Source organism: Natator depressus, chromosome 24 (assembly GCF_965152275.1).
Source record: "Natator depressus isolate rNatDep1 chromosome 24, rNatDep2.hap1, whole genome shotgun sequence".
NCBI classification, from domain to species: domain Eukaryota; kingdom Metazoa; phylum Chordata; order Testudines; family Cheloniidae; genus Natator; species Natator depressus.
Window position 1 is genome coordinate 6,311,671 of NC_134257.1, and position 71,202 is coordinate 6,382,872.

At 48.6% G+C, this 71,202-nt stretch overlaps 1 protein-coding gene across 1 annotated transcript; it reads right to left on the bottom strand.

The window, feature by feature from the left end:
• Nucleotides 1–18,599: 18,599 nt before the first annotated feature.
• Nucleotides 18,600–50,943, bottom strand: LOC141976971 (nuclear receptor subfamily 2 group F member 5-like). The gene is made up of 3 exons (XM_074938149.1): nucleotides 50,547–50,943; nucleotides 27,873–28,397; nucleotides 18,600–19,600 (listed from the first exon to the last, which is right to left on the bottom strand). Exons 1-3 carry the CDS (start codon nucleotides 50,941–50,943, stop codon nucleotides 19,326–19,328), a joined length of 1,197 nt encoding a protein of 398 aa, XP_074794250.1. The 3' UTR covers nucleotides 18,600–19,325.
• Between the last annotated feature and the right edge of the window lie 20,259 nt (nucleotides 50,944–71,202).

Here is a 71,202-nt window from a genome sequence, read left to right on the forward strand (position 1 = left end):
GACCCTCCCTTTGGGGCAGTACGCTGGGATCAGCTGGGAAAGGTGCTAAAGGTCATGCTGTTGGCACTGAAAGCAGGCCGGTGTCGCAGGCCTGCACGCTGAAGGCTCCGTCAGACGGTCCCTGGAGCGAGCCAAGCGTTAGAGGAACTGACAAGGATTCAGTGGCTGGCACCGGTAGTTACCACAGATTTAGCTGAGCTGAAATGCACCAGACGGCACCTCTGACTCCTCTGACCTCTGCCGGCGGGGGATTTCCTCACTCCCCGTGGCGGCAGGTAAACACGGCGGCTGGCACGGGCTTCGGAGTGCAGCAGAGGAAGGATTGCCTGGCTCGAAGCATCGTCCAGACGAATGGGCGAACAGCATGGTCTCCGATTAAAGACCGTCAGGTGCATAGTTCCGCAGAGATCGGCAATGGAGGGCTCAGGACCAACTGCAGTTATTGTGCGGTGGTTGATATTTTGGGGGAACAGGGATGGTGAGGGGGAGCCCTGCCTGGGAAGTTCAGATTGAGGTTAGGATCCAGGTTCTGATCCAGATCAAGGCTTGGATCCAGATCAAGGTTTGTATGTAGGATCAGATCCAGATCGATGCTTGGATCCAGATACAGAGCAAAGCTTGGATCCAGGTTTAGCTCCAGATCGATACTTGGATCATAGAATATCTGGGTTGGAAGGGACCTCGGGAGGTCATCTTGTCCAACCCGCTGCTCAGAGCAGGACCAATCTCCAATTTTTGCCCCAGATCCCTAAATGGCTCCCTCAAGGATTGAACTCACAACCCTGGGTTTAGCAGGCCAATGCTCAAACCACTGAGCTATCCCTCCTCTGGTGCTAGGGAGAGCACGAAGGACCAGAAAGGACCAAAAATGTTTTTCGCTGGAATTTCAAACCTGTTGAAACCAGAATCGTTGGTGGGAAAAGGCCAGGTTTGACAAATTTTCCAACATGAAAAAGTATTGGGAAAAAAAAAAGGTTTTGGAATCGTCAAAAGGTCCCGTTTTGACATTTTCAAAAGGGAACATTTCGCTTTTCTGGGTCAAACCGACTTTTCGTTTGGAAATTGAACTTAGTTGATAGGAAAAGAAAGGTTCAGAAAAGAATCCAAAGTGAAACAAAAGATTTCAGTTGACCCAAACTGGACTCTTTTGGTTGGTTGGTTGGTTGGTGACATTTTTTGAGATTTTGACATCTGTCTTGATTCAGGATGGGAATTTTTTTTTGGAAATCTCAAAAATTCTTGCAGGACAGGAAAACCATCCCCCACCCAGCCCTGCTCAGGCCCCAGTAAATACGGGGGTCGGATTCATCCCCAGTTCCAGCGGCAATCACTACATTGCTCTGTTAGTCAAGTCACTCGCACTTTCGACAAGCTGTCCCAACCGTGACTGGAACGCATTTCCCCTCTGTTGCTTCTCTTGGCCCTGGCCCACAAAGAGTTAAGGGTCTTAGCTTTGATACCCTGGCGGTAGAAGAACCTTTCACATAGCATCTAGCTACTGACCGCAAACTTACCCCCAAATTATCGATTGTCTTCCAACACCCCGTGTAGCAACACCCTCACTCGCATTGCAACTGGCTCATTAAGATACAGAATCCCATTATCCAGCCTGTGCTGACACAAAGGAACCTTTGCATGGAGCTTATTTGATTTGTGTGTTATGAGTGTGTGTGTTGCATTGTGTGTCTGTGTGGGGTGCCAGTGGTGGTGTTGTGTGCATGAGTTTGGAGGGCTGTGGCGGGTGGGGGAGTTGTGTGTCTGTGTGCGTTGTGAGTGAGTGTGTTGTGCGCACAAGGGAAAAGGGGTGTTGTGGATGGGAGGGTGCGTGGTGAGTGGATGTGTTGTGTCCATGAGTATGGAGGGCTGTTGTAGGCGAGGGATGTTGTGTGTTGTGTGCACGAGGGTAGAGGGGTGTTGTGGGTGTCTGTGTTGTGAGTGGGTGTGTTGTGTGCATGAGTATGGAGGACTGTTACAGGCAGAGGGTTGTGAGTCTGTGTGTGTTGTGAATGAGTGTTTTGTGTGCATGAGTGTGGAGGGGCGTTGTGGGTGGGGGGCTGTGTGTATTGTGTCAGTGGGAGTGCTGTGTGCATGAGTGGAGGGGGTGTTGTGGCAGTGGGTCTGTTGTGTGCCTGAGTGTGGAGGGGTGTTGTGGGTGGGTATAATGCTTGTTTGTGTGAGTGTGTCATGTCAGTGAATATGGTGTGTATATGAGTGGGAGGTTTTGTGTGTGTACATGTGGAGTATTCGTTGCCCCTGTGAGTCTGTGCTGTGCGTCGGTGTGATGGGTATATGGACTGTCCCGTGCCAATCCAGGCAGTGAGGCCCTGCATGAGGTGCAGCTATCATGTGCGAACATCAGGAATCCATTGACAGTATCCTTGCCAGGACCCTGTATTACACAATCAGAGCTGACTCGATGCTTGCCTTCTCAGTGCCGAATCCGCGCAGAATCTCAGCTGGAGACACAGGGAATTTTATTTTTAAACTCTCTGAAACTTTGTCCAGCCAAGACCGGGTCTCTCCTTCTCCTCCCCCAGCGCATCCTTCTCTAAAAAATGCCGTCATTTCGTTTTCCAGTGGGCTGCTTTCCACTTTTGCAGATGGCACTGTTAATTGTCCGCCCAAGCACGCCAGGACTCCCAAAATAAACTAGTAGGCCAGCATTTAAATGGCTGCATGGGCCAGCGATAGAGGTACTAAAGCGGTGATGAAATCCGCCAACAGTGGCCACAGACAGCTAGCCCTGGCTCGTGAAACAGAACATCCCCTTGCTGGGTTGACAAACCTGGAATCCACCAGGTTGCAAGATGCTCCCTCCTGGTCAATTTCTTGTGGGAAGAAGTAATGGGACTTGACAGTTCGTTGCTGATATCAGTGTCTTTACTGATTTCCTTTTGAAAATCTGGATGAGGGGGCCGGGAGAGAAGGGAAGATAACAATCTCATTAGGGAATCTTGCCATTTTCTTTTTTTTTTTTATACTGACATATAAATTTATTTTTAACAGATTTTACTGACAGGCAATTTTCACTCTCCCCCCACCCCTTAATTCCACTGACAGTAAACTTGCTGACAGATGGAAACCAGTCATCATGGGATGGGATAAATCAGTAAGGACTGGCGAGACGCTGGCTCTGGGCAGAACTCTCTAATGTAATCGAATGGTCTAGCTAATCTATCGATCTAGATACTTTTCTGCCCTCCGCCCCATCAGCAAATTGTCGGAGCGACTCTCGAGTATCTAAAATTAGAAGTATCAACGATATGCTTCCTGCATCGCTTTCTTACTTGCCTGGAGGAGCAAAAGCTCCATGGTTTATAGGCTGTTTGTTAATGTTTGCATATATGAGGGGGTGTTTTGTATGTCTGTGTGCGCGTGCACTTTGTGAGTGGGAGTGTTGTGGGTGGGTGTGGATGTCGTGTGGGTGTGTTTTGTGCGTGGAATTGTTGTGGGTGGATATGGATGTCTCTGTGTGTATGTTTTGTGAGTGGTAGTGTTGTGGGTGGGTGTGGATGTCTGTGTGTGAGTGTGGTGGGTGGGCGTGGATGTCTGTGTGTATGTGTTTTGTGAGTGGGCATGTTGTGGGTGGGTGTGGGTGTCTGTGTGAGTGGGCTTGGCAATGCGGGAGCATTGTGTGTCTATATTGAACCTGTTTTGGCAGGAGGGGGTCGCTGTGGGTCTGCGAGTGTGTTTTGTGAGGAGGTGGGGTGTGTCTGTGTGACTTTATTTTGTAAATGGGTGGGCTGTGCCTTTCTCCAGGTGTGTGTGTGGGTGAATCTGGGTTTGCTGTGTGAGGGAGTAAGCGAAGGGGCGCCGTGTGTAGGAATCACTGATGGAAAGCTAACTCAGCCGCTTTCGTGGCAGGGCCCAGGCGAATGTGACACCTGGTCATGATTCATGTTGTTTGAACCTTGGCGTTTTGCCCAGGATCACAGATTCTGCCCCGGGAATCACAGATTCTCACAACTAGAGAGGGCCCCACACCAAACCCCTGAACCTGACTCCTTGCAACTTCAGGGAGTCAAAGCCCAGATCGAAGAGAGATGCCACGCCAGGGTAGTCAGGGAGAGCAGAGTACTGGACTCCATGACCCAGGCAGTCCTTCCCAGTCCTATGCTCCTATGTAGCTGTGGCTCGGGCTCATCTCTCTGTGCCAAGCTCCTAAATCTTAATTTTGCAGCAAAAGCGGGGCCTTGATTAATGGTCCCTGCTGGTTTTACAATCTGTTAGATCATCTGGTCTGACCTCCTGGATAACACAGGCCAGAGAAAGTCACCTGATTACCCTGGGCCCTGTGTAGAGCCCAGTACTTGTGTTTGACTAGAGCATCTTCCAGAGAGGTGTCTACTCTGGAATTCATCCACACTTCCGTCCTTTCTGTGTGCTGGCACCGGTAACCCCACTGAGTTATAGAAATCATATAAATGTAGGCCTGGAAGGGACCTTAAGAGATCATCTAGTCCAGTCCTCTGCCCTGAGGCTGAGCTAAGTATTATCTAGATCAGTGGTTCTCAACCAGGGATCTGGGACCCCCAGGCGGGCTGCAAACAGGTGTCAGGGGGGCCACCAAGCAGGGCCAGCATCAGACTCGCTGGGGCCCAGGGTAAAAAGTCGAGGCTGCACTGCACGGGGCTGAAGCCCAGGGCCCTGAGCCCTGCCACCGGGGGCTAAAGCCAAGGCCTGAGCAATGTACCTTTGTGAGGGCCCCTGTGGCATGGGGCCCCTGGCAACTGCTCTGCTTGCTACCCCCTAACGCCGGCCCTGGCTTTTATATGCAGAAACCCAGCTATTGTGGCACAGGGGGGCCGTGGAGTTTTTATAGCAGGGGTGGGGTGGGGGGGCAGGGGTTAGAAAGGAAAAGCTTGAGAACCCCAAATCTAGACCATCCCTGACAGGTGCTTGTCTGTTCTTAAAGACCTCCAGGGGAGATCCCACAACCTCTTTAGCTAATTTGTTCCAGTGCTTCACCACCCTGACAGTTAGGGAGTTTTTCCTAATGTCCAACCTAACCCTCCCTTGCTGCAATTTAAGCCCATTGCTTCTTGTCCTGTCCTCAGGTGATTAAGGAGAACAATTTATTGCCCTCCTCTTTATAACAACCTTGGACGTACTTGAAGACTGTTAGCATGTCCCCCATCAGTCTTTTCTCCAGACTGAACAAACCCAGTTTTTTCAATCTGTCCTAGGAGGCCATGGTTTCTGGACCTCTAATCCATTTTGTTGCTCTCCTCCGGACTCTCGCCAATTTGTTCACATGTCTACCAAAGTGTGGTGCCCAGAATTGGACACAGTCCTCTCGTTGAGGCCTTGTCAACGCTGAGGGGAGTGGAAGAGTTACTTCTTGATTTATTGGGTCTCAGTCCAATTCCCAATCCACATGGGAATGTGTTGCATCCAGCAGAAGGCACTAGCAGGCACACACGCACTAGGCAGGATAGTAATCTCAGGTGTAGGTCAAGACTACCTAGTTGGACTACATATGCCTTTATGCAGGATAGTCTACCATCTTGGATATGGGAGGTGGTGCCTCATGGGCATTGTTGGTCATGGTGCATCATGGGAGATGTAGTTTGGCCCCCAGGGGACATGAGACAACAGAACTACAATTCCCATGAGGCACTGTAGCCACGTTTCCAAATCAAACTATGCAGCTTTTAAGGCATTCGGTGTCTGATGAAAAATCAGAATCTCCGTGTACATTTTCGTTTGATCAAAAACCCAATTCCCCATCAAAAAGCAGTTGCTGTGGAAAAATTCCAATCAGCCCTAATCAGCTTTCATTTTTTTAAAAAATAGGAGTACATTTCTAGCTCTTGCGTTTGCAGGGAAAAGCCCAAAAATGGAGCCCCTCAAGGCAACGACACCAGGAGACAAAGATCCCCAAATTACCTTTTTTTTTTTTTTTTAATCTCATGATCTTTCAGCCAATCTCATGATTTTGGCAGCAACACTGAATAAAGACAACACCAGCTAATCCCCCTCTTTTGGGGAAGGTTCTGCTGAAGACACTCACAGACCAAACCGAGTGTAACCTTCATCTAGGCCTGAACCAGAGCTCAAGGAAGTTTGTAGGTCCCAGATCCACTGAAGCTCCAAACTTCCATTCATGCATAATCACCTCTGAGGATCTGGTCTGTTGTGACTTGGTTCTCACTGTTTTTTCCACATTCTCTCTCTTGCTGTCCTTCTCTTGTTCCTCCCCCTGATCTAAGCTTCCCATGTCCCTGACTTTCCAGATTTAGAAACTCCCTCTCACTGCCCCAATATACTCCTGACCCCACATACATGGTGGCTGCTGCTGCTCAAGGGGGACTTTGGCATTTAAATCCCTTCAAAGATCTGAGCCTAGGAACCGTTCTCTTTATTTCTAGCTAGCTTTTAGGGTTTGGATCAGGCCCTTAGGACTTAGAGGAAAGCCCCTGATGTCCTTGGCTTAGCCGCACTCTGCTGTTCTCTCTCCGGGAATTGCTTCACCTGTGATCTTTAGCTCATCAGGGCAAACACTCCCCAGCCCAGGTGCACCTGGAGGTCTCCCCTCTGCCTCTTTGTCTCTCTCTCTGCTGAGCCCTGGAAATGCAACAGGTGTGAATGGCAGCCAGCAGCAGTGTTGTCCTCCTCTTGTAGCTGCAGTTTGAGAATGGGATTTCAGCTGAAGATCTAGAGAGCTGGGGCTGTAAAGTTCTGGCTGCCACGGGTCTGGGGGTTTGCTATTGTAGGGTTGCTCATGTGCTGTGCCAGCGCCCAGCAAGGGACAGTCAGTGCAGTCGTCCCAGGAAGCCCAGCCAATGTCCGTTCTCGCTGTTGCAGAGCCAGGTCTAGACAACACCTGCTGCTGCAGATGCCGATGGGGCTAAGTCTAGCCAGGCTTGCGACACCAGTGGCCGTGAATGGAGGAGCTCGGGAGCTTGGAGCATCAGCAGGAAGGGAAGCACCAATGGTGACCTGACCTAGCCAGAGCTGGTAAGTGTGGGGAGGAAAGCCCCATGGCAGGGGGCAGCTGTAAGAGGGGTGGGAATGGCCACGCAGGGGCGGTTCTGCTTTTACCTCTTGCTCTGGGCCCTGCAAAACTTGACTGCAGACCTGGGCTGCACCTAAGGGTTTGTTGTTGAAGCTGGGGCTCCCCCCACGGCACTGGTGTTGTAGGGTTGCTTGTGTGCACTGGGGTGCTGCGCTCTGGATTGTTGCTCCTGAGCACTGGGGCTGCATGCGCTGGTCGAGCTGCTCGTATCGCTTTACTGTTGTACAGCTTGTGTGGATGCTAAGTTTTCTGACCTGGTTTGTTATTGTCGGGTTGCACGTGGGTACAGGGCTCCATGCCCTGGTTCATTATTGTAGGTTTGCTCAGAGATGCTGGGACTGCTCATGTGAGTTCCTTGCTTTACAGTTGCCTGGAGGGGGCTGGGTTTGCTGACCTAGTTTGTTATGGTAGGGTTGCACTTGGGTGCCATGCACTGGTTTGTCATTGTAGCGTCACTCATGAGCACTGGAGCTGCTTGTGAGTTCTGACCTTTTCTGTGGCCCACGGCAAATCTCTTCCCTGCCCTGTGCCTCAGTTTCCCCTTCTACCTTTTATCTATCTTACCTGGTTAGCTTGTAAGCTCTTTTGTGGGGGCGGGGGAGTCTCTCTCACTATGTATCTATGTAACAGCTGGCTGTGTGGACCTCTTGGCTTTACGGTGATACAAATACATATGTAGAGAAATGGGAGAGGATTCAGAGATGAGCCAGAAGAATGATTTAAAGGATTAGAAAACCAGCCTTAGAATGAGAGACTTCAGGAGTTCAATCTGTTCCACTTACCAAAGAGAAGGTTCAGAGATGGTTTGATCACAGTTATAAGTACATTCATGAGGAAGAACAGGATAATAATAGAGGGCTCTTCAATCTAGCAGCCAAAAGTCTAACTAGACCGTATGGAAGGTAAAGCTTTAAAACCCGCTGAATTCCCGACGTAATGACTAGAATAAAACCTTAAGTAACTTGGAATGTTGGAAGGGCTTTTACGGAATTGTGTGGTTTTTTCCCCCCCTGCTGTAAACAACACGCAGGAGGAACTAGTGATAAAAGGAAGTGAGATGCTCAGGCCACTCACAGAGTGGGGTCAATACATTTCTAAGGCCTCATCTACACTTGAAAATTAATTTGGCTGTGAATTTAAAGCACATTAGCTATTCGGGAATAACTCTGTGCATAGACTCTCTAATTCTGCAGTAAAAGTGTCTTGAACATGGTTAGCTTAATCCACAGTCAAAGAGTAGCTCCATGGGTAGATGTAACCTACTGGTGATCGTGTATGAGAGAGTCTCCTGTGCTGGTCTACGGAAGGTACGAGTTGGTACAGCCCCTTAGCTACAGCGTTCTGGCTCTTTGTCTCAAGCTATAGCAGCTCACACTTTGAGTTTTTCAATACTTGTCCTCCAAGGTACACAGATTTTTTCCATTGTTCTAGTTCTTTGTCTCTGAGTTTGAGCTTTACCTCTTTCTCTTGTCCTCCAATCGCTGTAATTTTTTGTCTTCTCCGTGCTAATCTTCAATCGGAATGTTCCGCTTTCCCGATCTACCAGGTCAGTTATTCTCTGTACAACCTCTTTGCCCAGTGCAGTGAGCTCGATATCGTCCACAAATCTAAGGTCGTGCACTTCCTGCCACATAACATGACACCTCCCATTTCATCTCTCAATGCTGCAGCCATTGTTGCTTCCGGGACCGAGCTGAACCAATCCGGTGACAGCGTGCGTCTTTGTCTCCCTCCTGCAGGCGTCCTGGGCCATCTTGTCAGCGTCTTCTCCACTCTCCCGGCACTCCTCAACTTGCTACCAATATTTTCTATCAGCTTGATCGGGTTTTCGGGAATGCCAGAGTGCCTCGCAGCTTGCCACAGTTCTTTCTGCCGAATGCTATCAAAAGCCTGTAAAGTGGTCATAACAGGGTCGGTTATGTTCTGTGCTCTTCTCTGAGACCTGTCTTATTACCAATAAACCTGATCTATTGTCCTTCGTCCTCATCTAGATCTGGCCTGTTCCTCTGCAAATCCTGCTTCCACGTATCTCTTCATTCTCCTCTGCAACCTCTTGGGGAATGCTTTCCCCAGCATGCTCAATAAGCTGCGTCCTCTGGAGTCCTTTCCTTATCTCCTTTTTCTAGATCGGTGCTGTCAGTGTTTCCCCCCAGTTCTCTCGGCACTTGCTCTTGTTTCTAAATCTGGTCAAATAGCTTGCGCATCCCCTTTGGCATGCGTTCCTCGCCTGCTTGAAGCAGCTCCGCACGTACGTGGTTACTTTCTGGCGCCTTGTTCCTTTTAAAACTTTCGATTGAGATGTTTACGTCTTCTGCTAAGAAGCCCGGCATTGCCTCTCCCTCATTTGTGGCCGGGAAGCTTCTCTGGAACCGTTTACTCGCCTGTGTTCTGCGCTTTGTACAGCTCTTCAAAATAGTCTTTCCATCTCTTAGTCTTTCTTTTTCATCTTCAATCATTTGCGCGCGCTTGTCTTTCACTGCTGACATCTCCAGCTCATCTGTGCCACTCAGTTCTATTGTCTTGCCAAGGAACCCCTGTGTCGCATTGTTCTGCTTCTTTACATTCTCCACTTATCCAGTTGTTTCTGTCTCTCTTCACTTTCTGTTTTATCTCTCCGGTCAGCCTATCGCCCAGCTTGTAGACTTATGTCTTCCTTTTTATTCTCCTTCAGCTTCCACACTCGTCATTCAGCTACAGCACTTATCCACCTTGACATCTTCGCTTTGGCCTTGTTCAGCCTCTCTCATAATCTCTCTTTTTTTACACCATTCCCCGTCTCATCAACATTCATTTCTTCTTCCACCAGAGACATGACGTTTTCCCACACGGCTTCTTTGTCTTCTTTGCTGATATCTGGCTCTTTCAGTTTGTCTGTGTCCTAGATATTAGTTATTGGCACTTTTTCTTAATTGCTTTCAGGCTCAACATCATTGATGCTGGCACTAACTTATGAGCTGCACGGCAACACATTTGATTTCCACCCGAGATTCGCAAGCATAAAGTCTATTAGGTTAAATCCATGTCCACTTCCTCTGCTGACATAGCGTGTTCGTTATCACCAGGTTGTTGCTTAGGCTGCTAAATTTCTGACTTTCTCCTCTTTCGTTTTCTTCATCTCATCCAGATTTGCTTATTGCTCCAGCCCAGGAATTCCAGCCCAATCCTGCTTTTGCATTAAAATCTTCCACCACTCATTAACACTTCTTGCCTTGAAACATCTCACATTGTTCACTGTAGAGAGTTGTAAAATTCATCCATTTCTTCCTTGGGCGCTACTGACATATGCTGTTGTAACTGCGCTGGATCTGAATCTGGATTTGAGTCTGGCTCAGACCCACTCTCCACACGGATCCTATGATCCAGGTCCTGAGTGCTTCCACACCTGAGTTGGACAGGTTTGTGCATGTACAGAGGGCGGGGAGTGAAGGGGGTTGAGTTCAAACCTGAATCTGAGCTTGGGTTTACAATGCATGCCCCCTCTGGCCTGCTGGGTCACCTTGGGCAAGTCACGGCCTCACTCTGTACCTCAGTTTCCCCATCTGTAAAATGGGGGTGGTGATACCGACCTTCATTGTAAAGCACTTTGAGGTTGACTGATTAAAAAGCTCTATATAACAGCTAGGGATTATTACTGGTATTGCAGTATCACCTAGAGATCGCAACTGAAATCAGGGCCCCATGCACTGGGCACTAGGTATAGGGTGACCAGATGTCTTGATTGTTATCAGGACCATCACAATATTAGGGGCTTTGCCTTATATATGCAAGTGTACCCCCCCACCCCCAGAAAAAACATGTCCTGATCTTTCACACTTGCTATCTGGTCACCCTAAGTAGATAGGCTCATATAAGGCCTGGTCTTTTATTCAAAGTTGCATTGGTTTAACTTTTATTGTTGCAATTATTTATTCATGTGTACTCTGGTACCACATAGAAACCCTAGTCAGGGCCCAGCACCCATTGTGTTAGGGGCTGTACAGACAAAGAACAAATAATGGCCCCTGCCTGAAAAAATTGACAACCCAAGTATCAGCTTCAAAACTGACTTAGCTAAATGAGTGCCAAGCTCTGTGTAGACACTTGGAATTCAATTTAAAACCAGCTTATATCAATGTATCTGAACTTGATATAGATAGACATTAATTGGCTCCTTTTTATCCGAAGGCCCCACTTTGGGGCCTGATCCCACTCCCTAATTCTCTACAGGTCTAGGTCACTACGGAAGAGATTCCACCTCGTAAATTACACAACCTTGTGCCTGAGTGAGATGGATAATGCAGCTTTAACACACACTTATTTGTCACCTAAGCAACTGGGGAAATCAAATCAAGGCTTTTTAAGCTCCTTCAAATTGCACTCATTTATTATTGTCTCTCTCTCTCTCTCTCCCCGCTTCCCTTCTCTTCCTTTCTGATGTCCTGAAGATGTGCTAATTACAAGCTCAGGTTAGTCTATTATCGTTTGGCACTGCGAGCCGGCTCCGTAAAAGCATGACAGCGAACATTAGAACTAAGGGATGCAAAGTTTTGAGTTGACAACACCACGGGGAGAGTTTCGTTGCTTTTAGACGAGGCACGAGGGAGCTGACAATTCAAAATAGCCCCAGGTGGATAGCAAAAGATGGCAATTTTACACTTTTTCTGGACATATTATCGACTATTAAGAAAAAAAATGTATTTTTATGTGCACTAAAGGGGGGGAGGGACCTGTATTTTACTAATAGGTGCTTGAATATTTAAAAGTAGCATTCTTTTTATTTATTTTAATTTCTTTTCTGTTTGGTTCCCCATTTTTGTTTTGAAGGCCATCTCTCCGCTCCACTGTTTGACACTGATTGATAGCTGTACTGATCATTTTAAATGATGCATTCGTTGAAGTAACTTTTTTATTTAATATATATAATAATTATCATAAAAACTCTCTTTATGCACAATAATTATTGTAAAGACTCTCTTTATGCACAGCCACCCCTTGATGGAAAGAAAGTTCTGCTTTTAAATGGCAGGCACAGATAAATGCAGGAACAGGTAAATACGAAAACAGAAAACTCGGTAATAATGGGGAATTTCAACTATCCCCATATTTCAGAGTAGCAGCCGTGTTAGTCTGTATCCTCAAAAAGAAAAGGAGGACTTGTGGCACCTTAGAGACGAACCAATTTATTTGACCATAAGCTTTCGTGAGCTACAGCTCACTTCATGATCTGATAAAGTGAGCTGTAGCTCACAAAAGCTTTTGCTCAAATAAATTGGTTAGTCTCTAAGGTGCCACTAGTACTCCTTTTATCCCCATGTCACTTCTGGACAGGATGCAGAGATAAAATTTCTAGACACCCTTAATGACTTCTTGGAGCAGCTAGTCCTGGAACCTTCATGGGGAGAGACAATTCTTGATTCAGTCCTAAGTGGTGCACAGAATCTGGTCCAAGAGGTGAATATAGCTGAACCGCTTGGTAACATAATACATTTAAACATTCTTGTAAGGGGCAAAAAATACCAAAGAAACCCACCACTGTAGCATATAACTTTAGAAAGGGGAATGACACAAAAATGAGGAAGCTAGTTAAATGGAAATGAAAAGCAACAGTCACAAGAGTGAAATGTCTGCAAGCTGCATGGAAACTTTTTTTAAAAAATACTATAATAGAGGCAGAAGCTATATGTATATCCCAAATAATAAATAAAAACAGTACGAAGACACCCCCCCCCCCCAAAATGCCACCATGGCTAAACAGAGTAAAAGAGGCAGTTGGAGACAAAAAGACATCTTCTAAAAATTGGAAGTAAAAACCGTACTGAGGAAAATAGAACGGAACGTAAGCTCTGGCAAGTCAAATATAAAAGTATAATTTGGCAGGCCAAAAAAGAATTTGAAAAGCAACTAGCAAAAGACAGAGCAAAAATGTTTAAAAGCACCAGAAGCAGGAAGCCTGTCAAACGTTCAGGGGGGCCACAGGACGATCGAGGTGCTAAAGGTGCACTCAAGGAAGATAAAGCCATGGCGGAGAAGTTAAATGGATTCTTTACATTGGTCTTCACTGCTGAGGATGGGAGGGAGATTCCCACACCTGAGCCATTCTTTTTTGTGACAAATCTGAGGAACTGTCCCAGACTGAGGTCAATAGGGGAGGTTTAGGAACAAATTGGTAAATTAATCCGTAATAAGGTGCCAGGGCCAGATGGAATTCACCCAGGAGTTCTGAAGGAACTCCAGTGCGAAATTGCAGAACTAACTAACTGTGGTATGTAACCTACCATTGAAATCAGGCTCTGTACCAGATGACTGGAGAATAGCTCCTGTAATACCAATTTTAAAAAGGCTCAAGAGGCGATCCTTGCCGTTTCAGACCTGTAAGCCTAACTTCAATACCAGGCAAATTGGTTAAGACTATAGTAAAGAACAGAACGATCAGACACACAGATGAACACTATATGTTGGGGAAGAATCAACACGGGCTTTTGTAAAGGGAAATCATGCCTCACCAATCTATTAGAATTCTTTAGGGATGTCAGCAAACGTGTGGACAAGGGTAATCTAGTGGTCACAGTGTACTTGAACTTTCAGAAAGCCTTTGACAAGCTCCCTCACCAATGGCTCTTAAGCAAAGTAAGCAGTCATGGGATAAGAGGGAAGGTCCTCTCATGGATCAGTAACTGGTTAAAAGATAGGAAATAAAGGGTAGGAATAAACGGCCAGTTTTTACAGTGGAGAAAGGTAAATAGCGGGGTCCCCCAGGGATCTGGACTGGGAGCAGTGCTGTTCAACATGTTCATAAATGATCTGGAAAAAGGGGTAAACAGTGAAGTGGCAAAGTTTACAGATGATAGAAAATTACTCAAGGTAGCAAAGTCCAAAGCAGACTGTGAAGAGTTACAAAGGGATCTCACAAAACGGCGTGACTGGGCAACAAAATGGCAGAGGAAATTCAGTCTTGATAAATGCTGAGTGAGGCGCATGGGAGAATATAATCCCAACTATCCATACAAAATGATGGGGTCTAATTAGCACTCAAGAAAGAGTCGTTGTGGATAGTTCACTGAAAATATCTGTTCAGTGGGCAGCAGCAGTCAGAAAAGTGAACAGCATGTTGGGAACCATTAGGAAAGGGATAGGTAGGTAATAAGACATAAAATACCATCATGCCTCTCTATAAAGCCATGGTGCGCCCACACCTTGAATACTGCAGGCAGTTCTGGTCATGCCAGCTCAAAAATATATATTAGAACTTGAAAAAAACAGAGAAAAGGGCAACAAAAATGATTAGGGGTATGGAACAGCTTCCGTATGCGGCGAGATTAATAAGACTGGGGCTGGTCAGCTTAGAAAAGAGACATCTCTCCCCTTAGTCAACACAGAGATCTATACAGTCATGAACGGGGTGGGGAAAGTGACGAGGGAAGTGTTGTTTACCCCTTCATGTAACACAAGAACTAGGGATCACCCAATGAAATTAATAGGCAGTAGGTTGAAAACAAAGAGAAGGAAGTACTTCTTCACACAACGCACAGTCAACCTGTGGACAGAGGCGGATTAAGCTTTTGTGGGGTCCTGAGCCAGAGCAAGTGGGGGCCCCTCCCCATCCCTTCCACCTGCAGTTCCACCCGCCCCTCCCGTGCTCCTGCCAGGGAGCGTGGTCGAGGCGCGGGGGCTTCCCCCGCCTGCCCAGCGCTCTGCCAGGGAGCAGGGGAAGCCTCTGTGCCCTGACCCTGCTTCCCGGCAGGAGCACTGGGCGGGTGGGTCCCCCCAATTGACCGGGGCCCCTGGGCACAGGCCCGGTTGGCCCAGTGGCTAATCCACCACTGCTTGTGGAACTCATTGTCAGGGGATGTTGCGAAGGCCAAAAAGTATAATTGGATTTTAAAAAAGAATTAGACAAGCTCATTGAGGAAGATCCATCAATGGCTATTAACCAAGATAGGCAGGGACACAACCCCATGCTCTGGGTGTTTCTAAACCTCTGACTGCCAGAAGCTGGGACTGGACGACAGGGGATGGATCACTTGAAAAATTGCCCTGGTCTGGTCATTCCCTTGAAGCATCGGGCACGGACCACTCTCAGAAGGCAGGATGCTGGGCTAGATGGACCATTGGTCTGACCCAATATGGCCGTTCTTATGTCTTATGTTCTTAAGTCATTATTGGAACTAGGTAGAAACTTTCTAGCTCTTGATTCTTTGCGTCTGATGCTCATTTACACTAAGGACTCCTCTGCACGGCTCTGGTAGCACAAAGGAGGCCTTTGAGTAGGCGTATATAGCCAGAGAGGTGTAAGAGCCTGAGCGTGAAGCCTTTTTCTTTCTTCTTTAGTCTTTTTCTTTCTTCTTGCATGCAGATAGGTTTGATTATTGAGTATCATCTCCCCAAGTGCTAACTTTTTCTCGTGGCCTTTCCAGATTGTCCTTGAATTAATTCCAGAGGACGCCCTCCTGTTGATGTGTGTAACATATGTAATTCAACTTCCCGAATGTTTGTTTAAAATATTTCCCCTAGACGTTATTTATAGAAGGGTCAAACGAAGCCGCACCAGTGTCCTTTGGTTTGAAAAGGCCATTTTTGACTTTTCTCTAATGGGCTTTTAAAAACCTGTAATAAAACATCACTGCCTTCTGTGTGGCGATTTCCCCCCGCCCGCTCCTCCCAGCCTTTGATTTCTAAGAAGGCTGTGGGTCCTTTCTGCTCGAAACATAGTCTGGGCAGACATGCTGTGGAGGGGAAGGATGGTCCAGTGGTTATCGCCTATTTGAGACAGTGAGAGCTTGATCTAACCCAAAGCTATCTATACTTCTAACGCAGGGAGTGCCAGACTGGCTTAGAGCCAGGGTCCATCTGACGGAGTGTCCCATCCCCACCATCTGCTTCAGAGGATTGTGCAATAGCCTCTGCAGTGATGGGACAATCTGCACCCAGGGATGTTTTCCTCCTGACCCCATCAATTCGAGGTTGGCTTTGTGCCCTGAAGCATGAGGGTTTACAGCCTTTGGGAGCTTTTTAAATCCCTGTGATCATACCCCTGGATCGTCCTGTGTGTCCTATCACTGTCCCATCACTCTGGAGTTCAGGCTGCTCAGCATCTTGCTAAATTAGGTCCTAACAGAACAGCCCTAGGCCTATATTGGCCGATAATTGTTCTTTGGTGGGGCGTGGGTGTGTCATCAGTTCTGTGGCTCTCGGTCCAGCCAGTACCTAGTAGCACAGTAGGTCTGAATTACTGCAGAGATGACACCGGTGACACAGCATCCAAGTCCGTGGAACTGGCCACGGGAGCAGCTGGGTCAGACCTTGGCTGAGTCCAGGGGTTGCAGTCGATTGCAGGGCCAAAGCAATCTGTTGGTTTGGTGGAATGCAAATAGGCCTGCATCTGCGGACTTGCATCCTCTGCTGGGCAAAGGTTTTGCACTGAATCCAGCTGCTACGCTTTTCTCTCTTCTCTTCTCTCTGGGTTCTTGTACCGCCCCTCAGCACCTCCCTATCTCCACCCCTTCCAGTTGCGCATTAAACAACCAGTCTAACATTGGCCTTGTGTCGTTCATTCTCTCATCCTCACGCCAGCAGGAGAGTTTTGTGTGCGTGGTGGGGTGATTTGTTTTGGTAGGGTCTCCTGTTTTAGAATGCACTGCTGTGTGTTTATATTAGAAAAGGCAGGTCAGAGACGTGCCCTGTGCACTTAGATCAGCCCTCATCCCATGACTTGAGGCTTTTATAGATATGTAGGGTGACCCCAGGGCCCCGGGCGCGTATGAGACAGGCCGCCGGGTGATCCCAGGCCTGGTCTTGTGCCCAGCAGACAAGATCTCTGAATCTCCCTTGGCTAAAACGGCTTCTCTCTTACGGTGCATCTCACCCAGACGTCCCCGGGCTTCCTGGCTCAGGACACCTGTGTTCCGGCTGCCCCTCCGGCCGGTGCCCGAATCATGCTCTGGGGAGGTTTTTTAAGCCGCATACAAGCGCTCAGGAGACGGAGAATAACAGATAAACAAACAATTAGGCTATTGTGGCTCCCGGCTGACAACAGGCACGAGGGGTGGAAGATTGCTGCGTTCGGCTTGATTGTTCCCAGTGGAGCCTGCCCCTGGCAGCAGTTGCTGAACAGATGGATAATAAGATGATGAGTTCCTAATGGGTTACGCTTGGTACAGAGAGAAGTGTTTGCAAACCCCACATTGTTCCCCTATTAGGAACCTAAAATGGAGGCCCTGGGCTGTCAGTTTTGCAGCCCCCAGAGGCGATGGATTCAGCCAGAGCTGCGACGCCGGCTTGAGGACTCAGCTGCGCTGCTGCAGCGTTTTTGGGAGGGGCAGCGTGGCCTTGTGGTTACAGTGCTAGACAGGGACCTGGGTTCTCGTCTGGGCTGTGTGGTCCCATAGCTCTTGATTTTGTTTAGCAGAGTGAAATGTGCAGGGAAGACAGCATGGTTTAGTGGGTAGGGGACGCGGTGACCTTGGGCAAAGCACATCCCTCCTCTGTGCCTCAGTTTCCCCTCCCACCTTTTGGCTACTTAGCTTGTAAGCTTTTCAGGGCAGGATCTGTCTCTCACTTTCTGTCTGTGCAGTGCCTAGCTCAATGGGCCCTGATCTCGGTCGGGCTTTCTAGATGCTATAATATTTCTTTTTGTAGTCCCTGTATCACTGTCCCACTCAATGGGGCTGGCTAATGGGGGTCTGTCATCTGCGTAATGGGACACCTGGCCCAAGAGTTGACGACACCATTCATTGTTATATGCTCAGCACTGAACCCTGTAACCAATGCATTGAATGAAAGGTGGTAATTCCTTGGTCCCCAAATCAGAGCCACAAAACAGCCAGATCTGGGGTTCTGGTTCAGGCCACGCTAAAGAAAAGATCCAGTGATGCAGCTGAGACCCAAACCTCCCCAAGGGTCAGTGGCGTTCAGAGCTACGGGTTTAGTTTGAGTACATCTCAGTGTGAAGCCGGTTCAGTGAAGGATTCGGGAACGACACTTACACGCTTGCTTAAAGTTAAGCACGTGCTTAAGTGCTCTCCTACAGCAGCACCTGGAATAAGTCTCACTCCCTGAATCTGCATCACCAGCCCTGTCTCCTTTACATTCTTTCCACCAAGGTAACATGTAACAGTCGCGCTTGGGCTCGATTTCCCGAGACATGTGCCCCATCCCACTAGGTGGGACCATCTGTCTCCGCCGCCGGTGGCTGGCGAACCGACAGCTCGGCTTCCCAAATGCGCAGAGCCCCGGGGCGCTCCAGCAAGAAGAAGAAAAAAACCTGGAATGAGTTCAGCAATCATCAGTTTTAATTATAATGCCAGCTCCACCAAAAAAAAAAAACTGTTTTTTTTTTTGTTTTGTTTGTTTGTTTCCAAAGAGAAATCCACAATCCACAGCAAAATATCTTTACAAAGGAGAAGGGGGAAATTTAAAAACAAAAGGAGACGGGAGGGGGGATATACACTTTCATTTTCAAGGGGAGAACAGAAGAATTTAGGATATAATATAGGTTTATTTTATTTATAAATAGTCCATGCCTCAGGCCTCTCTTATTCCAAGGGGAATGGTAAACTTTACCCCTCCCCATCCCACCACACCCACACACGGGCAATGAGATTGCAGGCTCAGCTTTGTGTGTGTCTTACCCTCCCCCCGCATTTTTGACAACCCTGCTGCCCCCACCAAAAAGGGAGAGAGCAATTTGTCGCGTGATCAAGGCCACTCCGGTAATGAGTCCTCAGTTCTCAGCTGCCGGATACCAAATGCTGATATAGTCAAAGCCCGAGACAGGCTTGTGTGGTCTCAGCTGCCCAGCCGTCGGATTCGGTACGTGCAGGCTGCCAGGAAGTGGCAAGTCGTTGGGCATTTGGAAGCAGAGCAAAGTCCCACGGATAGGGTGCAGATTGTCCCTGGTTTGCAGAGTCCCCTCGCCGGCCGGGAGAGGAGGAAGGTCCAGATTTTTTCAGTGCGTACAGGTCAAACAGAAGCAGACGGGTACAGGTAGCTGCATGATTAAATGTGGTTATGTCTGTGTCACGCTGGTAGAGTAGATCAGGGATGGGAGGGGGGCAAGTGGGAATTCCTGCCCCATTGGAAAGGGAACAGGAAGGGCCTTTTGAGAATCAACCCCCTCAAGAATCAGTTCCACTCCCCTTTTGTTCTCCGGAGTCCAGACGCTGGGCCTCACGCCCCATGCCCCAACGCCATGGGACCGTCAACCCGTCCCGGTGAGTCCTGCCCGTTCCTCCAAAGCAGGGAGGGCTCACAGCGATCCTTCCTGCTCCGGATGGAATCCAGGGGTGCGTCTCCGCTGCCCCGGAAAGCCCAGCTCCTCCTGCTGCCCTCCTCACTGCATGGGGATGTAGGGCCAGTTGAAGCTAGATCCCGACAGCAGCATGTCCCGGATTAAGGTCTCGATGGGCGTCTTGCCCACCAGGCGGACGAAGAAGAGCTGCTCGATGACGGGTGCAGAGACGATGCGCAGGGAGGGCATGCGGAGCAGCAGCCTTCCAAAGCGGCTGGGCTGGTTGGGGTACTGATTCCGGACGTACTCCTCCAGGGCGCACTGCGACTTCTCCTGGATACTCTCCACGGGGCCCAGATCCGAAAGGCCCACTGCGTCTGCAAGGAGAGCAAGGGAGGAGGCGGGTGAGGGAACACGGCTCTCAGTTGCAGCCTGTACGGGACAGTTCTGCAGGGCAGGGGCAGGGTTAATCTGTGGAACTCCCTGCCACAGGTCACAGTTGGGGCTAATTTAGAATCCTAGAATATTGGCTTGGAAGAGACCTCAGGAGGTCACCTAGTCCAACCCCCTGCTCAAAACAGGACCAACCCCAACTAAATCATCCCAGCCAGGGCTTTGTCAAGCCAGGCCTTAAAAACCTCTAAGGATGGAGATTCCACCACCTCCCTAGGTAACCCATTCCAGTGCTTCACCACCCTCCTAGCGAAACAGTGTTTCCTAATAGCCAATCTAGACCTCCCCCACTGCAACTTGAGACCATTACTCCTCGTTCTGTCATCTGCCACCACTGAGAACAACCGAGCTCCATCCTCTTTGAAACCCCTCTTCAGGTATCAAATCCCCCTCACTCTTTTCTTCTACAGACTAAATAACCCCAGTTCCCTCAGCCTCTTCTCATAAGTCATGTGCCCCAGGCCCCTAATAATTTTCATTGCCCTCTGCTGGACTTTCTCCAATTTGTCCAAATCTCTTCTGTAGTGGGGGGCCCAAACTGGACGCAATACTCCAGGTGTGGCCTGACCAGTGCCAAATAGAGGGGAATAATCACTTCCCTCGACCTGCTGGCAATGCTCCTACTAATACTAATAACTTGTAGGACTCCCTGCCACAGCAAAGGTTAACCTGTGGGTCTCCCTAGCACAGTCAATTAACCTGTGGGACTCCCTGGCAATGGGGATCAAATCGATGACCAGAAGCTTGTTAGGCACATTACAGGCTGATCAAACAGACACAGTACCTGCCTCCAAGCAGTTCCCAACCCAGTTATGCACGTGATGTAACAAACAACAGAGAGGGGCTGGATGCGGAGAGACCAGAGAACATGGGAAACTGAGGCACTGATAAGTCAATTGACTGCCACAAGATCTCAGGTGGAACTAGTTTTACAGTTTGTATAATTCCTGAACCAAACTGCTAGCCACCTGGGCTCGTTAGTTCCGTGACCTTCGGCCGAGGAAGGCAATTCGCGTCAGAGTCTTGTTTAAACTGCAATATGTTACACAATGTCCTGCCAAAAGTCCTGCCCCCCAGCATCAGCTGGACACCAGCGCTAAGGGAAAGGTTCTAAATGAAAACTCTTTGAGGGCATAAAAATGGCCATTTTTGCAGTAACGAAATCCATGGCTACAGATTCTGGGCTTTTCTTTCTCCGTGGCACAGTTTTACCAAAATCATTCTCAAAAGCCAGATTCTTTCATAAAGGAAAATCTTCAGTGACAATTTCAATTGTTAAACGATCGTGGGCAACATCACTTTCCGGGTGAGAAATGGGTCTGTTTCAAACCCGGCCCAACGGAAACAGCACTTCGGTTTGAGGTTTTCAACCCGCTGTGCTGCGTACGCTAGTTTTCCCTTCCAGCCCTAAAATGTGCGCAGCGTTTTTGTGTGCTATTCCAAAAGCTGCCACGTCCCACCCCAGCAGCGGCTGCATCGTAGCAGCGATTGCCGCAATTTCCTTTCTCGAGACCCTTTGGGATGGAAGGTGCCGATAAACATCTCTGTGATCAGAGAAGCGAGCGTTCCATTCCTCGCCTTTCCAAACCCTTTCGCCCAATGCAATCTCATCCTCAATTTCCAGGAGGCTAGATTCGCAAACTCCTCCCTGCCTTGCCCTCTACATCTCCCAGCGGCCTATTCTCTCTAGAGCCATGTTCACCCCCGGGCTCCTTCCAAACACATCTCCCCAATCCCAGCCATTCATCCTCAAAGGGGGAGCGGTTCCCCTAGGGCCTGGTGTGCGAGGAGCAGGGTGAAGATTGGTGTTTCCCACCCTGCAATAAAGGACGCCCCCAGCCCAGCTGAGTTTGCTCAATTCACGGCCTGAATTGAGGCAAAGGAGAAGGGGCTCCTTTCATGGCCCTGAATGAGCTCTCGCCATTCAGTCGGGGGCCATAACCACTATTGACAGCTCTGAAAGGGGGCTCGGAGCTTAGACATTCACACCCGCAGCCTTTCAAACGCGGCCCAGCTATTACACAGACATTTAGCCCGGGCTGAAAGAATGGCTCCAACGCTGCTGACAATAGCTGGCTCCTAAAAACGCTCAGCATGCCAACCTTCCTCCAAAGGCCACCAAGGGGCTGGGCGGGTGGGGTGCCTGGGAGGTGCAGTGAGGGAGAGGGGCCGGGCGGTTTGTGCCTCAGTCCATTGGCTGCCCTAGGGGTGTCTTGCAAAAATCTCCCCAGTGTTGTGGCTTCGTTATTATGGCAGCTCCTAGAGATCCCAGCTGAGATCAGGGCCCTGCGGTGTCAGGCGCTGCACATCCAGCCTCTGCTCTGCAGAGCTTAAGTCTCAATTGACAAAACCGACCAAATGTTGGAGTGGAAGCAGAGGCATAGGGACCCGTTCCCCCAACGCATCCCTCCCCCGTCTGAGATCGTGGCCCCATCGTGCCAGGTGCTATACATACACTTAGCAAGAGACAGACCCTACCCCCAAGAACTTGTCATCAAAATTGACCAGACAGACCAAGAGTGGGTGGGGAAACGGAAGCAGGGAGTGGAAAAGTGACTTACCCAAGATCACACAGCAGGTCAGTGGCAGAGCCAGGAATAAAACCTAGGTCTCGTGAGAGCCCTGCCTGACCTTAGCCACTAGTCCACGCTGCCTCCTTCTTACTGGTGTGAGCCACCTCAGGAGCCCTAGCCTAGATGAGTCACCTGCTCAGAACTGTTGGGAAGGTTGCCTGTCTACACTAGAGCGCCCAGCAGCACTACCGTGGCTGGAGCTGATGTTGGCCAGGGTGGGAAATGTCGGCTCAGTTTCCCTCGTGGCAGGGTGGGGGCCATTGGGATCTGAGCTGATGACAGGAGAGGGTTAAGAGGAGTTATTTGTACAATCCAGACTAGCCGGAGAGCCGCAGAGCAAAGGCTCTCATGTCGCACGCTGCCTGGACTCATGGCCCAAGGGAAGTGGCGAAAGCAGCAGGCCAGGCTCCGGGTTACTCATGCCATTTGGCTCTGCGGATGCAGCTTAGTCCTGTTCCGCGTCCCACCCGGCTTCCCCCCCAGAGCTCCGCTGATGGCCCTTAGTGCAAACTACAGCTCTTGCTATTCCACCCCTAGGACCCCCTCTCCCCACAGTTCTGCCAATGCACCTCACTCCTGACCCACACCCCATCCTGCTCTACCAGCCGTGATGTTCCCCTTGATGCCCCTCAATTGCAATGTGCAGCCCCCTGCTATTCCAGCCCTCGTCCCCCCCACAGCTTGGCTGATGTCCCTCAATCCTGACCCGTTTCCTCATCTCTTCCAGACCAGGCCCCTCTGACTCTAGCACAGAGACAGCCAGGCCAATGGACTGGCAGCAACGGTTTTACAACGGGGCGGGGGGAGCAGGAACTTAGCTGTGATCCCCAAGCTTGCCGGCCCGGAGATGTAAAAAAATAAATAAATCTGAGGCTGTTTTTTGATTTCCCTTCTGCTTTTCATCCTTTAGGGGAGTCACATTTTCAAGCTTTTCTGTGCTCCCACAAGGGCTAGAAACTTTGTGGTTTTGGTAATTGAAAGCCGAGACTTATACATTGTCACATGACTCCAGGAGCCGGGGCTTTAAAAACCAGATGAAATATCAGGAGACTTGCGATAAAACCACAAGAGCTAGCAGCACTGGGGGAAAACTCATTGTGTGTGTGCGGGGGGGGGGGGGTGTCCCTGAAAATGAATCCCACACTAAGAATTGCTTGACAGTGAAAATTTATTTGGGGGGGAAAGTGGGAACGAGGGAAGCCTGGGAAATTCCCCTTCTAAAAACCAATCCACGTTCTGGCTCTAAATGGTTAGGGGAATTAACTCGAGTTGAGTAAGATCGGCTGGCTCAGGGGATGGAGAAGGGGGTACATGCAGCCTGGCCCAGATGGGGCCGAGACCAAATGTCACTGGTCAGTGGCCTGGAAACGGAGCTCTCTTCTCGGCTCATCTGCCAGTCAGGGCTGGCAGCGTGCCGGGGCAGAGGGCAGTGTACGGCTGCTGAGGCCGCTTGCCCTGCTGCACGCACTGCCTTGACCGGAAAAAGGGGTCGATTCTCTGTGTGCCCTGCATGGTGCTATCTAACAGGCTGGCACTTGGCCCTGGTGTGAGCGGTTGTGCACAGCGTGGGACAAATGGCGAATCGGATCGAGACAGGAGATGGGATCGGTGAAGTGGCACGCAGACGGACCACAAAGAGTTGCCCCGGGGCAGCAAAACGCATTGTCACTGAGGCTGGGAGGCAGAGGCCGGTAAAGGCAGCGTGGTGCAGTGGTGAGGGAGGTGGTCTAGAAGACCTGGGTTCTATTGTTGGTTTTGCTGGGTGGCCTTGGGCAAATCATGAGGTTATAAGCTCTTTGGGGCAGGATCTTTTACTCGGCATGGTACAGCACCTAGCGCAATGGGGCAGCAAGAGCAGCTGTGGCCTCTGGGTGCTACTGTAATAACTGGCCCCTGGGAAGCTGGCATCAAAGGATGACAGGGCCCCCATGAAGCAAACCTGCCCATATTTCACACTGAGATGAGCCTGATCGGTGACATTTGATGCAGGTGCTCCAAAGTCCTCTCTCTAGCTGTCTTCGCATGGCTCCCATGGGGATTGCCCAGGGTCAGGCACGGTGTGATCGCTTGCGTAAGGGGCACACTGGTGGCTATTCCCTGATGGAGGGGCAACCATGCCAGCCCTGAGCTTCAGCTCTCAAGGCTTCGCCATTCCTCTCGCGACAGCAGCTGGTTTTCCTTAAAGCTCCAGCTCGTGGCATCAGAGGATGATGGGAGAATCTCAGCTTTCATTCTTTCTTCTGCTTTTTAATTTTTTTTTTTTAAGTACCTTTCTCACCCTGCCGGTTGCAGTTAGAAGCTTGAAAACATGAAGCCCACATTTGCCATTGAAAAAGAAATCACCACGAGGGAGAGGAAAGCGGGATGGGGGGTAGAGGGGGGAAATGTTCATTTCTGTTTTTTCTTTGCCGGGTTTTTGACTTCCCTGATTCAATGAACCTCCTTAGTGTCACGGTCTGTTTTTAATCAGCTTCGCTTTCTCCTGAACTCGCAAAATGCTGGCATTCTGTCAGGTTTCCAGCACTGCAAGAGAATTGTGTAAAATCCCTCATGGTTTTTTAGCCAATCTTGTAATTTAGGCAGAGGGGACTTGACTCAAGATTTTCAGTGATTCCTACCTGTCAGTAATAGAACAGACTTACAGATCACTAATCCACCCAGTGGATATCATCCCTTCCTGACTAGGATCAGATAGGGGATTTTAACCTTAATTTAGAAGGGCTGATTCTTCACTGGGTTTCTGCTCTAAAACCCCATCTGTAGGTGATCGGGGTCAATCTATCCGCCGACTGGAATGTCGCAGCTGACTCTTGGAAATGCAGGCCTGAATTGAGTGCAAATGTCTAGACTTTTTTAAGGACATCTGCTCTCAGATTAATTTCCCTGTGTGGCTAGGAATACCAGACTTGCCAGGTCTATTGATCCATTGATCCTGCTTTTTGCCAGACCGGAACAAATGTCTAAGCTATCCAGTCTGCAGGTCACCTGCCTACCGTGTCCTCAGAGACTTATGATCCAGCCCTGTCCTGCTGGAATAGACCAATAACCCATCCATATTTCTCCATCTACAACCAGTGCTGGAAGACCCAACCTAATTATATGCCTCGCTGTGCAGTTCACTACAAAGGGAGCGTATGCCAGATTCCACCCTGACCCCAGCTAGCACGTCCATGTGGATTTTCCCGCACCAGAGTGAGCGTGGAAAATCAGAACAAGGAAACGCCCCCACCCCCACCCATCCCTGCCCTCTTGTGCTGCTGTGGGTAGTCGTTTTTTCTAACGACTGCTCCTCTTTGCACGCCGAGCCGCACTCCTGGTTCTCCCGCGCAGCACGGCAGTGAAGTCATACCCCTCAGTGCTTGGGACATCACAACCCACTGCACCGGCAACGGCTGATGTCACAAGCCCAGCACAGTGACTTTGCTGCAGGCTCCGCGCGGGGCAAACCTCCGAGTTCAAGGAGAGTCGCCTAGCGAAGAGGAAACCAGAGCTAAGCCCTGGATTCCTGTGTGGATTGAGGCCCCTGAGAAAAGAGTCATCAGTGCAAAGTGAGCGTAAGAGGCTCCCGGATCAGAACGGTAGTGGTCTGCATTCACTGTGCATCAGCCTAAATAACTGCGCAAGATGCAGGGCAACGGAGAATGCCCAAAGTCATGGTATTAGCTATAATCCATCCTATGCTCACAGCGGGGCCAGAAAGAGTTTTCCTGACCCACGCAAATTTTTGAGATATCAAAAAAAAAAAAAAAAATCGCATACCCTGAATCAGGATGTAAAATCGAAATCTCAAAAATGTTTGCAAACCAAAAGCTTGGGGCAGGGGGGGAAATTGGGTCAGGTCGGTTGAAACATTTTCCTTTGATCATTTTGAAATGTTTTATTTCCACGCCAACCTTTTTATTAAAACGTTTCAAAACAAACAATTGTTTCGTCTCGGAAAATGGACTCTTTTTGGTTTTGCAAATGTCAGAAATGAAATATTTTGACAATCTCATCGGTTTCTTTCCCTAGTAATTGTTTGAGTTGGGATAGGATGACCAGATGTTCCGTTTTTATAGGGACAGTCCCATTTGGGGGGATTTTTCCTTATATAGGCACCTATTACCCCCACACACCCCGACCCCCGTCCCGTTTTTTCACAGTTGCTATCTGATCACCCTAAGTGGGGAGGTTCATCGAAACGGACCCCATTCTGATAACAATTTGGGTTTTGACGAATTGCCGTTTTTTTAATCAAATAAATCGTGTGTCTCAAAATTCCGCCTGATGAATGTTAATTAAGCCGGAAACTACCAAGAGCCAGATTTTCAAACAGACTGAGCCACCAGCAGTGTCTATTGAGAATTATAATCCAGTAGTTTCCATAGAGAACAATGCAAGCTACTGGGTGCTCAGCACAGTCTTGGAAATCTGGCCCCTTTATTGGTGTTTAGGTGCCTCAGTGAGAGCTGCTGGATGTCAATTTCTTCTGAAAATCTGGAGGAAGGACTGAGAGAAATTAACTAAAGCTGATTTCACTGCTGGATGCAGCTCATGGCCTGATCCATGGAGATGGGACACTGAACACACAAATCAGGGTTTAACTCTTCTTCTTCTTTTTTTTTTTTTTTAATTTTTTTTGCTTTGAAGTTCACCTTTAGAAAGACTGTTAGAACCCCATGTGTCCAAAAATCATAAGTCAGATTCCCCCCACCCCCACCCAACCATGAGATTGGCTTCAAAATAAGATTTTTTAAAAGAGAATTAATTTGGGTTTCTTTGCATTCACCCTTTGTGCTTTGGTTTTTGTCTTTTGGGGCTTTTTACCCTTTAGAGGTCGTGGTTTCCAAGCTTTTTTTCTGCTATGACAAAAGAAAAGCTGAGAAAGTATAAAGGGAAGAGTCTCACATAGTCACATGAGTCCAGGAGCTGGGGCTTTAAGAAAACTAGCAAAAATTGTGAAACTCACGATAAAATCAAGAGCATTGGCAACACTGCACTGTCAATTTAGTTCCAACCTCCGCAAATTAGGCTTGTGTTTTAAAAAGGAGGAGATTTAACAAAACCCGATATTAATGGAAACATTTCATGACTTTTTTTGGTGCAATTCTCTTGTGATCCTGAAAACCCTAACGAGCACCAGCATTTTGCTCTAGCAGGCGAAAGTGAAACTGACCAAAAAAGCAGAACGTGAAACAAACGCGGCCAAACAAGGTGAACGTCACCAGCCAAGTAAAATCCTGACACTGAAAACAGAAATGAACATTTTTTCCACCTTTCCTGCCCACCCTGTTCTCTCCCTGGAGGTGAAGGGACTCCTCAAAGCCAAAAGGTGACGGATCCCATTGAGAAAATGTCAAACGAGGTGAAAAATTTGTGCTGAAAGCCACAATGAGATATTTGTCACCAGCCCTAAGGATAGGGAGGAGGCAGCTACAAACGGGAGACAGACCTGCCCCCGTCCCCCAGCACAACACCCCGGCATGCACAAGGTGACAGCTTTCAAAGACACAGGTCACCTGCTCTAGCCCCATCCCTGCCCCTTGCCGCAACTCACCTGGTGCGAACAAGGGGAGGGGCTTGAGACAGGAATCACCAATGGGGGGAGAGATCTGCCCCAGCCCCGCCCCTGAGCCCCGCTCACCTGGCGTGAACAGAGCAATGGCTTTGAGGCAGGAGTACTCCGCCGAGTCGACGTGCAGGGCCTTGAGCTTCTCCACCTGCTCCTGGAAGACCCGGATGTGGTCCATGAAGGCCACCACCCGGTCGGCCGACATGGGCGAGGCGTGGAGGCCGGCGGCCGCCAGCAGCGGGGCCACGTGCAGCGGCATAGAGCACTGGGCGGCATTGAGCACGAAGAGCTCGCTCCAGGTCATGCGCAGCAGGGACACCTGGTCGGAGAGCTGGAAGTCGGGGAAGAAGGGGATGTTCTTGGCCCACTCGATGGCGCTGAAGAGCAGGCGGGCGGCCAGCTCGCAGATGTTCTCGATGCCCATGATGTTGGACTGCAGGCACTGGGCCCCGTAGCGGGAGGTTGGATAGGGCTCAGCCCTCAGCAGCAGGGAGATGAAGCCGGTCAGGTAGGAGTGGCCGTTGTAGGGGTCTCCGTTGTTCAGCAGGTACTGGCCGGGGCTGGTCTGCGTGTGGGCCATGCGTCCCCGTTGCACGGCTGCGGTGGGTGGGAGGGAAGAGAAGAGACGGGATCACCATAGGAACAGCGGCAGGGAAAGCAGGGGGCTAGCAGAGGTGCTCTGGTTCTGTCTGTAGCCGCCTGGCCTGAGACTCAGATAACTTGGTTCTAATCCCAGTTCTGCCCTTGATCGGAGCCAAATCACTTCCCTTCTCTGGGGACTTGCAAGACACCAAGGCTGCAATGACTCCCCGTCAAAGAATTGGGCCTTGTGACTGTCCTGGCCCAGGCAAATTGCTTCTCTGCTCTGTGCCTCTGTTTCCCTCGCCCACCCTTTGACCACCTTGCCTATCTAGATTAGAAGCTCTTTGGGGGCAGAGGCATCTAGCTGGGATTCTGATCTTGGCTGGGAGCCTCTAATCTAATACCAATAAAGAAAGAAAGAAAATCACTGGGTTGCGGGGGCATTAAATGGGCTTTGAAGGAAGAGCGACTGGGGGAGGGGGCCAAGATGGAGATGACACTTAGGGCAGGGCTGGCTGGAAAGTAAGGCCAGGGATTCGGACCTTGGTCTCCCACATCTCAGATGAACTCCCTCCCCACCTGGCTACCTAGGGTGGGTCACTCTCTTGGAATTTTCCGTATTTATTCCCTCCCCCACAAAATCAGAAAACAAGCAAAAGAACAGCAAAGTAAAGGACTGGGCTGGGCTGGGAGGGGAAGGGGGCCGGGAGAGGGAAGGCGAGTGACATCTTGGTTTCCATTTACTAGGGATCAACCAAAGCTTCCTAAAAAGTCAGACTAAATCTTCGCTGCTTTGTCTAAGGTCTCTTTTCTCCAGCATGTTCCCCGCTTTTTAGCTGCAGGGTCGGCCGAGTCGCAGGGCCAAGCTCCTGTCCCTGGAGGCAATGGGCTTTTTCCTCCCTCGGCATTTTCCAATGCAAATCGTTTGGCCGGGAAGTTCCCAACCAGCTCTAGTTTAGGATTCGGGAGTCGTGTTCAGTGGGGAAGCTTGTGAGATTTGGGCCCAAGCTGCCAAGGGCAGGTAATTATGAGGTGGCTGAAACCCTGTATAATCAGAGGCCTGTTCCTACAACCTTCGCAATGTCTCAGGCGTTCATGTCGTGAGATTTCAGTGACCTCTGAATCCTCTGTGCCCTGAGGGGTGAGATTTAATCACCCTGGCACAGGTATGACACGTCTTTCTGAAACAGGCGAGGCCGCCGATCAAAAGAGAACTAAGTCAGGGAGAAATCAACTCATTAAAAGCAACTAATCAATCATATGAGTCTAGAGGGAGAAAAGAAAAGAAGGTCACAAAGACGGTAAGAACCACAGTGGGGGGGGGGGAATCTGACTGCTGAGGTGGGTAGATTTATACCTGGTTTAGATGGTGGTAAATTTATAAGGGCTATAAACTCTCCGGCTTCAGGGCGTGAGCTAGCCACTCCCTGATGAGGTCAGGAAGGAACTTCCTCCAGGAGTAGGTTATTCCACCGGTGTCCACTAGGGGGTGTCCTCTGAGGCATCTGGCCCCAGATGCTTTCGGAGACAGGATACCAGACCAGAGGGACTCAGGATTCCTGTGTTTAAGGTCTGAGTTTTTTCAAGAGTGCTGAGCACGCACAGTCCCTGCTGAGGCCTCTGGGACCTGCAGGTGCCATTGCCGTAAACGTGGCCGTTGATCTTTATTGCCCAAGCTCTGAGTTCAGGGCACCACCGCAGTCTAGCATTCCCTGCTGCCGCCCCTAGGAAAATGAGAACAGCCGAGTCTGGTCACAGCAGTGTACCTCTGTGGGCTTCCTTGGACTTGCTCCAGATTGACACCAGCCTGGGAGGAGAGCTGGGTCCAGACTGGCGTGTTAATTAGAAAAGCAAAAAGCAAATCTTGTCTGATTAGGAACACAGGCATTGCCAGACTGCATCAGACCCGAGGTCCATCTAGCCCAGTGGCCTGTCTCCCGCAGCGCCCAGCACCTGCTGCTTTAGAGGAAGGTATAGAACCCTGTAGAAGGCAGAAGTGGGAAAATCTGCCCCCATGAAGGTCTCATCCTGATTCTTAATAGTTAGAGCTTCGTCTGAACCCTGAAGCCTGGGGTTTAATCATTATTATTATTATTATTATTATCCTCATCCCTAGCTGTTATACGGCACTTTTCATCCATAGGTCTCAAAGTGCTTCACAAAGGAGGATCAATAGCATATTCCCATTTTGCAGATGGGGAAACTGAGGCACAGAGCAAGGCAGTGACTTGCCCACAGTCACCCACCCAGGCCAGTTGCAGAGCTAGGAACATAACCCAGGGCTGCTGAGGGCCCCGTCTTCCATATACTCAGCCACACTGCCTTCTAGATGGTTTGCTAGCAAGAAACATTTAAAACTCAGATTCTCCCCTGCTCTGCACCTTGTGCTGTCCTTGCCCCTGGTGCAAAGTGCTACCACACCAGAATGGCAGAGTTTCACACCGGCATTGCACTAGCGGAAATGACTGCACAAGGTGTAGGGCAAATGGAGAACTAGGCTCCTTCTACAGGAGACAAAAAAAAATCTTTTGTTGACTAAGACCTGAGATGATTCAGACTGAAAGAACTTTTAAAATTAAATTTACTTTTCACCATTGATCCTGTTTTATTTTCTGGCATTTCTCCCAGCTCTCACAGGAACATTATACTGTAATGGAGGGGGGTTGGGGGAGAATCTGGCTATGGAACAAACTCCCTGGGGAGATCAGTCAAATCCAGAGGCTGACTGTCATAGCACTGCCTCTTCACACTTGCAACACTGACACCCCATCTACCCCGGAACCCCAACACGGACATCCCATCTACCCCTAATACTGACCCCCAGTCTGTCCCTGAATCTCAGTGCAGACACGCCATCTACCCCGAACCAACACAGACACCCTGTCTGCACCCAAACGCATACAAACCAAAACAAAAAGAGGAAATTAATAAAATCTAAAAAACTCCAACCCCTAAAAGCAGCCTGCCCCAAGCAGAGTTTTGACCCCTAAAAGGGAAAAGTGCCAGGGACTCCATGAAATCCACTAGGGGATTTTGCTCTTGCTATAGATTTTAAATGGAATGTGCCCAGGTATTGCGATGATGCGCGGCCGTGTAAAACCCTGAGCTAGACAGAGTGACACTGGTCAATTTAACTTTATTTGTTACGAGTCAGTTTCACCCTCAAATACCCCTATAGTAGCCCAAGGATCTTGGCTTTGAAATTACAGCTAGAGCTGTGTATGACAGGTCTTTTGGTTTGCTGGCAGGTCTGAAAAGTTGGGGGGAGGGGAGGGGGAATTGTTTTAGCTTGACACACACATGAAATTTTTCAGCATTTTCAGCAAATCGGAAAAAAATTCTTTTCAGATTGAACAAAATGTTTCGTTTGACCCGAACCAAAATGTTTCCTTTCGATTGCTACCTTTCTAAGAATGGCTTTGCCTTTTTAAGTAAAAATCTGAAAAATGGAAACGTTGAGTTACCAAAAGGTCAAAAAATGAAACCTTTTGACTCTTTCACCAGTTTGTTTTTACCAAAACAATTCGGCGCAATCGACACAAATCCGTGAAGCGATTGACCAAAATCTGCACTGTGCAGTCAAAGAAATGTTTCCGAGGCATAGTCTCACCCAACTCTATTTCCAGCACTGCAGGGGAAGGGTCTAAATTAAAAACCTGTTTGGGCTGAAATGAAAACACAGCCAGTGCTCTGATTGCGTAAGCAGATCAAGGTTTGTAAATCTTTCCCCCTCTTCTCCTATTTGCTGGGCCTGATTCCCTGCTTAGAGCTGCTTTTGAATCACAGTGTTGGTGGGGAAACGGGGGGTGGCATGGTCAAGAAATGGAAGAGACACGTGAACCCCCAGGGCAGAACAGTTAAGTGTATTGCGTTCCACGGAGCTTCAAAATTTGGATTTGGGCCTAATGCAGGATTCAGCTCATTTTGGGGGGCTTCTGTTGTTTGCTTTGTGATCTTAAAACCCGCAATCTGCAGTTGTTGGCTAGGAGCAGAGTCGGGAAGTCCTGATTCTCTGCAGACGGTTACATCAGTGCATGCAAAGTGGAGTAAAAAGCTGCTGTTCTGATTTAGTAGCTCGTTTGCACAAATGACGCTGACCACACAGGACACAGGGCTAAGGAGAACCAGGTTCAAGAGATTCCGTGCTTGGTATTGCTAGGGAAGCCAGGAGGCTCATGCAGGTAGCAAACCCAGGTTTAGCTCCACTTCCGGAGCCAGACTCCGATCTCAGTAATGCCAGTGTAAATGGGGAGTGATTCCACTGAAGTCACTCTGCTTTGTAAAACTGGTGTAAACAGGATCAGAATCTGGCCCTCTTTGTTCCCCTTGAATTCGGACTCTAAAATGGGACTTTCCCTCCCAGACAAAGACGAAACCAACTAAAATAAAATGACCTGCCAGTTGGGAGGGGGCGTAAGGTTCTGCAATGCGGGGGAACAGTCTGATCCTGGGCACACTTACTCTTGGGAGTGAGGCTTTGCAGGATCATATCCTGATTCCCCGCTTCACTTGCAGCCCAAGACACTTCCCATTGGTGGAATGAGTTTGCTGGGTCTCAGTCTCTAACCTGCCTCACTGGCAGCCCCAGCACGGAGGCCAAGGACTGCCTAGGCCAATGAGGCTGAACTCCCCTCTCACCCCAGAGGCAGGGTCAAGGCCCTGTACACAGGGAAGCTCACACTGCCGCTTCCCCAGCTGTGCAGAGAGAGGACTTGGGGCTCCCGGGGCTTGTCAATTGGCACTAGCATCGGCCGTCATCTCCGGGCCAATCACTCTTAGGATGCATGCGGGGGAGGGCGGGGAGCAGGGAACATCAATCCCAGCTGCCCAGCCCGGAGGCATCCACCCAACGCAGTCTGTGGGGACAGCATGAGGCAGACCTTGGCGTATGGAGAGTATTTAACACAAGATGTTAGCCACTGCTCTCCTAGCTGGATGGCGCAGTTCTAAAGCCAGGGGTCCTCTGCCTTAGTTCCCTGTAACTAAGTGGAAGGCGTGAGGTGGGCCGGGGGTGCTCTCAAGTGAGCCCTTGGGCATCTCGCGTTAAGCCCCTGCTAGGGCTGAGCTAGGCAAGCCACGCTCTGTATGGTGGGGCCCTTTCCCAGTGCAATGTGCGTGTGGGATTCCCTTTAACATCAGCAGGGTGGGGCAGGGACGGGGCTAGAAAGGAAAAAGGACGCAGTGGACTTGTTTGTTTCACTGAAAGAGACTAAAAGGACCAGGTTGAGGGGGAGGAAGAAAATGGGCCCAATGCCCTTCTCATTTACACTGGCACAAATCAGGAGTGACTCCGCTGAAATGAGCACAGTGGCACCAGGAGGCAGCACTGGTGCGAGCAAAGGGAGACTCAGACCCAGGGCGATTTCCGTGTGTGCCAGGGTGGGTGTGACAAAAAGAGAGAGAGATGGAATACGAGAGAAATGAAAAGAGGGGCAGAGGAGACAGGCCTAGTGGATGTGGCTTTGAAATCCCACGTGTCACTTAGCAATTAAGAGAGCCTGCCTGTGCCTCTTAATTGGGCGAGTTTGCCAGGATTCAAAGAATCTAGCGGCCGGAGAGCTGCAGCGTCCACTGTGGCCAGATGGTACCATGGTGCGGTCCTTTAAAGGAGGCAGTGTAGGACAGCAGGTAAGGTACCGGCGTGGGGCTCAGGAGATCTAGGTTCTAGTCGTGACGGCTGGGTACCCTGGCTGAGTCGCTTCTGAGTCTCCTTCCACCTTTTGTCTCGTTCAGTGGTTCTCCACCTGAGGCCCACGGGCCGCTTGCGGCCCAATCAGCACAGAGCTGTGGCCCATGTGACCTCCTCAGCGCCATACAGGTATTATGGGATGCGGCCCACGACGGTAAATAGGTTGAGAACCACTGGAGTTAGATCATGAGCCCTTTGGGGTCGGGGCTGGCTGGCTCTCCCTGTGTCTGTGCGGCACCTGGCATGACGGGGGCCCTGATCTCAGGGCCTGTAGGAGCTACTTCAGCGATGGTGGCCAATTCCCCCCACCCGCAGCAATTTGACCATTTACAGCACTAAATGGGGGGTGCGATGCCGTGATATTGAGTGGGGCAGATGGTTTCGTCCTAGGAGAGGCGCAAATGCCCCCTCCCGCCCCTTCTGGGGTTTGGTTTTAATGGCAGCAGGCTCCACCCATGGGCCAAGTGCAGCTGAGTGGGGCGGGAGGGTAACCTGGGCAAAGAGGTTTGTGAATGAAAAAGTCGTTCCTTGGCAATAGGAAGCTGAAAATATTTGACACTGTGATAACACTTGGCATTTCTATCGTTGCTGCCCTCTAAGGGCCTGAGACCACTGACGTCAATGGGTTTGGGACCCAGTCATAAATAATGTCTGAGTGTTAATCTGTACAATGTCATGGTGATGTATGACCGATAGGGAGACTAAGGAACAGAGGTGGCATGTTCTAATCACGCACATTAGGGACAGCGGTAGGAAGCCCTGCCTCCTAGCAGCCTGCTTTTACCCCCTTCCCTTCCAGGAGCAGGACTAGAACCCAAGTGTCTTAGCACCCACTCTGCTCCCTAGACAACAGCCTGGGCTCCCTGTTTGCTAGGAAGAAATTCTCCCCTGCCATCTCGAAGCTCTGCAAATCACTGATGATGCTTTCGCTAAGCAGCTAAATGTCTTTCGAAACCATATGGGCACAGGTCACAAACCTGCAGCTGAAGACCATTGGTGCAGGAGTGGTTTGCTATAGAGATCCACGGCTGACAAGCTCTTTATAGATGGTCGCTCTCATGAGGCATTCTTGTTGTTATTAGTGTTTCTATAGTTAAAGTTACAAGTAGAGCTGGATAGGAAATAAAAGCATAAGAACGGCCAGACTGGGTCAGACCAAAGGTCCATCCTGTCTTCCGACAGCGGCCAAAGCCAGGTGCCCCAGAGGGAATGAACAGAACAGGTCATCACCGAGTGATCCATCCCCTGTCACCCATTCCCAGCTTCTGGCAAATGATTTTCCCATCCTGGGAAAATGGCTGAGATTTTGGCATTTTTTCCCTTCCTGAATCAGAAGGAAAAGTAGAAATTCCAAAAAATAAAAATTGCTGACTGAAAAAAAAAAAAATCTTTAGATCGGGTCAGTAGAAACATTTTGCTTTGATGATTTAGACGTTTCATTTTGATTTCAGCCATCTTTAATTTTTTTTAATTGTGCTATCTTTAGTTTGAATTGGAAAACAAAATGTCATTTCAAACCAGGAAAAAAAAATGAAATTTTTCCTTTGGAAAATGTCAAAGGGTCCTGTTTTGACAAAAAAAATTCAAGTCAAAAACCTTGTCCAAACCCACCTTTTGCTGCAAAAAGTTTCAGCTTTTCCCAACAAAAAACATATCCTTGAGACCTCAAAAAATTCCCTACCAGCTCGAATGCCTTTTATGTCTAATTCCTACCCCTTTCCTCTGATAAAATACTCCCTCTCCGTTGGCCAGGAACGTGTCCTCCACAGTCTTGGAGTGATTTAATTCAGCTAGACAAGGTGGGTGAGGCACTGTCTCTTATTGGACCAACTTCTGTTGGTGAGAGAGACAAGCTTTCAAGCTTACACGGAGCTCTTCTTCAGGTCTGGGAAAGGTACTCAAAGACGGGTCACCGCTCCATTCAGGGTGGAACGGATTGTTAAGCGTAAGGAGTTAACACGTGCTGCAAGAGACCATTAATTTAGCTAGTCAGAAGCAAATCAGCCGAGCCATTTCCGACATGAGGTGGGGAAGGGACAGATTTTCAAAAGCTCTCATCACCCGAGAACTGCCTTGCTCTCAGAGAAAGCTCTTGGAAATCTTATCTGGCCACTTTATGTAGGTGCCTACGGGGAGCTAAGATGTTAGCCAGATTACCAGATATTAGTCACCTCCCTTAGTGCATGGCTGGAAGGCGCTTAGCCAGTACAGTGAAGGCAGGATTAGAACCCAGAGCAAATGGATGGAGCTTTTTCAAAAAATCAGTCCCCAGTTGTCGGTGTTTTAGCCGTTGGAATTCTGGCCCTGTGGTCCTCACGGGAGAAGAGATTTGATTTATTTTGAACGAGTCTCCTCTACCCTGTTTTTTAAGAGACAGGATCTAATGAAAGCCCTACAGCCCTGATCTCTCTTGTTCTGCAGGCGTTCACAGAGAGATTTTCTCTGCCTCTTACTCAAATAAGTTCTTCCCGCTCCCCCACTATGAAATCCGGGTTCAAACGAACTCCAAATTGCCAAGCAACAACCCAGCATCAGCTGGTTTGGAGTCTGAGTGACAGGACGTTTGCATGTCTCCCGTGGGCCAAAGGAAAAGCTGTAGATCAGCCTAGAGGCAGCTGGGCCTGGGCTCTGGAGAGGAAGGGTGGACCAGTGCTAGCCAGGAAAGCTGCCTTTGGGTCCCTGCTCTGCTACAGCTTACCTGTGAGACCTTGGGAAAGTCACTTAGTCACTCTAGCAGGATTATAGCACTTCCCTGCCTCACAGAGGGGTTGTGAGGGCAAATGCAGTGCAAAATGCTCAGATACAATGGAGATGGGGGCCAGGTAAGTACCACAGAAAGGCTTAAAACAGTAGGAGAATAAACTTTTTGCCCAGCGCCTCTGATGAGGATTGGGGCCCCATTGTGTTGGGTGCTGTATAGACAAAGATCCACAGGGAGGAAGGCCAAAAGGGACCACTGTGATCATCTAGTCTGGCTTTCTGCATAGCAGGGGGCTATAGGACTTCCCTGAACTAATTCCTGCTTCAAGTCCAATGGCTGTTCTTGAACTAAATCATGTCTTTTAGGAAAGCACAGATAATAATAACAACCCCTCCTGGCTCTATCATCAGTGGATCTCACAGTGCTTTATAAAGGAGGTCAGAAGCATTGTCCCCATTTTACTGATGGGGAAACTGAGGCACAGAGAGGGGACGTGATTTGCCCATGGCCATCCAGTAGGCCAATGGCAGAGCTCAGTTGGGTCTCCTGCATCCTAGTCCAGTGCACGATGCACAACGCCTCCTTTCCCACCATCTACGTACCCGCTCAAAGACACCGAGCAGGTGGAGCCGGAGGGGTGGGGCACGAATTAGCCTCGCTTCGTCAGTGATGCGCTTTTTCGTTTCGTTGAGTAATTGGAGGGAGGGTGGGGAACAGTCCCACTGATCTTTGTTGTTGTTCTCCGGGTCCCAGCTCCCGGAATCATGGGAGAATCTCAGCTTTCATTATAAACAAGCAAAAAACCCAAATGGTCCTGTCCCTGTGGCTGCAAAGAAAGGGCTGGAAACCTGACCCCTGAAAGGCTGAGAGAAACCAGAAGGCAAACAAAAAGAACCCCAAGGTTGATTGGCTTAAAAATCATGACATTTTATAAAATAACCTCAGTTTTAGTGGAGCCCTGACTCCTGATTTCTGAACCCTTTGTATCCGCAATACTGAATTAGTGAGAGTGGTCCGTTCGTCCCCTTGTACAGCCCAAGATGGGGGCTCCTAGATGCTACCATAATACACCTAATAGCAATAAAAATCTACAGCCCATAGCACAATGAGGTCCTGGTCCATGACTTGGGGCACCCAGGCAGTACCGTAATGCACCTAATAGCAATAAAAAATGTATGTCGCCTAGCACAATGGGTTTCAGGTTTCTGGTTCCATGCCTAGGGCTGGTAGGTACTACCAGGAGACGATGACATCAGAATCATAGCAGAGCAATGACACACGCCATAGATTTTTGGCTCCAGACCCAAAGCTGAAGGGTGTTTTGGATCTGGGGATGCTCTGTGCTTTGCGGTTTCTCTTGCCATAGAGATCCGAGCAGACGGCGCCCCATGAGTCCAGCTGCAGCACGGTGGCTAAAACAGCCTGCAACAGCAAACACAGCAGCCTTGTCTGCTGTATGTTGTACTGAATTCTGCTGCCCCGTAGCTAGCTGGGTGGATCTGAGAGTGATAGATTCCAAGGACTGTTGTGATCAGCTAGCCTGACCTCCTGTGTAGCCCAGGCCAGAGAACTTCCCCACAATAATCCCTAGAGCAGAGCGTTTAGAAAACCAGCCGATTTTGATTTCAAAATTGTCAGCGATGGAGACTCTGCCGCGATCCTTGGGACGTTGGGCCAGTGCTTAATGACACTGGCTGTTAAAAATGTACACCTTATTTCTCGTCTGAATTCATCTCGCTTCAATGTCCAGCTGTTGGATCACGACATACCCTTCTCTGCTATGTGGAAGAGCCCGTTATTAAATATTTGCCCCTCTCGTACGTACGTACATACGTACGTACATACATACAGACGGTAATCAGCTCACCTGCTCTTTCTTAAGCAAAATGGATTGAGCCCCTTGAGTCTGTCACTCTAAGGCAGATTTTCTAATGGCTCCTCTTGGCTCCCTCTCCAACTGAGCAACACTCTTCCCGAATGATGCGCACCACAACCGGACGCAGGAGTCCAGCAGCTGTAGCACCAGTGGGTCTTGCGATAGCTTGATGTGATCAGTTTAATTTGATGGGGCAGCTTCACAGGAAACTGCCTTGCGCCTGGCCGTGGTTGTCATCGCCCGGCCGTGCATTAAACGGTGAAGGAGACATGTCTGGAATATACCGTTGACCGATTCTGAGCGCACCCCAAACACCTGTTAGTATGACAGGTGCCCTCAGGATCAGGCCATTTGGTCTTAAACACCCCCATTGAAAGGGTGCAAATCTGGGCCTTGTTGTACAGGTAGAACCCTATCCCCCATCTCGTTCAGAGCAGCAGGTTGCTGGAGGGCTAAATATGATGCCCAGATGCAGCTACTGGCCCTATAGCAAAGCAGGGGGGAAGTTTAGCAAAGGATGGCAGAGGGCTAAGACAGTACGTGTGTAACCCACTGGGGAGCATGTATGACAGGCAATGGAGTCTTTGGTTTGGTGGCCAAACCAAAAATTCCAGAAAAAAAATTAGTTTCCAGTCAATTGGAAACAAGAATTTTCATTTTTTTCCTCACCAAAATTTTGTTTCATTCACTGCTCCTGAACTCACAGGGAGCCGTCCACTTGGATCACTGGGCAAAGAGAAACCACAAGACATGGGATACCCCTCGATCCAAAACACCCTTCGGCTTTGGATCTGTGGCCAAAATTTGCAGCTTGTCATTTACCTGCTAACTATTTGTTATTTATCATTTTATTTGACCAGAAAAAGAAAAAATTGCATTTTGTTTTCTGGGTTTTTTTTTAAATCCTTGTTTGTTCGTTTAAAATAAATCTAGCTAAATTTCCAAATGAAATGTCAGTTTGAAATGAAAAGTCCATTGTAAACGGCCATTTTCTATTTAGTTTTTCCTGGCTGGAACTATTTGCTGAATTCGACCCAGATTTGCAATAGTTTCATTGACCCGAAACTGCATTTTGCAGTGACTAAACTATTTGACTGAAAAATATGGCCCAGGTCCTGAATAGATCCTGATCTACTGAGGATCTGAATTCTCACTCCTTGCCATGGAGTTTTAGCTTGAGCTGCCGCAGCTCCTGGTTTTAGCTGTGGAGAAGGTCCCCAGTTTGATCCCCAGTGCATTGGCCAAGAGGGAAACCATCACACATGCATGCCTGTGAAATGTCCCTATGCAATGGATAGCAGGGCAGGCAGCTATAACAGTGGGTGCATGGCTGTTTTGTGCATCTGCCCTTCTTATTAGCATGTGGGAGCAGAGAGACTGGTTCAATGAGCTCAGCCTTGCAAATAAAAATAAAAAAAAAAAAAATCACCATACCAGCGCAGGCACAAGATCTGCTCATCTACCTTCCCACCAGTGACGGAAAAATTAGTGAGACTTTGCTAACTTGTCAAAAAACTAGCTCCTGACCCACCCGCCTCGGTGAGTAGGCGCAGAGAATATTTTGCAAAGCTGGGTTAGCTAATCTATCCTGCCGGAAAGGAACGACTGAAAGGGGTTCCTGGGGACCTGAGAGCTAAAACAGCTGGGATGGGGAAATTCAGCCTCTTTCCCCCCCCCCCCAAACCACCAGTATCTATTGCCTGCCGTAAGGTTTAATCCCCACTCTAGCGCCGTACAGTCGCTCTCTAGAACAATCTCTGCTAGCACCTTTCCTCCGACGCACCCAAAGCGTCCCCTAAATACAAATGCCGCCTTCCTACACCATTCCACAAGGCAGGGAGCTGTCTACCTATTGCACAAGCAGGTAAACTGAAGCACCGAGAGGAAATAACTTGCAGCCAGTTGCGTAGCATATCTGTGGTAGCACTCGGAATAGAACCCAGGAGTCCTGACTCTGACCACTAGGCTCCACTCTCCTCCCAGAGCTGGGAACAGAAGCCAGGTGTCCTGACCCCCCACTCCCTGCTCTAACAATTAGCTCAGACATCTTCCCTAAGGTACACATGTGGCTCAGTTTTTCAAAGACCTTGACTGCTATTTAGGCAACTCAGTAAAGGCCAGATTTTCCAAAGACTGCAACATTTGCGGTGCTGGGCTCTCTGGATTATTTTGGTGGCTATATGGGAGCTAAGCTCTTGTGAAGAGCTGGTCCTTAGGTAGCACCTGACTCTGATGGAGCCCCCGTGCAAGAACTGCAAATGTGACATCCCACCATAACGAGCAGGGTTGCTGTAACGCGGACGCTTCAATCCTGGGTTGTTTCTTTGGCCAAAGAAACAATTGTTGTGTTTGTTCCGCTGTTCCCCAAAGAACAAACAACACGTTTTACCCCAATCGCACTGGCCGGGGATCCCTGGACGTGTTGCACCTTTGAGAATACGCGGAGGGTTTCCCTCCCTGACTTATCCAGCCGCCAGGCTTATCACAAAACAAATGTTTGTCCTTCTTCCACTGAGCATCAAATAGCCCCAGTCTGGTGGACGAGGGCCAGATCCTCAGCTGGTGTAAATCAACATAGCTCAAAGGAACTCCATTAAACTAGATGAGACTCTGACCCAGACGTTTTTTTTGCCCTCTGGTCCAGGATCAAATTGATGAATTTTGCTCATGTCTCGTTTGGAATGCTGTCTGAAAGCCAAGACCTGCTCTGATCTGCCAGGATAAAACCTAGGTGTTTTTCACTCTCCATTGCTAGGCATATTGGAAAGGTGGGGTCAATAGATTCTTCCATTTTTTGGTATATTAATTAAAAGAGCTGTGAGAATAATTGAGAGATTGGTTCACTGGCCATTCTGAAAGGAATTTTGGGTCAAACTGAAAAGTAAATTTCAAAACAAAAAGTCACTTCAAATTGAAACGTTTCATTTCAAAAGCATCAAAATGAAACTTTTCGATTTTTTTTCTGTTTTTCGGCCAAAAGAATTGGACAAAAGTGAGATGAATTCACGCAATGGTTTTGGTCAACCTGCATCTGCATTTTGGAGAGGTTGGGGAAGGTTTCTACCAGCCCTAGATTTAACTGAAAAGATAGAACCCAGGACTTGGATCACAGAAAACTTTCGAGGCCACCGTCAGCTGACACTGGTTGATTCTCATGCCCACTTTGCTTTGGGGTGTACAGCTGCAGAAGGTGCAGGAGAATCTTGACTCCGTGGGTCTGCGATTTGGAGTGGGGGTAATAATGTATTTGTGAAATTCCTAGAGGGAGGTGTTTATGTATGTGTGAAAAGGGGTGGGGGGGAATATGGGACAAAGACCCTGCTGCTGCTGACAGAGGAACCGATCAGATTGCGATATATTTAGCAAATGATCATGCAAACCATCAGAAAAATGGGGGTGGGGAAGGGAATTTGTTTCCGTGACTTGGCAGAGATGGTGTTTAGAACTAGGGAGGAGTTTAGAGGGAGCCATTTGACTTTAGCACCCATAGTTTAGATTTCTGCATTCAAAAGAAACTGATTTGGTCGTGCAGCTCTAGGGGCAAGTAAAGGAGATGGGGGATTTTTCTTGTTCTCGGCCAGCCTGCTCTGCATCCCAGCAACAAACGTCCAAAACCAGTAAGGGCCTGAAAAGCTGGAAGCTGGTTTTAGACTGGTGGAAAACACAAAAAAAGTAGCTTTCCTGTTGGGTCCCCGCCCTTGTGCTATCATTACACCAAGTGCTAAGTGGATAGAAAAAGCAACCGAGGCAGAATGGGTGGACCTGGTTTTCACTTACTCAAAAGTGTTGTCTTCATGGGAAAGTTTTTTCAGGATAACCTCAGGTCAGGTCTAGGCTACAGACTTCTTCCAGCATAGCTCTGTCAGTCAGAGAGGTGTGATCCCTGACCGACAGACCCAAGCTGGCACAAGCCCCTGGCGTAGCAATGCTGAGTTTTTACCAGTATCACTTGTTTCGCTCGGACTAAGAGATACTGTTTTGCTGGTCCACACTAGGAGGGCTTTGCCCGTCTAGTATACTCTAGTGTTCCTAGAGTAGCCCTGGCCTAAAGCAGATGAGAACTTTTCCTCCAGTATCTGAAGGCCTTGTTTTGGTTTAGTTCACATCCCTTGGGAAGGGGGGTTAAACTGAACTGAAAAATCCCACTCTTATACCAGAATATGGGATTATCTGAACATGGAATAGCTATCCCCATACGAAGCCCCCGTAACATGGACACGATTATACTGGTATACCTCCATAAGGGATGGGGCATAGACCACACTGGTATAAGGCACCTTGGTACTGATCTCCACTAGGGATTGCATTGGGACGACTATACTGGTAGAAAATCACCCCCTAATTGTTTTAGCCCGAGAATGCACACACCGAGGGCACGCCAGTGATGAAAGACACAGCCTTACAGGCCTGATTCGGACAAGTCTCCCTGGACAACCCATTGGCACTATGCCCTCCTAAGGAGGGCAGAATCAGACCCTCGCATCGTCCAGTGGATTGTGACTCAGCGAGGTCTCGGTGAGGGCTCTCATCCCAGTTCTAGCACCAGCGTGCTGCGTGATGCAAGTCAAGTAGTCACGACCCGTCTCTGTGCCTCAGTTTCCCCTCCAAGCCTTTGTCTATCCGGTCTACTTAGCCTGTAAATCCTTTGGAACAAGGATTCTCTTCAACAACACCCAGCGCCATCAGGCCCTGATCTCACGTACAGCCTTCAGGTGCTACCATAACACACGTAATAACAACTCTTCTCCCAGTGACCACCCTCCCTCTGAGGCTCTCAAAGCCCTTTACAAACACTAACCCCCGTGGGGTTGGGATGGGGAAAACCGAGGCATGGAAAGGAGAATTAACCCATCCACGTTCACAAAGCCAGGAAGCAAAACCTTTTCCCCAGCTCAATCCTCGGGATTGCGAGGGAACGGACTAACTTGACCGCTTCTGTATTTGAATCCTTTTCGGGTCAAAGCCTAAAGCTCCTGCCAGTGAACTACAGCGCAGGCTGAGGGTCCAGCGAGCTGTTGCACCAAATGCTGTGACGTTAGGTGGAAAAAATAGAAAGGATTTGTTCTTTTTTTATGTACCAAAAATGATATGTACACGTCCGAAAACTCTTCCGCAGCAGAGAACGATTACAGTTCATTAGATACTAGTCGCTGAGGCACTGGGGATCTTAGAAATTGGGGAGGATACAGGTTTCCCTGGATAGACAAGAGACAGAACTGGAGAGAGAGAGACAAGATGGAATTGGAATTGACTAAAAACAACCAGTGTCTTTCTTTCCGCGGCACCGTAAACGGGTTTTTGCTCTAAGCATGTACAGACCAGTCATGTTGTGCCAGGCACGCTTCCCCATAAAGCCATGAGAGTAATGCAGGAGGGGGAGAGAGAGGCTTTGTTTAATGAAAACGTGAGTGGTTTCTCTACCACCGCTGCCTCAAAAACAAGGGGCCCAATCTCCCAACCCTTACTTCCACGAGCAGTCCTATGCAAATCAATGACGTTGCTCAAGTGAATGAGAGTGGCCTTTGCATTTCAGGGGCCCGAGACCTGTGGTCAATAGCTGTCTTTGCCGCGTGAAAGGATTCCTAGCACTGGGTTTTTCCAACCAGCTAACAGGCGACAAGGGAAGTTTAGGCACTCAGGGGCCCGATGGTCAGTCAATGTAAATTGTCAATATGTAACACCAGAAAGAGAGGCTGACCGCTGCTGGCATTGAAGTCAATGGAGTGATGACAATATACACCCGCTGAAAATCTGTCCCTCAGTTTAGAAGGCTGCTTCCCCTTGCCAAAGTCTCACTGTCTGGGGATTTCATAGAAGAAGAAGAATAACGCATACACTGTTATACTATGGCGCAGATCTGCCGCTGGTGTCAATTGTGATAGCTCAGTGGAACCATGACAGCTTAGACCAGCTGAAGAGATGCCTAAATCTGCTATAAGACCTTGCACCTAAAAGGACCTCACAGACATTAACAAATTAAGCCTAACAACATTCCTGGGAGGTCGGGGACATGCAACACCAGGATACATCAGAGTTCTATGAATCGTCTACCTTCCATGAGTACCGAAGAGTCTCATAATTGATTTGTTTGCAGCTGTGGTAGTAACAGTTTAAAAATCCACCCATGTCTCAGCAGTAAGGGTAAGCCCAGTTATCAACACGCTGGCTGAGAAAATACATGTCCCATGGAGAGCAATATTTTGTGGACAGCTTCTTCCACACAGGGAAAGGAAAAAAAAAAAAAAAGGCAGATTCTGATCTAAATGACACCGGCCTAAATCAGGAGTTGAGTTCAGCAGTGGATTTACACCAGTAATGCAACTCAGATCAGAATCTAGGCAGAAGCTCTACGTAAGTAGATGGGGAGTGGGGGAGTTCGCTTAGAAAACAAAACATGGCTCTGTGTCTATTGATCAGAAACTCTTCAGAACAAGGAAGGCACCTTTCTCTTTGTCGTGAAATACCATGTAAATTTAGGGGGATACAGCAATTAGTAATAGCAGTAATACAAAGAAGAGATATCTAAGAACTGAAAAAGAGGTGATTTCTCTGCTGTGTGTTTCCTAGGTTCTGAGGGAATTGTTTCTAATCTTTGGTGATTGCTAGCAAAATACTGGTGACCACCCAAAAAATTGCTGATTTTTTATGCCTAAAATAATTCCTGTTTTATTTAAAAAAATAAATCAAATGGCTTTGAAAAAAATCAAAGGGCTACACAGATACTCAAATTTAAAAAATCGAACTTATTTTTAAAATAAATGCCCCCTCTCTCTCCTCCCTAATATTACTCAGCTTTACAGACCAACTTTTCGAAAGAGCTCAGTTCCTATTTCGGAACCTACCTAACCCATCCAGGTTTCCACCAGTGCATCTTAATAGATGCCCGGCACTTTTTAAAATTCTACTCCCTCGATTATTTGTAAGCCAGAGAGAATCGTGACATTCTAATTCACTTTTTTGGGGCAGTGACTTGCCAGTGTCTCTTGTTTCTAGTCAATTTCACTTTCAGGCCCTGATGCATAGTGCTGCAAAGGGGAAGCCAGCAAGCCAAGGAAATGGTTGCTTGGTTAAAAAGAAAAAAAAAATTCCTATTCTCTCTGGAATTAAACAAACAAATAAATAAATAAATAAATCACAGAAACATTTCCATTATTTTGGGCCAAATTTGGTAGATTATCGCCGTGGTAGATTATTGCATAAATGCAATGTACCTAGTGAGCATGTAAAATCAGCCAGATACTGTGAGGGCAGATGCTTTAGAAATGCATTTAACAATAACAAACCTTCCTTATGACCCTGGTGGCAAATCCTTTAAACTGGGCGGTTAAACTTCAGTGAGATGGCTAATAGATTGCTAGCCGTTTGCCCACCAAAAGTGACAGAGGTGTTTAAATGGCGAAAGGGGATTTCTCCTAATCGTTATAATAATTAACAAAAGACCTAATCTGCGGGGAACGCAACGTGACCCGTTTCCAATGCCAAGTGCGAGGGGCAGAAAAGCAAAAATTCAGACTATTCTATTGCTGGAAAATGGATTGGGGAATAGAGCTATTGAAAGTTCACTCAATGCCACTATACTCGGAGTGAATTCACCCCAATCCAATAATATTGATGAAACTAAAAAAAAATGAAACGTAACGTTCTGAAAATCAGCACATATACTGGACCATTCCCATGCCCTTGTTCAATCTATTTGTTTCCATGTGTCCCTTTTTAAAGTTAAATGACTTTCCAGATGAAGTCATCACTCACTACCAAACCTTTGTGCAAGTCTATTTGTAATTAAATTTCCCTTAAATATTCTTGATCTGAGGAAAAAGGCTGCAATAAGAAACATCCCTTGTAAGATACAATTTGAATTCTATGTTTGGAATTCATTAATACACTCTAGAATTTTTCCGTAGAGCCCAGTTTTTGTAAATTGCATTTAAGGATTTGGATGGAAATTTGATTTTTTGTTTTTTGAGTGGGGTTTTGTGGGCTTTCTCCAGCAATCATTCCCAGCCTACGATAATGGCAAAGAATTAAAATATCATTTCTGAACCTACGCTCAATAATTTCAGCTGAGTGTGTGTGTTCTGCATAAAAGCAAGGGAATCATTCAAACAACTCCTGAAATCCTTTGAATCAAAAAATTATCCCAGATTTAAATTGGTATGGAACAAATTATATAATGTAGCATTACATAATCAGAAAAAGATAAGTAGATGTATCTTGATAGATAGATGTCTTTGTTTATGCTCACCTAATAGTCGAAGCTTACTTGCCAATGTAAATATTTACTTGGTATAAAATTCCAAGTAAAATGGATATTAAAAAATCAAAAGGAATACAGAGAAGAGAGCTGTTTAAAAATGCTTTTGAATCTCTCAGCATAGATGTTTCAAATGTTGAGTAACCACTAAAAAAATTTAGTGTCCGCTCAACCAGAATTGTAGTGATCTAAGCTCACCTTGGGCTATAAAGACGTGTTTGTTAATGAACACACGCCAACAATTTTCTTATTATGCTACCTAATGCTGTGTAGGGTTATGACAGACGTCATGTTTAGCTCAGCAGTTCAATAAGTTACCTGACTCAGCTTCTCTCTCTATTTACAAAAAAAAAAAAAAAGACTTTGTCAAATCCTCAGCACGTGTTGATTTCAGCCTAGCTGGACCAATTTAAACCCAGTGAGAATCTGGCCACTGTATGATGCGTGCATTTGGACAGCAGGCATCTTTTTGCATTAGCCCAGGGGTCCCTGCCTAACCACCGCTAGAGCATCAATTTTATTTTAAAGAGATGACTTTTAAGGCAGAGGTTTCTGGGTGTGAATATGGCTCCAGATTGCATGAACTTTTGCCCTGTGAAACTCTCCAACATAGCGTTTTGCCGGGTGCCTAGTACCATGTCACCCAAATGCGTTATAAGGGCCTCAGTAAAGGGAATAATAGAGGTAAAACCGTCCCCTTTCTAACTTCCTTTTCTCAAAGCCATGCCCATGATCTGAGAAGCATTAATCGCCAGATTTGACAGAGGGCTTAATAAAGAAATTAACACACACAACTGAAAAGAAAATAAGGAGAGAAGGAAATAGATTGAGCTATCCCAGCTCCCAGCTGGATCAGGGATAAGTCATAAGGATTTTATGCTGATGATTTGAATGGTCATTTGTGCAGAATAAATCTATTAGCAGCTTTCTTGTGTATATATAAGTATATATAAATAAACGAGAGTAGCAAGAGTTGCTAAGATCTGCTACTAGTACCCATTGGGGATATGCAGTAATCATCTCACCAAAAGAAGATTAAATGCCATGAATGCATTATTGCAGCCAAATTACTGGGCACGTTAACAGAAAGGGAGGGGGCAAAGTTTTCAAAGAAAAATCTTACTCTGGAGAGTGGGGAGGGAAGGGATTTGCCTTGATGTTTTCTTAAATATGTCCCATCATGGGAGAGAAACTTTACCACTTTTTCCAACTCATTCCTTAACTGAGAAAATTAAATGTACAAGAGAAGTCTTTAATAGTATGGTTGAAATGCTGATCATTTGCGCAAAGTTCAAAAATAATGTGATTCCTATTTAAGTTGTATGGATTCTTGATTGTTACTAGTTAAAGAAGGTAGTTCGCATTATGAAGGAAGTACCATACATACTGAATATTATTGTTATACGTGTATCTTATACTGAGAGACTCCCATGCTGTCGCATGCTTTCTGCAATCCTACATTTGCGCGAGTGTAACTTAATAAAAAAATTTCTCCAGGGCTTTGAGATCTGATGAAAGATGCTATCTGAATGCCAGGTATGTTGTTGTTTCCACTCAATATATTTGTGTGAGGAAACCATGCATGTTACATTACTGCTAAATTCTAGTTTAATTTTAAATCCTGATAATGGTTAATATAAGGATGGTGAATTCAGTGTAATCAGCTTTGGCCTTTTTTTTTTATTCCTTTCACAGACATACAGATGCATTTTTTAAAAAAGAATATTTCTATTCCTACTGGTTTTCACTGCCTACCTTGTTCTAAATAAAATGAATATGGGCACAGTGAAAATTCCTACCTCTGCAGAGAAACTCTCTCTAAATCAAGCCCTATTTAAAAACCCAAGAGAAACTAAAGGTTCACTGGTTTGAAGGATTAATTTCACTGATCAGATAGTCAAGTTAAATATGAATTAGGGTTATTTCCCATGATCCTTTTGTTGTAATCTACAAGTAAAGGGTCTTGGGGAAATTTAGCCTTTTAAGGATTCTGCTTTTCTCTTGCTAAAGAACAATCAACAAATATCCAGGCTTTACTTTCTCAGGCCCAAATGGGGAAGTACAGTAGACAACACTGGGGAATCAGTATGCAGGAATGTTAAGGGGGAGGCTGATGAATTTGGGATTGGCAAAAAGGACAAACCATCTGATTTTGTGTAGATCAGAAATTTCAGCCAAAGGCTGGTGCAAAGCTTAATTCAGTTGAATGAAAGTTCCCTGATATTTGCCCTGCAACAGGTATCTGAAGTTTGCCCTTCATTTAAAAAACAAAATAGCTACATGGAACAGGAAAGGAAAACCAGTCTGAAATGCAGGGGGGCAGCAAATAAAACAGAGATGAGTTGAGAACTCGACAAAAGCAATTCTGACACATTTCTAGCCTGTGGGTTTCCACTTTACCCAGATCCCTGTTAAGAAATGGTATCTGGAATTCTCTTGGCACTGGGGAGTATATGGGATGGGAATGATACTAAGAACATACCAAGTCCCTAAGACGGCAGCGTAGCAACTGTAAACTCGCAGCTAGAGAGGAAGAACCCTGGCTAGGGCTTTGGGGGATGGATAGCAGGGTGGCAAGTAAGGAAGGAAGAGAATACGTAGGGAACCACAGGGCACCTGCAAGGAGGACTGTCAAGTGGAAGGGTGATGCCTGGTACACATGACCCTGTTGCCTTCAGTGAGGGGGAAGCTGATCAGACAGTTCCGCACAGGTGGGCATCCTGTCTAGAGAGCAGAGAAAGGATGGGAAAGGAGAGAGTGAGAAAATAGAGGGAAAGAAATAAAAGAGAGATGTCATGAGAGAGGGTAGGGAGAGAGACATTTAGGGAAATAGAAAAGGGGATGGAGAGAGAGGAGGAGGGAATCGGAAGGGAAGAAAGATTTAGAGAAGGAAAAGGAAAGTAGTGAGAAAAGAGAAAGTGGATGAATGAGAAAATGGTAGAGACGTAGAAAAGGAAGGCATGAAGAAATTCAAGAGTGAGAACGGGGAGAGATAAAAGAAAAAGAATTTAAAAAGAGAGATTTTCTTGCTCTTTTTCATTTCTCTGTCTTTGGAATGAGAGAGAGGAATGACCAGAGAAAGAAAACCTTTCATTCTTTCTCCCCTTTTGCATTCGTTTCCCCCCCTCTCTCACTCCTCTTCCTAAGAGAGAAAGAAAGAAAGAACAGAGAGAGAGGAGAGAGAGATCCAGAGAACACACACAGAGAGAGAGATTAGAGAAGGAACATCGAAAGAAACCAGGGGAAAGAAAGCAAGATAACAGGGAGAGAGAGAAATGAAAGAGAAACACAGAAGGGATGAAAAGAGAGAACAAAAAGAAAGAGAAGAAAGACAGGGAGAAAGGGAGAGCAGAGAGGGGGAAGGGAACCCAGGAAGAGACCGAGAGAGGAGAAGAGAACACAGAAAGAAAAAGACAGAAAGAGAAGCGAGAGGGAAGAACAGAAAGAAGGAGAAGACGGAGAAAGGGAAGGCAGAGAGAAGAGCAGAAAGACAGGGAGGGGACCCCAGGAAGAGACAGAGAGGAGGGGACACGGAAAGGGAGACCCCGGAGGAAAGGCGAGGCAGCCAGGCGAGGCTGGAGAGCCAAGGAGCGGCGGGGCCGGGGCCGGGCCGGGCCGGGCCGGGCCGGGCGGGGGGCGCTCACCTTCCCGGCGCATGCCGACCTTGAGGCACTTCTTGAGGCGGCAGTACTGGCACTGGTTGCGGTGGTGCTGGTCGATGGGGCACTCCCGGTTGCTGCGGCAGGTGTAGCTCAGGTTGCGGCGCACCGAGCGCTTGAAGAAGCTCTTGCAGCCCTCGCAGGTGAACTGCCCGTAGTGCTTCCCGCTGGACTTGTCCCCGCACACCATGCAGTCCACGCTCGGCGGGGCGCCCCCCTTCTCCCCCGCCTCCGGCGGGCCCGCGGCCACCGCGCCCTTCGGGGGGCCCGGCGGCGGAGGGGCCACGCCGGGCTCCGGAGCGCACGGCAGGCCCGGCGGGGGCTGGGCGCCGGGCGGGCCCCCGGGGATCTCCTCCTGCCAAGGGTTCACGACCATGGCCATACTAGCGGGGGGAGGGGCAGGGGCAGGAGGAGAGGGGGGGGAGAGGAGTCAGGATGGGGGGAAGGAGGAAGGAGCGGTGGAGGAGAGGAGTCGGGACCGGGGGGATGGAGGAAGGAGCGGTGGAGGAGAGGAGTCGGGACCGGGGGGATGGAGGAAGGAGCGGTGGAGGAGAGGAGTCGGGACCGGGGGGCTGGAGGAAGGAGCGGTGGAGGAGAGGAGTCGGGACCGGGGGGCTGGAGGAAGGAGCGGTGGAGGAGAGGAGTCGGGACCGGGGGGCTGGAGGAAGGGGCGGTGGAGGAGAGGAGTCGGGACGGGGGGATGGAAGAAGGAGCGGTGGAGGAGAGGAGTCAGGATGGGGGGAAGGAGGACAGGACGGGGGGATGGAGGAAGGAGCGGTGGAAGAGAGGAGTCGGGACCGGGGGATGGAGGAAGGAGCGGTGGAGGAGAGGAGTCGGGACAGGGGGAAGGAGAGATGGAGGCGAGAACTCGGGATGGGGGGAAGGAGGAAGGGGCGGTGGAGGAGAGGAGTCGGGACGGGGGGATGGAAGAAGGAGCGGTGGAGGAGAGGAGTCAGGATGGGGGGAAGGAGCGGTGGAGGAGAGGAGTCGGGACGGGGGGGAAGGAGAGATGGAGGCGAGAACTCGGGATGGGGGGAAGGAGGAAGGGGCGGTAGAGGAGAAGACTCGGGATGAGGGGAGGGAGGAAGGAGAGGTGAAGGAGAGAACTCGGGATGGGGGGAGGGAGGAAGGCGAGATGAAGGAGAGAACTCGGGATGGGGGAAAGGGGAGGTAGAGGAGAAGACTCGGGATGGGGGGAAGGAGGAAGGAGAGGTGGAGGAGAGAACTCACGATGCGAGGAAGGAGAGGTGGAGGAGTGGAGTCGGGATGGGGGGAAGAAGGGAAGGAGCGGTGGAGGAGAGGAGTCGGGATGGGGGGAAGGAGGGAAGGAGCGGTGGAGGAGAGCCGGAGAGTCGGGATCGGGGCGAGGGTAGGAAGAAGGGAAGGGGGAGCAGATAAATCGACGGCGGAGGAGAGAAAGAAAGTTAATCCACCCAGCAAAGAAAGGAATCAATAAGAAGGGGGTGGTATTTTCAAGTCTCTCCCCTATGATCGCAATGGAATTCGTTCAGTTTCTTCGTGGCTCCCAAATTCTCCAGCAACCGAGAGAGAGAGAGAGAGACAACCAGCTCCTTTCTAAAAACACCCTCTCTTGCCCCCTTCTGTCCTGGCGTGGGGGGCACGGGAGAAGAGAGGTTTGTTTAGATTAAATTCTCTCTCCCTGCTGGGTGTGTATCTAGAATAACAGATAATTAATATTTGCAATGTCGATTTGGTATTTGCAAAGAGCAGAATTATAATCGGGGGGAGGGGGGGAGGGGAGAAGAGAGCTAAAATGACGAAGCCAGATTCCTGGAGGGTTTTATTGTCATTTCAGCCACTCCAAAAATCCACCGCTCTCGTCTTCCCCACCCCATTAAAACAACCCCAACAAAACTTTGCTGGACGCAGAAACTCCCAAGGGACTTCCGATTCCTTACGGATCTGGTACGGGGAGGGGGGGAAGACAGAGAAAGGGAGAAAAGGGGGAAGAGGGGAAAAAATCCATCAAAATGCTACCAAGCGTTAAGTATTTCACAATAAACTCTCAGCCAATTTGGACTCTGGCTTCTCTTCCAAACCCATCTGAATGACATGCCAGAGGCCGAACACACACCGCGCAGGTTGGCAACAGATCTAAAAAAAAAAAAAAAATTCTCCCCCGGTCCCCCTCACGTGCATCCAAATTTAAAAGCGATTAATTCCTAATCAACCCCAGAGAACCCTAATTACAAACACAACCGGTCGCCAAGATCTCAAATAAAACCACACGCCCTCCCCACGCACCGAGGGATCCTGCATACATTGGGAGAGCGGATGGTTCCTCGCTTGTCCTCAGTTAATGCAAACACAGGAATCCAGATAGCCCACCAAATTCGCAGACTAAACTCGGATCCGCGCTTTGTTTCTTTAGTCAATTTCACTGCCTCTGATCAGGCGGAAAAGTTGGGCATAAAAGGGTAAGGGAACAAATAAAAATAACGTACAAAATAAGGCAGCGTTTAAATCATCTTGGGTTTTGCAGAGTTTATCCGTCTCCGATTCTCCCTTCCCTTTATAGGAGGGACTATCCCCGCGTCTCTTTCACACACGCGATTATCTGCCAATACTTCTGTGCAAGTATCGGGGTGTGCGTGTTTTGTTTGGTCTGAATGGGAATATTTCCCTTCGTTTTCCCTTCTCGCTTCGATTTCTAGCCGGCAACCAGACGGGCTTCTTTCTACTTTGCACCCCCTTGGCAATTTTGTTTAAAGTGATTTTATTTTGAAGGGGGATAAAGGTGTACCAAAATATGTAAATCGGAAAAGAAACGCGTCCAGAAGAGGCAAAAGTGGGGTCGGGGGGGGGAAACAATGGGAGCAGAGCTAAATAGAGAGAGATCATTTAAAAGAAACGTACTGTACCTTGGGAAGGGCAATGTCTTTTCTCTTCTGTCTCAGCCTTGGGGGATGATGCTCTATAGTGTAGCTGCTGGTTTGTGTCTTTTAAAAGCTAGATTATTAATCACACGCACATTTCACAAGATTTTCTCTCCACCCCCCCTTGGTGTGTGTGTGTGTGTCTGCGTATGACTTGCAGGCTCATAAAAGTCAAGATCTGAAATGAGATGGAGACAGATTCCACCTTTTGAATTTTCCTCTGTCTTCTCTTCCCCCTCCTTGGACAGAAGCAAGGGGGGGGTTGGGGGGGGAAGGTGGGGCTGGGGAAGAAGGGGGGGGGGGAAATCGCAACACACACAAACTTTTAAAGTGAAAGAATGGCCCTTTTGCTTGTCAATCCCCCCCCCCCGGCCCCTCCCCCCGAAGATGTTCCCTGGGAGGATCACGTGGCGAGCGGCTGAACTCTGACAGTGGAATTCATTGACAATGTGGCCATGGAGACACGTTCCTTATAAGGCCCAACATTCCAAGTAGGGGAGGGGGCTGGGGATGGAACCGGCCCTTGCAACGCCGCGGAGCCCTCCCTCAATCAACGTTGCAGAGGGCCCTGATTGGTGCAGCCCGCGGGAGGCGGTGGGTGGGCGTGGCTGGCCCTGGTCAATGGGCGTGAAGTCCGCGAGGGGAGCGATTTAAAAGGGGGCGGGGAGGCCACTGGCGAGGGTCCCTCCTCCTGCTGTCACTTGGTCCCACTTGCGAGAGGGCAGGGCGGTCTGGCACATGGTGGGAGAGAAAGTGACACAGTGGTGGCGGCTTGTTGCTGCGGCTTAATGCATGCCCCTGGGGCTAAGTGCCACCTTGCATTGCTCACAGCCTTGCATAATTCTAATGACTAAACACTGGCCTGGCTTTGCTCCCTGGTAACGCAGAAGGCTCTGATTTAACCTGGTGAGTGGGATCGGAGAAGTTAGAGCTGGGGGAGACAAGTAGAAGAATGTCCCCCTGCAAATGCAAGATCTGTAGCATGCCAGTAGATCAGTTATTCGACAGACCGATTAGTGAATGTTGGAAGAGGTAAAGCACTGGATGTTATGATGATGCTTCCCTAGATACCAGGGTGATATAGCTAGGTAGCTTAGTTCAGATATTATTAATTCATTATTATTATTTTATATATTCTGTGCATGCAGCACCCTAATGGTGCTACACTTTTTATTTTTTACAGTCAAATAAAATATACAAGATTTCTTCACTGAGTGTACAATCTAGCACAGTGGTTTTCAACCTTTTTTTTTTTTTTTTCCATTTGCTGGCTGCCTAAAGAATTTCAAATGGAGGTGCAGACACAGAAATCGTAGACGTAGTCTGTGGACGGCAGGGGTCTGCAGACCACAGGTCGAAAAACCTCTGTTCTAAGGTATGGACAACCTTTTGTGGAATCCTTAGACATAAACTACGGGCCCATGGGGGTCCCTGGACCGCAGGTTGAAAATCACTGATCCAGCACAATGCTATTACTATACAAATAATGCGAGTTCCGCCTTAGCTAGAGCAGGGTTGTTTCAAAGATTTAAAAGCTAAAACTCCTGATGCGTTTACTTACCTTAATATTTCTAGCATGCACTTATCTGTGTTTGTAAAGAGCAACCTAAATATATAGCCTAATAGAAATTATTTTAATTGTTTTTTAAATAGATTACAAAAATAGTTTAGATATGGTAGTCATATAACTCCCACTGTTGCAGATTAGGTTGATAATATAATATAATTAATATAAATTTCAATTAGATAAACCTTATATTTTTGTTTATATTTTTAGATTTTTGACAAATTAAATTAAAAGAGAGAACTGAAAAGGACCAAAAAATTAATGTAAGGATGAGATTAAAAAAGCAACCAACTGGTGGGAAAACACATTTCCACAATAATACTCACAGCAGGTAATGCTATATTACTTGAACCATTTGTTACTTTGATTTAAAACACAGATTTAACACTCAAAACAGAAAGAACAACTGGCAAGATTAAATAGCTGAATGAAAAACAGCTAATGTTTGCACCACGTTTTGAAAAGGTAAAGCGCTATCTAAGTGCTAAATATTTTTTTAATAAGGAAACGAACTCATATGAATTAATCATAAAGTTCCGAAAAAGGCTGACCACATGCCTAATAATAATAAAGTGACCTATTGTTCAGCTGATGGGAATACATCTGCACAGAGCTGTCAAGACGTGACAATTTGAATGAGTGAAAAAAAAATCCATGTGAGATTTTTAAGTGTCTAATTGAAGCTACACATTACACGCGGGCACACACACATCCATCCTTCTTGAACGATCCTTACAAATGTGCTTTAAAACACATCCAGAAGTCTGCGGGGGGGGGGGGTCTCCCCTCCCAGATGAGCTATCGGGAGAAAAAATGGGGGTTTCTTGCCCAGAAAGAAATGTGACTTTGTTAACAGAGTTGTCCCAGGTACCACCTCCAAAATCACATGCTCTCACTACCTAACCTGGCCTACCCATGACCCAGAAAATGAGTGGGGCACGGGGATCGTTATTTTAAAATAAAGATTACTGGGAGAATGATTGACTGTAAGTCGACCGAGTGCTATCTCATCAGCATGCAGCTCCAGCGCTGTGCCGTGAAAGGTAGAACGGAGTGGTGGGGGGGGGGGGTTGCAAAATTAAAACTCCACAGAAACAGGAGACTAAAAGGAGAGAGTGAAAGAAACTGACGGATTCTCAACCAAACCAGGGAGGACGGTGAAGGCATGGCGGCGACATAAAGCCGCTCGGCTCTTTGTCTGCCAGAGCTGAGAAACTCCTTCCTACAAACTCTGTCTGCCGTGGTGCCTCTCCTTAAATAGAGTTCCTACATTCCAGATCACCCTGTGGCAAAGGAATGAATGAGCAGGGTGGCATCCTGATCCCTTTGCCACAGGTGCTGAATTGGTGCCATTCTCTGTGCGGCCCACTGTCTTGCTTTCAATGGATTTCCCTTCCCTCCCGTAAGAAAAGGGACTGCCATGAATGGTGAATTTAACTGGGGCACATACAGCTAGCTATAGGTAGCAATGCCCTCTTGAGGATATAGCATTGATCATACTCATCTTTTACCTTGTGCCCTCTTTGTTGGAGCTGCTTGTTGTCTCTTGCTTTGTATTGTTATGGCAGGCATCACCAGGTGGTGCTGTTACAAAGAGTCTTTGTCTTAGCATGCGAGCAACATACAGTCTTACAAGAAATGCCCCGTTGTTGTTAGTGTTGTGATGTAAATCTTGGCAGGGGAGCTTTGGCAAGCAACAAGAGAGTTTGCTCTCTGTCTCTCTTTCTCTCTCTCCCCTAATGTATTTAACTGGGGTTAATTCTTGAGACAGAATTGCTGCCTGGGAGCCTGGAGCTGCTAGTTGGACTGAGATTCCTATAAGGGGCTTGCTTTCATGCCATTTGTGACCATCTCTGTTCCAGGACTGGTGTAAATAAAACAAATCACACCAAGAAAATACCCAGACTTTACATCACTAATTTCTCCTCCAGTAAGAAACCAACCTGCCAGGCCCCAACATCTGCTTCCCTTTGATAGAAGGGGGAAAATATTTTAGATCAGAGCAGGGATGGCAAAACTCCCATTGACTTCACTGGGGCAGGATTTCACCCATAGATTTTTAAGGGCAGAAGGGATCATCTAGCTCAGTGATACTCAGACCTCAGTAGTTCAGGAGCCAAATTAGCAACCAACAGTACCCAACAGAGCCACAGGAGTGTGAATTCATTGTTTAATTTACTACAGTACTATATATTCATATTTAGTTGAGCGAGAGAGAGAGAGAGATTATTCTCACAGCAAAATGACTGACCAAGTATTATTATCAACTACAACTGGTTAATAACATAGTAAATACATTCTGATTGGTTAATGACTTAGACTGGTTAATAATTAAATTACCCAGTGTTTTAATATCGTGTGCTTCAAAGAGCCGCAGGAGACGGATTAAAGAGCAACTTGTGAGCCACTTGCAACTCAGTCTGAGTATCACTGATCTAGCCTGACCTCCTGCCTCACATACAGGCCATTTCTTGCACCTTGCTTTGCAGCAACTGGTACTTGAGCTAGAGGGTCTGATGCAGTTTAATTTGTATAATACTGATACCAGATGCCATGGTGATAGGCACATTAGAGTTTTTTGTTCTTATGGTCCAAAATGCTACAGTCCTCAGTAGTGTTGCCACAGTGTAACTTGTCGTATTATTTGATACACATACCCAGCTGAGACTGTCTTTCTTACCAGATTGCTGTTAGGTTAGGGAAGAAGATGCAAACAGTTTACACTCTTGTAAGGAGGTATCCACTCTCTGTCACACCTGTTCACTGGATTCTTCCAATTCCATGCTGACCTTCATGAGACATCCCTTCCCTTTCCTGCCTGTCAGCAGAGGCTACCTGCAGGCTCCTCACAGCTCAGGTGTCTTGGATGAACTAGTCAAACCGGCGTAGCCTGTGACACTGGGGCTTGGAGAATGCACCTCTGGGCCCGTGCTACAGAATGCAACGTGCAGCTCAGAAACCACTGGCTGCAAATCCCTTGTGGAGCAAACCTTTGGTCTGAGGAGCTCAAAGCACTTGCATTAATCAGTGAAGATCCCCACTGCCCTTTGGAGTTTTACAGACTGGAAAACAGGCATAGAAATAAAGTGACTTTCCCAAGGCCGTGTAGCATGTGTGAGACCTGGGAATATGCACTAGGAATTTCAGCTGCCAGCTTCTCGTTCACAGCCCACCCTCCCTCCCTAGCGGCAGGAATAGAACCCAAGAGTCCAGTCACTAGACCCGTGCTCTGTGCCAGAAACAGGGATAGAACCCAGGAGTCCTGACTCCCTGTCCCCCCCCGAGCTGTAATCATTAGTCCACACTCCCTGACCCATTCGGCATGATATGTTCTTTGTATTTTTTACCCCCACTTGCATGAAAATAGGGTCTTTGTTGCTTGGAGATTCAGCCTTCCTCTGCCTATTCCCCGTCTGAGGTCATAATCCTCTGACATCATTTCTGTCTTCATGGCAACCAAGTGATGCATCAGAGGGGAGGGAGGAGTAGCAGGAATGAGTGAAATTCCTAAAGCAATGAAGAAGAGGCCCTGCTTTCCTGTGTCTGTTAGGAAAAGCAGAGGAAAGGCAAACCGTTAAAGGGTCTGGTTGTCCACCTTATGCTGTCATTTACACTAGTGCAAAGTGGGTGCAAAATATTATCATCCCTAGACTGCAGTGGTGCAAATTACTACACAAAGGCAATGGAGAGTCAGGTCAAACCTGGGAGCCAATGGAAGCTTTGCTAATCCCAATTGCTCAAAAACCATGAGTCGGGCTCCAAAAAAATCCAGAGATTGGCTTAAAAATCAAGAGATTTTACCAAAATAATAATAAATGTTGGGTTCTTTTTTTTTTGCCCCCCCCCCTTTTAAAATTTAGTAATTGGAGTCATGCTCACTACATGTTTTCTGGCTTCCCTTCACAATTGTGAGTGCTAGAAACTCACTTTAAAAAAATGATTCCCATGTAATCACATGAATCCGGGAGCTGGGGCTTTAAGAAAAGCACAAAATATTGCAAGGCTTGTGAAAAGATCTTGAGAGTTGGCAGCACTGCAGCAGGATGGATTCTCAAGAGCATCATCCAGAGTTCTCTGTCAGCTCTTTTGACTAGTCTGGCCTTACTGAACTGGAAATGCTGTCCCTTTAACTTAGAGCTGGAATGGAGCTCGCTTCTCACCTTACAGTTTTCGACTGTAAATCACCATCTGGGGCTCTAATTTTGGTTGAGCACCAGGATGCAATGCGCTTGTGCTCCCAGGTCACAGGAAATCTAAAGGGCTCCCCTGTTAAACTAGCCACATTCCATGTGGTGGGAAAAGGAACTCTGGTTTTGCAGTCCAGCAAACATATCTATATATCATACACATGTGTCTAAATAGATATATTTAGCTTTGCTCAGGATTGCTTCAATGTCTTGATTGCATCGTTAAGTGGCCGATAATTATACTTGTTGTGTCCATAGTTACCAGAAACTCTTTAAATCAAGACACTGAGAGCCTGATTCATCATTGCCTGGCACCTCGTGCAGTCATCGACACCTGTCTGCAGTGAGGGCAAATCAGAAAGGCAGCATTTTACACTTGCCTGGCGCTGGTGTAAATAACTGGGCAAGGGGCAGGACATTGGAGGATCAGGCCCAGGGGACTCAGTAGTGAGGTGTGTAACTCTGAGCTTTGTCTGCACTGCACCAGCATGTACACAGCGCTGATGAAATTCCCAAAGTCTGCCGCAGTTCAGTGTAAAAATGGAAACAATGGATTCTCTGTGTGTCTGTGTGGGGTGGGGGTTCTGATTGTTTCAATGGTTTGGTTTGAAATCAAGAGGCAATATCCCCCTGACATGAACTTAGAACAATTAAATTCACAAACTGGTCAATTTCTTTCTTTCTTTCTTTCTTTTTCTTTTTGCTTCTGGTCAGTTTCACTTTCTGGCTTTCCTCACATGCTATCAAGATTCTGTTGAGCTTGGATGCCCAGGAAGGCACAAATCCAAGCTATGGTCCCGATCCTGTGATCAGATCTACACCTTCCTTCACTTAAGAGGGGCTGTCTGTATGAATCCAAATGCAGGGTCGGGCTCAGAACTGTTTCCAATCCCATTTTTTCTCTTTTCCAAGAAAATGCCAGGAAACCACTTTCATTCCCATTTGTTTCTTTCAAAACTTAAAAACGAACAAACCTTCCATCTGAGGCTTAATCTTCTAGGGCCAGATCCTCATCTGGTGTAGATCAGCAAGGTTCTCCACTGATGGAGTTACACTGATTTACACGAGCTGAGGATCTGGCCTTGGAGTGCCCCTTTAAGAACATAAGGGACTCGTTCGAACTCAGCAGTCAGTGATGTCTTTAAGACACACACACATCTCCAGGATCCTTTTAAGCTATGTGGTTGGTCAAAGGAGACTGTAAATAAGCTGTTTCCTATAATTGCTCATAAAACCGTTCACTTGAAATTTCATTATTCATTCTCTGCAGGGCCAGAGGGCCATCAGCTCCATAAATTTGCTTGGGGTTCCCTTTTAGGAAAAATTCATTACCTTTTACCTCAAGATGGAGTGAAATCCTTGTATTGAGGTCAGAACTTCCAAGGGCCGTTGGCTGATTTATAAAGTCGAGGGGGGAGGGTGGTCTCAGCTTTCAGGGTGATTCACTCCCTCAGGTGTGACTTCAGCTTTGAATTAGGTTGGAGGAGGAGGAACTTACTTCAAGATTTAAAAAACCTGATTTTTCCAGCTAGCCTTTTAACTTCACTTGGTTATTTGTATTTCCCCCAACCCCTCCTTTGTAAGAACCAGATTTTCCAAAGAGCCCCGGGCTACATTTTCAAGTGTCCAGCACCCACAATTGGAGCTAGATATTCCCAAGAGCTAAACACCCCATGAGTTGAAAATCCAGTCACTTATTCTGATGCCTGAGCTCTTTAGAAAATCAAACCCCAATTCTGAGTGCTGATCCTGTTGGTAAATCTGACCTCCTAATGCCTTGATTTAGGACAGTGCTTAAGCATGTACTTTAAACCTATCCCTGTTTAGGACAACAGTTAGTAGGCATCCTTCTGTCTCGAGAGACCATGGGTATGCACCCCTGAAAGGTAAAGATTTACTCAGTTGGTTTTATGGCAGCCACGGCCCTGGCTGAAGAGACTCACTCGACAGAGACAGTCTCTGCAGCATCTGTCATATTTAAAGGTGATGTTTCGACCCTTTGGGCTCTGCCTTCTGTGAGCTCTTTTCTCCTCTGCTAAACTGGCCAGCTTCCTCTCGTAACTCCGGAGACCTTTATTAAGCTCTTGGTTCCAAAGGCTGCGCTCAAAATGGGAAATGACTGCTTAGGAAGGAGTACTGCTGAAAAGGAATCTGGGGGTCGTAGTGGACCATAAGCTAAATATGAGTCAAAAGGGTAACCCTGTTGCAAAAAAAGCGAACGCCATTCTGGAATGTATTAGCAGGAATGTTGTAAGCAAGAAACGAGAAGTAATTCTTCGCTGTACTCCGCTCTGATTAGGCCTCAGCTGGAGTGTTGTGTTCAGTTCTGGGCACCCCATTTCAGGAAGGATGCAGACAAATTGGAGAAAGTCCAGAGAAGAGCAACAAAAATGATTAAAGGTCTAGAAAACATGACTTGTGAGGGAATATTGAAAAAATTGGGTTTGTTTAGTCTGGAGAAGAGAAGACTGAAAGGGGACATGAGAACAGTTTTCAAGTACATAAAAGGATGTTATGAGGAGGGAGAAAAATTGTTCTTCTTAACCTCTGAGGATAGGACAAGAAGCAATGGGCTTAAATTGCAGCAAGGGAGGTTTAGGTTGGACATTAGGAGAAACTTCCTGTCAGGGTGGTGAAGCACTGGAATAAATTGCCTAGGGAGGTTGTGGAATCTCCATCATTGGAGATTTTTAAGAGCAGGTTAAACAAACACCTGTCAGGGATGGTCTAGATAATACTTAGTCCTGCCATGAGTGCAGGGACTGGACTAGATGACCTCTCACGGTCCCTTCCAGTGCTATGATTCGATGATCTTCCCAGTTGTCCACATCCAGGTCCATTTCTTTGAGATCTCGCTTGCATGCATCCTTGAAATGCAATTGTGGGCATCCTTTGTGTCTTTGTCCAGATGGCAAGTCACCACAGAGGATGTCCTTTTGAATGTGCCCATCACTCATTCGGCACACATGCCCAGGTCTCCGTTTGAGGAGTGTTTGCATGCTGGGTATGCTGGCCTGCTTGCAGTGCAGCAAATGACTTCAATGGGAGGTCAGAATATGCTTAAAGTTTAGCATGCCCTTAAATTTGTCCCAAAGACGGAGACTGTCCGGAATCCTAAATAAGGGCTCTGTTCTCAAAGCTCCCAGCACTTCTCTCTGAGACAGCAATGGGCAGACTTCCTCAAGAACACCGCTCTTTGGAAAACCTCCCCACTTATTTAGGTGCCTAAAAGGGAGATGGGCTCTTGCAAAGCCTGGGCCCAACTGTGGGGGCTGAGCTTGTTCGAAAAATTGGCCTGATATTTTTGGAGCGATTCCTCCCCCGCGCGCACATGCAATATAATTTGCCAGGAGGCGAAAAAATAGAACTAAGGATTCCCTTTTCATTAGGGTTAGAGAAGGTAACGCAGTGAGCTCATCCCAGACTGGTTTACGTCTCCAATCCTGCAAACGCTTGCACGCATAAGGAACTTGATGCACTTCACAGGCAGCCTCGGGGCCTTCTGTTGGACAGCGTCTTTCACCCCCAGGTGTCACAGGGTTAAACAATGCAGAGAGAGAGAAATTAAGAAGCAGGCTCCAGAAACTGTCTGTCAGTGGAGAATCCTGGAGGTAGAGACACACAGGTGGGCAGCTCCAGACAGCAATGGTTGCAGAGGAGAAGGCTCTCATTCCCTCGATGGTGAGATGGTGAAGGAGAATAGTGTTGAATGAGAAGACTAGAAGGTGACAAAGGCTATGTAGTGATAATCCAAGCCAGGGCAACAGGCCCAGTTCCTCAACTGTCTTTAGGCTCCCAACTTCCATGGAACCCGTAGTGAGTCTGTCTGATGATTGTTTGCTCATGCTTTTATAACTGACAAGCACTTACGGGCAGGCTTAACTTCATACACGTGAATCCTCCTGTGCAAGTCAACGTGTATAAAGTTCAATGCGTGTTTGCAGGCTCTGAGCCCAGGTGTTGCATGGAAAGAATATCCGGAGTCCTGGTTTGGTGAATTTGCAATGAGCTGTTGCCATGCAATTAGCAGTATTATGAGCCTAGAGGCTCCAAATGAGACTGAGGACTCCATTGTGCTAGGTGCTGTACAGACATAAAATAATCGTCATCATAATAAATATCTAGCTCTTATAGAGTGATGTCCATTAGTCGATTGCAAAGCGGTCCCTGTCCTGAAGAGTTAACAGTCTAAACAGCCACAACAAAGAAAGAATTGTTATCCCCCTTTAACAGATGGGGAACTTGTACGTAGCGAGATTAAGTGACTTCCCCATGGTCACACAGCTGGTCAGTGGCAGAGTTGGGACAAGCATGCAGAATTCCTGAGTCTCAGTCCAGTGCACTATAAACACTGCTGCCTCAGTTGGTCCCCTGAATTTTTTAATCAAAAGGAAATGCTTCCTTCTTGCAGGTGGAAATCTGTTATTTTCTCTCTATCACTAAGGCATCTGTCACTATGGTTTTAGGTGCCAAGAATCTCTGTATCTTTACCAAGAAAAGAGGATTTTACATTCTGCCTTCCTAAATTTCCTCCCACAGAATTTTCAAATGGACATGGTATGTTTCACTCTTATCCTAAGCTATTACTGTGTGCTGTTATAATTCTTCAGCGATCCACCCCAGAGGTGGCTGCGTTTCAGCAGCAGGTGAAAAGATCCCATGGCCATGTTGCTGTATGCCATTAAACAGCTGCAACACTCCACCCTGCAGGGGGCTGCATTTCAGCGGCAGGCAAAAGGAATCCAGCACAGCATTGCTGTGTACAGTTATGCAGCTGCTGCGTCCCACCCCAGAGGTGTCTGCACCTCAGCAGCAGGCAAAGGTATCACAGTACAGCATTGCTTTGCGCTGTTAATCAGCTTCTGCTCTTCATTCTAGGGGAGGCTGCGTTTCCATAGTGGGGAAAGAGATCCCTGTATGCCTATGAAGTTAAAGATGCAAGATGTATTTTTGTTTTTTCAATTTTTCAAAGGAATGCATGAGATTTTAGCAGCCGCTCTGCTCACGGATTATACACGCATTTATCAAGAAGCCTGTGTATTTGCCACTGGGGCGGCACACACTAATCTCTTACCGCTCCCTTGCCAAGCAGAGGGAAAGTGTAGCAGTGTACAGGGTCGCTCCCTTTAAAAAGCAATTGTACCACTAATCTTGATCCATTATTCCTGACAGGGAATCGTCACCGTATCATATCTTAGAGAAACAGAGAACTATTCGCACATCTCATTCCGATAATGGATGGGGTGAGAAAGCGATTGCAAGGGCTGATAGGCGCGACGCGGGGCAGCCAAATGGGAAAATAAAACCTATGTAGGGCGCGAGGAAGATGGGGCGTTCGCTGCCCACAGAGGCTGTAGCCGAGCTGGGGAGAATAAATATTGCAGGTAGGACAGACGGACGAAGCAGCAGGGATGTGGGACTGGGGGGCTAGTCTGGGGGGGATGGTGCTGGCGGGGCGCAGCTGGTGGATTCGGAAGCAGTCCATCACAGGCATTTGAAATTGCAGTACATTCATCCCAGTATTTCCTAGGCACTCGTCCCGGTGTCATCTGAGTAACTAAAGAGTCCATTCTGTCTGACAACTGCCTGCACGTGTTTTTCTAGCCCGGCGTCCCAGGTCCCATCCCTGCAGACAGCCCCACCGGGGGTTGTTACAAATGAGGCCTGGTCTATGCTTAAAACTTACACCGGCGTAGCTGTGTCGGTCAGGGTCTGAAAAAACCCCACACCCCTATTGACGTAGCATTGCTGACAAACCCCGCAGGGGAGATGCAGGTGCTGTTATTCGGGGAAGTGATGGTCCTATGCCAGCAGACTGTCGATGGAGGCTGTGTCTACACTAGGGGGCTCTGCCAGCATAGAATCTGGAGTGCAAACACAGCCTGATGGTCCAGATGGAGATTTGCACGGGACCAGCTTCTAGGGTGACCAGACAGCAAGTGTGAAAAATCGGGACTTGGGGTTGGGGGCTAATAGGTGCCTACAGAAGACAAAGCCCCGAATATCGGGACTGTCCCTATAAAATCAGGACATCTGGTCACCCTACCAGCTTCTCTGGCCGCTGGGAGCATGTAACCTGCCCTTACACCGTATGCCTCATTGTCTCTCCCTAGGGTTAGACCAAAGGTTTCTGAGTGTCACTGTCTGGAGTGTTCCCGGAGCTCAAGCAGTGGCCGTTCATGCTCTTACCTCTAGAGGGATTGGGTCCAAGCCCGCTAGCTGACCACCACTCCCCCCACAGGGGGGTTCTTTGTTACACTGAGTGGTATGAAAAGTGCATCACTATTTGTATTACCTGAGCCCACTTAGGGGCTGCTGCTCAGATCAGGGGCTTGTCGTACTAGAAACTGCCCCACTGAATAGCAAGACAGAGTCCCTGCCTGGAAGCGCTCATGGTCTGAGTAGACAAAGATGGAAAAGAAAATATTATTATTCCCATCTATAGATGGGGAAACTGAGGCATGGAACAATTAAGCTTGTAACACAGCAGGAAGTGAACCCAGGTCTCCACAGCCAAGAGTAGCATCCTAATAATTGACCCCACTGAAGCAGGCTACTGGGGGGGCAAGTTACTGGGGGAGACAGGCTACTGAACTGGATGGACCTTGGGTCCGATCCAGTCTGACGAGGCCTGTGAAAAATATCGCCGAGCTTTGTAAAATGGCAAGAGATCCTTTTCCTCCCCACCCCTCTTTGAAATGAGGGACCCCCAAATTCCTGGGTTTAAAGCAACCAGCATCTTGTTCTTTATGCACTTGGCGTCGCTTGGTGGTTTTCTACCCGGGCCTCCGATAAGATGTGCCACCTGTAGCCGGCTCCGGGCTGGCACCCTGGCCGTTGTTACATCCCGCTGACCAGGCAAGCCTGGTACAAAGACTGGCAGATGCTGACGGCAGGGAACGGCAGGGTAAGCTAAGAAGGAGCGAGCCTGTCTTCTCTGCGGAGTCCTGCATTGAAATACGGGACAACAGCCGGATCCTTTTATCTGCGGCAGTTCATGGCTGGCATGTCACAGGAGATCACGTGATGTTTCCTTTAGCCACGGCCCCGTTTTGATCCCTGTTTGGGTGACCCGGTCCTCGTCAAAGTGCAGAAGGGGGGAAAATGCATGTAGGTAGCAACAGGGCTGGGGGGGGGGGGCGCGATCACAGTTATATGCAGGCTCATTTGGATACAGGATTCTTGAGCCCCAGGTTCAGTAGCTCCTCCCCTTCAGATGTGGGTGGGCGCACTCCCGGAACTCAATAGGTGGAGTCAGGATTCTGCTTCACTTCCTGTCCTAAAATCTTGCCTAGCACAGCTGTTCAATCAGGCGGGTATGTCTGTACTGCTTTTGGAGAGGCGACAGCGGCTCGGGGAGGCCTACCTGGGCTAGCTTTAATCTAGCTAGCACGGCTAAAAATAGCAGCGAAGACGTGGCAGCCCGGACCCTGGCGTGAGCTCGCAGGGTGAGTATGTACCCAGGGTTCAGAGGTGGCTCCATGGCTATTTTTCGCTGGGCTAGTGCAGGTATGCCTAGCCATGCTGCGGGCATGCCTCCAGTCGCAGCGTAGACGTCCCCTGCCGCATTTGAGCTCAGAGGTGGCTGCATTGCTGTGGTGGGTGAAGTGATCTCTCTGTGCAGGGAAGCACATGTTCTGCCCGCCTGGACTGTTGTCCAAGTGTAAGCTGGTTGGCCGACTCTCCTAGCCCAGGCATTAAATAACACTTCCAACGGTAACAGAATTTCAGCCTCTTTTCTTTAGGGTTGCATTTTATTTCTCCAAATCAGATCACTAGATAGATATGGAGACACTGTGACTGGTTGGTTGGTTGGTTGATTGATTGATAAAGAGATCAACCTCCCTCACTGTATCTGAACTCAGGCTGCCCGTTATAACTGTTGGCGGGCCTGGTTCTGAGTCACATGCTCCCATCACATGACCCCCAAACTCATTCCCATCGCCTAGGGAGGTGGGCTACACCTGGCACAGGTGAGACTGAGCCCCAACTCTCAAAAAGGACCTGCGCACCCGGTGACACTGAGTCTGCAGGCCACCTGGAACAATGGCTCAGAGAGAGGTGGGCCACCATGTTTGTCTTTGTTGGGCTACAGCGTCTCACGCCAGCTGGGGATCGGGTCCAGAAGGGCTGACTGGAATGCACATAACAAGAAAACCAATCATCCTCTTGCGCGGAGTCCTGTGCGCACGTGTGTGCGGCGAGAGAGAACCCCTGCCCCATGGAGCTCACAACCCAAAGAGGCCCAGCAGACACCACGTGGGGAGTTGGGGTACCTTGCCCAAGCGGAGGAGTGGCCGAGAAGCAATGTCTCTTGAGTCCCAGTCTAACCTCCTAGCTGCCACACCATGTGATGTGCTTGAAAAGCTGCCTCCCCATCTGCTCCCGCCAACCTCATCTGGAGTTGAGGGCTCCCAGCTCCCTCCCAGGATAGGGTCCTCTGTCATTTTTACAGCCTGGACCCTCTGTGTATCCACAGAACGATGAGCTAGCTTCACCCCCCCGCTGCTGACATGCTAATGTGGGCAGGCCTGCTCACTGCAATGGGTGATACGGAGGCCTGTCTCCCTTGGAGCTGGGCTGGGATCTCCCAATTCATATCACCCAGGGCCGTCTGATAGGACCAGCTTACAGCCCCAGACCAACGCGGGCCTAGGGGTGACGGTGTCTGTACACCCGGAACCCGTCCCGTCCTCCCTGATCCTCACTCCAATTCCTCCCCCGCTCTCCACCGCCGCCTGACCGCGGCGCCTTCAGACACAAGACGCTTCCCAGCCTCCTGGTCCCGAACGGGCCTCTAGGGATGGACCCCATCCTCCTCCGGAACCAGCCATAAATAGAAACCCACACACCACATTCCCACCTGAACCGGGCTGTCGGACGCACAGCATGATGGATGGTGGATTTCGTGCTGTGTTTTTAAAGGCCGGAAGAGCGTTGGTGGGGGGATCGGGGGTGGGGGCAGACCCGGTTTTCAACCGACCGCCCCGGGTGACCCGCAGAATGACCAAGCCCCCGATGGAATGAAAACAATCCCTTGGCTCTCTCCCGATAAAGGGGGCTGGTACATGACAGCAACAACTGCCTCAGCCCTGAGCAATGGAAGACAGGGTTGGTGTCACGGCTGGGTCAGGCCCAGGCAGAAGAATGGGATCCAGCTGTAATTTATGACCCGGGCTGACACCTCGAGTTAACACTTGGCCGGAGCTGAGGGAGGGAAGGAAAGTTTTCAGGGATCCCAAGGAGCCAGCTGAACTCAGAGGGCAGAACTAGTGCAGCGTACACAGGCACAGGGAGGGGGGGTTAAAGAGACAGGATCATCTTCAATAGAGCCTGTTTAAGGAGCACCCCAAAACTAAGATCCAGTCTCCCTAGGAGTTCAGGATGGTTCTGATTTGGGATTGTCGAGTCAGCCTGTTATAAGGAGCTGCAAGGTGTAGATGGAGGAAACTGAGGCACAGAGAGAAGTGGCATGCCCTGGACATCTGGTGAGTCAGTGGCAGAACTAAGAAGGAAACGCAGATCGCTTCACTGCCAATCCTGTGTCATATCTACTCAACCATGTTGCCAATGGTAAAGCCCTTTAAAACACACTGTAGCAGTGTCTTAATGAGCGAGGATCGTCACAATCAGACAGGGTGGGGGACAGTCCAAGGATGCTGCCTGTCCTGGGAACTGGAATGACGGTCCGCCTGGGACAGGAGCTGGGTTAGTAAAAAAAAAATCAACCACAAACAGGTTTCCACGCAGTTCAAGTCCCACCTTGGGTCTCTGCTGTTAACCAGGGACCACGCCCAGCCTGGAACCCTAAACAGCCCACAGAGACATCTCGAGGCAGAACAGCATCCTGCACGTGATCAGGAAGCCGAGGAGCAGTTTGGGCTGGTGGTTTGCCCCATCAGTGGGGCTGTCCCTATGGAAAGGGAGTGAGTGGGATCCATACACCAAAGTTCCCCATGGGACAGGGAAAGGTTGTCATGGTAGCTGCTTCACAGCTGGTCCTGAGGAGCCCCTCACTGAGTCTGATTCCTTGGGCTGGCCTGGAAGACCAAGCATTTTGGAGAGGATGGGTGAGCCCGTACTGGTGGAGCAGGAGGGGAAGGTGGTAGAGAAGGTGCCGTGGCAGCCAGCCGGCCACGCTGCTCTATTTAGCACACGAGTGTGAGCCCAGCTAGTGCCAGCCTGTCTCCAGGCAGGTGGAAGCCTCGCTCCCAGCTGCAGTGTAGAATTACCCTCTGGGGACGTCCATGTTGCAAAAAAGACGCGTTGAAGGGCATCTCAGAGCCCGACTCAGCTGACTTGGACTCCTGCTATGGGGCGAAAGGGGCGTGGACCTTTGGGCTCAGGCTGGAGCCCGGACTCTGAGACCCACCCAGACTCTGAGCTTCACTGATGCGGGGTGGGTTTTTTTGCAGTGTAGATATATCCTGTGCGTCTTGGTTCCTCACCTGTGAAATGGGGGGCGGGGAATGGAAATTCTTCGGGTATGTCTACACTGCAAGCAAGTGTAGGATCCGTGTGTGCTTTAATCCAGCTAGCACGGGTTCCAGGAGCAATGTAGACGTGGACGCGCCGGCTAGTAGCCTGTGTGTGTACCCAAGATCCCTGGACTTGTTCTCCGGTGGCCAGCCCATGCCGCCACGTCCACACTGCTCTTGTAACCTGCGCTAACTAGATTTAAAGCTACCCTCCAGGTACGCCTGCCCCTGCTACAATCACACCTTTTCTTGCAGAGCAGATGGACCCCAGGGGGGAGCCACTGTCTCCTGCTCTGTGTCTGTGCAGCCCCTGGCACAAAGGGGCCCTGATCTCAGCCACTCTCATGCCAATGGTAGTATTTAGTGCTGTCCCTGGGACCCTGATGTTTAGGTAGATTCAAGCCCTGTTTAGCCTTAACTTCACCCCCACCCCGGTGGCCTCTCCCACTCTAGAGCCATCTGCCAAAGAGGCTGGCGCCCGGAGCAGGGCTGTGACTCAGACTTCCCAGGGCTCGGAGTCCCCGCTGGGCTAACCTTTCCAGACCCCTCTCCACGGGAGCAGCAGGAGGGAGGGGCTGTTGATCCCAGAAAAGTGCCAAAACAAACAAGAGGCGGAGAGGGGACTCTGGTGGCCGGGGAGCCAGGACGCAAGGTCAGCGCAGGAACAGATCAATCCCGCCCGGTGACGCCGGCCCTGGCAATATTTTTAAGCTCATAATTAACTCCCTGGCTGACAAGGAAACAGGAGGGTCGTGTGTCAGCGCCGGCTTAGCAAGCGGCGTTCACCCTTTCACGCTGCTGATGTGGTGACGGCGACGAGAAACTGTCCTTTCTCCCAGCCCCGGCCCTCCGGGCTCATTAGCAACAAGCCGTGCGGCGGGCAGGCAGAGTTGCAGGAAAGAGATCTTTGCTCAGCAAGCAGAGAGGCCGGTGTTACGTGCATAGAGGCCTGGGATGTTTGCCCAAGAGCAGTCCGGCCACTGGCTTCCATTCCTTACCACCCAACTAGACCCCCACTTCCTGGAGCTTTCATACTACCCCCCGTGTATCCCCCAGTCCACAGGACCACGGCCGCATCAGACCCCTGCTCAGCTCTGCCATCTGCTTAGGACGCGGAGCACGTGGCCTGGGGGCTAATCCCAGCCTTTCCCGCTTCTCTCTCGAGGTGTGTCTACACTGCAAGCAGGAGGGTCCTGGGTGGGGCTGTACTACGCCATGGAGGGCAGCCCATGCCGCCGTGGCTTCGCGGCTATCGTCGCTCGAGCTAGCTTTGATCTGAATCACACCTTTGAATCACACCTTTGAATCACACCCCCCACTTGTTGCTATGGCACATCCTCACTTATTGCGGTGGCTAGTCCTGGCCTCTTCTCCGCCCTCAGGGGGTCTCTCTAATTCCCAGCCTGGCTACCCGCGTCGTGGAAGGGGCTGTTGGCTACCACACAGCTTGAACTGATTGGCTAGTGGAGTGGGCCAGGAACCAGATTTTCCATTTCACAGGATACGCCGCAA

What these genes read in the sequence shown, in the direction of transcription:
- LOC141976971 (XM_074938149.1), bottom strand. Translation starts at nt 50,943, where the DNA reads ATGGCCATGGTCGTGAACCCTTGGCAGGAGGAGATCCCCGGGGGCCCG. An exon ending in GGTCGGCATGCGCCGGGAAG is followed by an intron (nt 28,398 to 50,546) that starts GTGAGCGCCCCC and finishes CACCCACCGCAG; the next exon opens with CCGTGCAACGGGGACGCATG. An exon ending in CATTGCTCTGTTCACGCCAG is followed by an intron (nt 19,601 to 27,872) that starts GTGAGCGGGGCT and finishes CTCTCCTTGCAG; the next exon opens with ACGCAGTGGGCCTTTCGGAT.